General features: G+C 36.2%; 6 protein-coding genes and 3 long non-coding RNA genes across 9 annotated transcripts; 1 reads left to right on the forward strand and 8 right to left on the reverse strand.

Annotated features, from left to right (window-relative positions):
• Positions 1-959: 959 nt before the first annotated feature.
• On the reverse strand, positions 960-2589 carry LOC114249601 (uncharacterized). Its single transcript, XM_028183235.2, has one exon. It carries the CDS (start codon positions 2406-2408, stop codon positions 1812-1814), a length of 597 nt encoding a protein of 198 aa, XP_028039036.2. The 5' UTR covers positions 2409-2589; the 3' UTR covers positions 960-1811.
• A 14192-nt stretch (positions 2590-16781) lies between these two features.
• On the reverse strand, positions 16782-18200 carry LOC149502040 (uncharacterized). Its single transcript, XR_016323782.1, has 2 exons — positions 18056-18200; positions 16782-17082 (listed from the first exon to the last, which is right to left on the reverse strand). It is a non-coding gene; the product is annotated as an uncharacterized LOC149502040 (long non-coding RNA).
• Positions 18201-18629: 429 nt separating this feature from the next.
• Positions 18630-25081, forward strand: LOC114249603 (uncharacterized). The gene is made up of 3 exons (XR_016323783.1): positions 18630-18784; positions 21862-23174; positions 24825-25081. It is a non-coding gene; the product is annotated as an uncharacterized LOC114249603 (long non-coding RNA).
• An 11591-nt stretch (positions 25082-36672) lies between these two features.
• Positions 36673-38558, reverse strand: LOC149502041 (uncharacterized). The gene is made up of 2 exons (XR_016323908.1): positions 38417-38558; positions 36673-36931 (listed from the first exon to the last, which is right to left on the reverse strand). It is a non-coding gene; the product is annotated as an uncharacterized LOC149502041 (long non-coding RNA).
• A 1486-nt stretch (positions 38559-40044) lies between these two features.
• On the reverse strand, positions 40045-41015 carry LOC114249555 (uncharacterized). Its single transcript, XM_028183174.2, has 2 exons — positions 40930-41015; positions 40045-40481 (listed from the first exon to the last, which is right to left on the reverse strand). Exons 1-2 carry the CDS (start codon positions 40939-40941, stop codon positions 40119-40121), a joined length of 375 nt encoding a protein of 124 aa, XP_028038975.1. The 5' UTR covers positions 40942-41015; the 3' UTR covers positions 40045-40118.
• A 2915-nt stretch (positions 41016-43930) lies between these two features.
• On the reverse strand, positions 43931-44920 carry LOC114249553 (uncharacterized). Its single transcript, XM_028183171.2, has 2 exons — positions 44816-44920; positions 43931-44367 (listed from the first exon to the last, which is right to left on the reverse strand). Exons 1-2 carry the CDS (start codon positions 44825-44827, stop codon positions 44005-44007), a joined length of 375 nt encoding a protein of 124 aa, XP_028038972.2. The 5' UTR covers positions 44828-44920; the 3' UTR covers positions 43931-44004.
• Positions 44921-50374: 5454 nt separating this feature from the next.
• Positions 50375-51495, reverse strand: CPH34 (cuticular protein hypothetical 34). Its single transcript, XM_028183245.2, has 2 exons — positions 51365-51495; positions 50375-51258 (listed from the first exon to the last, which is right to left on the reverse strand). The coding sequence occupies exons 1-2, from the start codon at positions 51374-51376 to the stop codon at positions 50404-50406; spliced, it is 867 nt and encodes a 288-aa protein (XP_028039046.2). The 5' UTR covers positions 51377-51495; the 3' UTR covers positions 50375-50403.
• A 3146-nt stretch (positions 51496-54641) lies between these two features.
• On the reverse strand, positions 54642-55595 carry CPH24 (cuticular protein hypothetical 24). Its single transcript, XM_028183246.2, has 2 exons — positions 55445-55595; positions 54642-55189 (listed from the first exon to the last, which is right to left on the reverse strand). Exons 1-2 carry the CDS (start codon positions 55457-55459, stop codon positions 54728-54730), a joined length of 477 nt encoding a protein of 158 aa, XP_028039047.2. The 5' UTR covers positions 55460-55595; the 3' UTR covers positions 54642-54727.
• A 1833-nt stretch (positions 55596-57428) lies between these two features.
• Positions 57429-58432, reverse strand: LOC114249618 (uncharacterized). Its single transcript, XM_028183253.2, has 2 exons — positions 58274-58432; positions 57429-57810 (listed from the first exon to the last, which is right to left on the reverse strand). Exons 1-2 carry the CDS (start codon positions 58373-58375, stop codon positions 57613-57615), a joined length of 300 nt encoding a protein of 99 aa, XP_028039054.2. The 5' UTR covers positions 58376-58432; the 3' UTR covers positions 57429-57612.
• Between the last annotated feature and the right edge of the window lie 2516 nt (positions 58433-60948).

Genomic DNA, 60948 nt, shown 5'->3' on the forward strand with positions numbered 1-60948 from the left:
AAACAATATTGACTCATTTGCGTCAAATCAATAGAATAAAGAATCTGAAAAATTGTTGCCTCATGATTTGACTGATCTGCAGAAGAGAAACACGTGTTAACACTTGTGTTGCCCTGGATTTTTTACGATAACCGTAAGCGAAAAATGCAATGGCTAACCCCAGGTCAAACGCCGCAACAGTGTCCTAAAGCAAAGTTTACCAATAAAAAGGTAATGGTAACTGTTTGATGGTCTCAGCATGGTGTTATTCACTATAGCTTTCTCCGATCTGGTCACTACGAACAATGATAGCAAAACTTGTAGTGAAACAGCCCTGACTCATGAATTGATCTTCAGCATTATTGCTCCATGATAACGCAAGACCTTATACGGCACGAGAAACCGTTTTAATGCTACAGGAACTGCAATTAGAAACCATTCGTCACCCTCCGTATTCACCAGACCTTGCTCCATTTTTTGCATGCTACCATTTTTTTCGCGACAATTTTTTGGACAATATTTTACGTGATAAAAGTTTTCTTCCCAGGAAGCATTAGGCAGTACAAAATGCTTATACACAGTTTTTAGAATCTAGATCACCAGAGTTCTATCGTAAAAGCATAAATAGCCTTCCTATGAGATGGCAGCAATGTATGGATAATAACGATAGACATTTTGATTAGGTAAGCAATTAAGTTAAATGAATAAAAAAATGAATTTCAATTTTTCAGTACAAAACGGCTATTTCATACTTTGACCCCTAATAGGTTTTATAATGTTTGAATGTGTTATAAATATTGTGTTAGTATCAGTAGTTATTAGTATTACTGTTTATATGTAATTATCGTATGTTACTTTCATATTGGAAAATAATTTCAATTAAGTTAGAATAGTTAGTTATTGTTTCAGAATAAATTTCTTTATAATCAAGATTAGAAAATGAATAGTGTAGTTCCGTGATTGATCTAAATAAAATAAGGTTTTTTTATTAATAAGTATTTATTATTGAATACGAAAATTCAAGTTGACAATAAAAATGACTTATATCTAATAATAATTGTCATCATAATATTTTGACTATCTATGCAGTATACAGCAGTAATAATTGTTTTATTTACTGAATTACAATAATATCAGACAAATAGTCCGTTTACTAATAATTTTCAAATTCGAAACATTACCATTGTATGATGAAAATACCCGAATGGATTTTCATGAAATATCTTGCTAAATGACGAAGAGTACAAGATATCTTAATAACAATTCACAACTACGACTAATTAATGTAAAAATATGGAAAGGCACTATGCTTGATTAACAGAAATACAAATTCGAAGATGATCATAAATTTTAGTTAATTTTCAATTAACATACATTTAGTTCGAATTAACAATTCCCAATTATAGGAACTACTACGAAACACGAATGATTATAATTGCATTAGTAACTTAACAAATGGAGGAGTGAATATTACAATATTCAATATTTCATATTATTATCATGTTTTAGAGTGCGATATAAATGTAAGACTACTGTGAATGACATGATGTCAAATGGAAAAAAACAGTCTTAAATTATGTCTCATAATAATACTGAATGAGTCACAGCTCCGATTACAGTTTACTAGTCAATCGTGAAACGTTTGAGGTCGTTTTTCTGACTTGGTCCTTGACGAAGATAGCATTACATCGTCGACTAGCTCTGGGTCATTATTACACTACTGATATGATGAGAGCGCATCTCCCTAGCACATTATTCTAATCGTTATTTTAACCAGTCTTGATCTCCGTCCGTGTTCGGTCCTTGGTTGCACAGTTTTCATGTTTAGCTGTTTACCGATTGAGTCCCATGGAAGCGCAGCAGACTGCGTACCTTGGAACTCTTTGGGTGGGTAGACCAGAAAGTCCCCGCACGTAGGTATAAGTTACAGGAGGCCGGAGAATGCGTTTTGGCTGCTGCTGTTTTTTCGGTGGCCGTGCTCGTTCCGTCGGTGTGCAGGATTGCGAGCGCGTTGTTAAATTCAAACTTTGGAATACTCGTCGAAGAGAAACCGTGGAGCGATTGCGACGTTGGCGTTCAGAGCCGTCGCTGCCGGATTCACTGGTAGAACACGATGAATGGTCATCCGACCGGCCATCGCGAGCGGTGTCTCCAGACATACTATCACTGCTGCTAGAGCTTCCGATTGAATCAGCGTCAGTCCCTCGCCTGGAAATCCGTCTGCTGAGAGCCTTCAGTAGGCGTCCCCCACGAGGAGTTGAAATAGTTTCGTTCATGTCTTCCATCGGAGGGCAAACCACTATTTTCGGTGTCATCGATGGTCGTCGCGTATTCGTCTTGCTAAGCCGCTGTTCTTCCACCGCGTTTACCGGCAGATCGCCAGAAAACTCTTCCCGCGTCATAAAATTGACTGCAAATTTGTTTTTCATATGGTCGTTAGGTTTGTAGCTTTCAGGCGAAAAATCACCCGAAAGAACTTTTTACTCGTTTAAAAAAACTTAAGGTCGAACACTGATGTTGTTCAAACTTTTGCGTTCACCGCGTGTGTTACACAGTAAGAGGAGTGCAAGGATCGCTTCACGAGAACGTGGCGCGTACTGTAAACAGGCTTCAGCTGACAAGCTTTAAATACTTTTTTTCGCGCATGCGTAGAACCATATGCATCGGTGCTAGCATTCATTTAACAGCCACAGGACTTTTCCTTCTCAAACAACACTTAGTTCCATAGCTGTAACGCGTCGACGTGATTCAAAGAAAACTATAACAAAGCATTGAATACAGAATTTTAATTAAGTTGCATTCTTTCAAGTTGATGAAAGGTTCTTTTAAATGTGATTTAATAATAAGATAATCTAAGGGACAATTTTGTCGATCGAATCGAGAAATTTAAATAGAAACACTATGCTTTCGACTTGGTTGTTTCAAAATCTGGCTTCTGTTCAATTGGTGATATTGGCTTTCTTCATATTTAATATAATCTCTTACTTTAACCTATAACTATTTAATAAAACAACAAAAAAATGCGAAGTTTAGTGAGTTTTATAAGCAATAAATAACATTTCTTTATAAATTTATTAAAAATGTTTCGAGACATTATTATTAAAGCTCTTGTTCCTTAGCAGCGTAGAATGTGTTAAGTGACAATTCATTTGTTTGAATACTGGGGATACAACAAACTTAATAATTGTGAGTACTAAATTAATTAAATTAACACTGTTTATTATACTTAACTACTCACTAAATATATTAAGACTATTTAAATACACAGACAGCCTAATCAGAATGAAACAGTCTTCCAGTGCAGATTAGTAAATTATATTGTAGGGGTTACGTTTTTTAAAATTGCTTTTTATTTGAGGAAAATTTCATCTCCCGACTGTCGTTTCCAGGGTTCGTAAACATATAGACATCACAAAGTAATCCCAGCTCGGTCTTCATTGTATTCTATTATAATATATCGACAGTCCAAGACTTCAAAGTGAAATATTAGACTGCTTTACGGCAGAATTCATAATTTCTTTGCGGTAGGCAGCGGCTTGGCTCTGCCCCTGGCATTGCTGAGATCCATGGGCGACGGTAACCACTCACCATCAGGTGGGCCGTATGCTCGTCTGCCTACAGAGGCAATAAAAAAATTTGTTTGCGAGTTTTCATTCTACTACTTTATTTATTCATTTATCTTTGTGCCCAGGCATTCTCTACCAGTCAACCAAGGGTGATGAGATGAGATTTTGGAAGGATTAATGTTTTGTTTAATAGAATTGTCGAGCAACCGACTGATTGTGACATTTAAATAGAAATTCATATTATTTATGTACGTGCATATACTTTGAGAAATTATTAAAACCATTATTATTATCTCATTAAAAATAGACTGCTTGCTTTGCCCCATTCTATTTTTTGGTTTGTTAAAACATATCAAACAAGTACGAATGTAATATTTCTTCTGTGAGTAAATACTCCGAGATAAGACAGCACTGAGATATGCAGAATGGAGTAAATCAAAACTTCAAATTCGGCGTTAAGCTGTTTGTTATCATTTCGAAAATTCTATTGCTTTTCCTAAGACATACAGTTGAATTTTCAATTTCAGTACATTAACTAACCCTTCAACAAAGAACAAAACAACCAGAAAATGCATTTTCGTTATTACAATCTCTCAGAGTCTCGATCTCGCGTTTAAAGGCGGCTGGAGACATTCACGTTGTCGTAACCACAGGTATTGTTGGATGTGAAATTCTCTTTCATCTGCGGTAGTTAAAAAAATACGACAAAAAGTATTAGTAAGCTCACAATTAATGGTTTTGTCTGCTTGAAAATATTGGAGAATGTGGCGTAATTTATTTCTGATCGGGAATGCTATCATCCACTTTAAGTCTGTGAGTCGACGTACTATTATCCTGTTGAAAATATTGAAAACACATATGGAAGGAGTTGGTTGTTTTTATCTGTATTGACGACTTACAACGTAAAAGTTAACTATTCAATGCAATGAGTCTAGGGACACCGCAGACCGCTGGATGAATTCAGGAGATTTGATTTAAAATAACAAAATCAAAAGTACTCGTAATAGCGTAGAGATACTACCGTGCTTACAAAATAATGGAAAATCATTTTTTATTTATTTATTTTTTTATTGCTTAGATGTGTGGACGAGCTCACAGCCCACCTGGTGTTAAGTGGTTACTGGAGCCCATAGACATCTACAGCGTAAATGCGCCAAACACCTTGAGATATAAGTTCTAAGATCTCAGTATAGTTACAACGGCTGCCCCACCCTTCAAACCGAAACGCATTATTGCTTCACGGCAGAAATAGGCGGGGCGGTGGTACCTACCCGTGCGGACTCACAAGAGGTCCTACCACCAGTAATTTCTAATTTATACTCTGGTATTAAGTCCATTAACGGGTATCCTTGTTATTTTGTATTCATTTAACCCTCCCTAATTCTTATTCTGATTAGCCCAACTAAAATCCTTAAACATGTAGTGCCCAGCTCGCTTTGTGAGAAAAGGAAAGGAGTAGAAATTGTTCGTCTATCTGTACTAATCTATATCTATACTAATATTATAAAGAGGAAAGATTTGTTTGTTTGTTTGTTTCGAATAGGCTCCGAAACTACTGGACCGATTTGAAAAATTCTTTTTCCATTAGAAGCCGACATTGTCCCTGATGAACATAGGCTACTTTTTTTATTTAATTTTTTTTTTTTTTTTCATGTGTGTTTTAATGTTTCCGAAGCGAAGCGAGGGCGGGTCGCTAGTATTAATATAAAGTGGAAAGATTTGATTGTTTGTTTGCATTGAATAAATTCCAAAACTACGAACCGATTTGAAAAATTATTTCACTATTGGGAACCTACACTGTCTTTGGGTGACCTAGGCTAATATTATTATTTTTAAAAATTAGGGATCCTCACTAAAGCTACAGTAAGGTAACCCAAGGTATAAAAAAATACCTAAAATATTGCTTAAATCGCGTGTGCTGCAAAAACTATTGATCATAGAATAAAATAATGCAATACGACTTTGCAGAGCACATCATTATTTACAAAAAGAGACCCGACAGCATATTATTATGTCTAACTATTATAGTTATGCCATAATAAGTGTTAATATTGGCTAATTGGAAATCTCTTAGCTTAATAAATTTCTGTCTTCTACCTTCGTTTTTTATGTTTGAACTTTTTACGAAAATTAGAAATATAAAAACCTTTTTAAAAATTTAAAATTAAATAAAGATAATAACAAAAAAATCATTAAAATAAAAATTAAGTTCATTAAAATAATAATATTCAAACTTTCTTTACAATTTTCAATTTTTTTTTTGTGTCCTGACACAAATAGAAGTGTATATGTGTTTGTGTTACAATTTTTAATTTTTTGTTAAATTCCTGGGCGTAGCCGGGGGATTTAATTAGTCAATATAAAAGAGCAGTAAAATTGATTAGCTCAGGTGCAACTCGTGCTCCACGTGATTCGATTATAAATTTAATTGGTTTATTAATGTCAGCGTTTAAAGCTAGTGAGGATCAAGTGCTACCCTAGAAGTACTTTAAAGAAAAAAACATAATTAACAGCAGTGCAGCTAAAGCAAAGTTTATTTATCATAAAATTGAACGCATATTTAGTCAGGCGTTTGATATTGATGCAAAACGTGATATGAATTGGATTTCACTTTTAAGTTATAAGAACCGTGGGCCCTAGAAAACAGTCCAATGAATGATAACGGGCTACTAGCCATTGAGTTGTCTCATTGGCGATCTGTGGTCATCGTATATCTTTAGTTAATAAATTTGATTGAACCAAAAATATATTGCCATTAAACAACTGAAAGTTAATCCATTGAACGAATTATTCAGTATCACATTAATGTAAACGAAGTTATTAAGTATACATTCAAATTTCAACTAGTTACATTACTTTTGTAACAAAATAGTTTAATTAAGTATTTTTGGTGATGGTGAATCTACCACAATGTTTTTAAACTAATTCTAAATATGTTGTTACTAAAATTCTTTACTTTTTTTTTTCAATAAATAATTTTGACTTCTAAATTATTGGGAGGTCACTTAATTTTTAAAATTAACAAATGATATACCGAAGGAGTGAGTAGCATGATATTGTATTATTAATTGTTCGATGTTCATGCTTGTATCACGTAATATAGTTTTACTAGTGGCATTCACACATCACGTAAACACTTTCCGTCACAAGGAAATTGTAGTTAATTGTAACTATACAATATCGTGGGATTAATGCATATGTTTCTAAAAATCATTAGAAATGACAGTTTGTCAAACGATCAACGAACACAAGCCTGCCTCAAATGTTAGTTTGATTTAACATTTCACCACCACACTACGAGCCACCGAAGAACTCGAAATAGTATTGAAGTGATCAATTTTGACACAGATAGTCCGGCTCTGGAATGAATTACATTTCTTTTCAATATTTTCTCCGTGTTTCCGGGACGCCGCTAAGGCATATACACACCTTTTCAAGAGACACAAAGTTTAAAAATCATCAACATGGACTCCAATTAGGAAATTAATACCTAATATAACAAGGGAAACAACAGTTATACCAAGAATATTAAAACGATTTATTAAAATAAAATAAAAGAATTTAACATGAAAGCCATAAATATCGATTTCTCGAGCTCAAAATATTAGGAATAGCGGAGACGTTTCCAGCTTTTTTTTTTCCTACCTAAGCTGATAGCCTTGAGAGGTTATATCAGCGTAACCTTAACTAGTAGGTGAGCTCACGGGGCTAAACCTGACGACGTTGCTGACACAAACCCTAGCAAGGGCCGTGCTTCGCAAAATCTACCGCCGGATCGGAAGCGCGACCCACTGAGAAAATCCGGCGAGAAACTCAGTGGGCTGTGTTGAGGGTTAATTTACTCGTCGAGTCCTTCGTCGCAAGCGACGGGTTCGACGAGAACGATGACCGGTGCTTGAGGTACCTAAAAGCACCGTTAGTGGATCGGGAGGATCCGAATTGACGTGTTTGGGGCGACGTCGACTGCTTTCCATTATGTCCGCAGGATCGGGAATGTAGTTACCGGCGGCCACCATGAGAGGGTTCTCGTGTCGTGCCGCTTTATCGAAATGGCGCATCGACGCCGACTGCAGATACTTACTGATGGACTCTAGTCCAGGTCGTCATGGAGGTTGACGTTCCTGACGAACCATGGAGCTCCGACGGCTATCTTGCAAGAACGGGATTGAATGACTTGGAATGATTTTAAGTTAGTGCGGGCCGCGTGAGCGAACGGGGTCATGACGGGGCGTATGCAAGATTTGTAGAGTGTCACCTTATTTCTCACATCCTTCTAGCTCCAGTTACGTTTTTATGTAATCTGGCTATTTCTACTGGAGTCTTTCCCGACGTCTTTAAGCTTGCAGTAGTTCATCCGATCTATAAGGGTACGGGGGACCGACGTCTGCCGAACAATTACAGACCTATTTCTATTCTGCCAACCCTCTCAAAAATTCTGGAAAAAATTATGAACCATAGACTCATAAAATTCTTAGACAAATACAACCTTCTCTCCCCCTCTCAATATGGTTTCCGCTCTGGTATATCGACTAGCGATGCAGTTTTAAACTTAACTAATGAAATTGTCACAAAACTAGATAAAAAGAACAAAGTAATTGGTATATTCTTGGACTTAGCTAAAGCCTTCGACACGATTTCTATCCCAACTCTCATAACTAAGCTTGAAGCCGTTGGGTTGAGAGGCAATCAGCTTTCTCTTTTCAGGAGCTACCTTACGGGCAGACGTCAATGTGTCAAAATCAGTGACCTTATCAGTGACGAACTCCCTATAGCATATGGAGTGCCACAGGGCAGTATTCTCGGCCCTACCCTATTTTTAATATATATAAATGACCTATGTCAACTAAATATCACAAACGGGTCTATTTACACCTATGCTGACGATACTGCTCTCGTATTTCATGGCAGTTCTTGGGAGGCAGCTTTTAGTTTTGCTCAATGTGGCCTGAACACCGTAACTGACTGGCTGTCTAAAAATCTACTGACACTGAACGTGGATAAAACTAAGTACGTCACTTTTTCCCTGTCTACGCGTGGTAAAATATCATCTTCGCCTTTTTCACTTATAGCCCACTCCTGTAACGCTCTTGGACAAACTGCCTGCGGTTGCCCCTCCCTTGCCAGGACAAATTGCATTAGGTATCTGGGTATACAGATCGATGACCTATTATCCTTTCATTCCCATATTGACGTTCTGTCGTCCAGATTACGCAAACTCACTTACATTTTTAAAAATCTGCGTCATGTTACCGACAGGAACGTACTTACACTCGTTTATTTAGCGCTCTGTCAATCAGTCACTCAGTACTGCATAGTGGCATGGGGCGGGTCTTCCAAAACACACTTTTTAAAACTTGAACGTGCCCAGAGATGTATTTTAAAAGTTGGATGGCGGCTCCCTTATAGGTTTCCTACAAATGATCTTTACAAAACCTGTAAAGTCCTTTCTGTCCGTAAATTATTTATTCTTAATCTTATTATGACTACACACTCGAAAACTCCATACGATCCGACATTGCTCGTAAGTCAGCGGCGCGGGTATGGTGTGCGTCCCACAGCACTTGTTTCTACATCGTTAGCTCAACGCTTTTATGGCTTCCTAAGTAGCTTCATATACAATAAAATCAATAAGCTCATAAATATATACCCCATGACACAGACCCAATGCAAACATGCACTAACAAATTGGCTTCACGACCTAGACTACGAGCAAACAGAGAACTTACTCCAGACCGTGAAGTAATCTGCTTTTTGTTTTCGAGCCCAATTAAGCAAATAATTATTTATATTATTATATTTATATTATTTATACCTATGTAATAGTAATAATAAACACGCATAGATGCAGATACTCACACATACACAATACAACATGCATGCGCGCACACGCTCATATATACACACACTCACACTCACTCACACACACACACACACACACACACTCACACACCCAAATACACACACATTCACACACGCACACACACGTAAAATGACCTTCTTAAAATATAACACCTAATGATCTCTCAACACTAGTCCGCATCATCTGTTCACGACTTAACCTAACCTAATCTATCTTAAGAAGGAGGGAGCCTGGAGATCAGTAATACAGGTCTTTGAACCTAGTACAGACTTCAGCTCTTTCAAAGGCTTACAAAATAAATTATAAGGTTAATTTATTTCCATTTGAATTTGTATGTACCTTGTACCTTTAAGAGAGAAATAAATAAATTATTATTATTATTATTATTATTATATTATTATTATTATTTCTAAGGGAACTTTTTACTTCGCCTGCATATCATCGGGTAGAGTTTCTAGCTAAATTACACACGCTTTTCGCTACACATTTAAAGAAACTAGTGATCCCCCGGTAGCCGAAATTGGACTATAATTAAGTGAAATTATAATTTTGTACATTATTATGATTCTATTGTACTTCTTTAATCACAGATTCCGCTAAGACTATGTATACTTTAGACAAATATTAATAAAGACAAACAATATTTAATCTATTCTCAATTTGACCACAGACTACTCGTATAAGCAATAAGATAATTTTGACAATAAACAAATAGTATGCATGCGTGTGTCTGTCAAATACATGGTAGTGTGTGTAATGTTTCTTTTATTGATTTAATGTATTTTTTATGCATAATTAAAAAAAATATTAACATTCTGCACTCTTCCTCTATATTCTCTATAAGTATGGGAAATTTCATAGTCGTCCGTCCGCGCGATTTTCGTAAAAAAGGGTACAAAGTTTTTGCTTCGCGTATAATATAGATATGTCTCATGTAATAGGATTTGGATTAACAATGACCCAGGACCGAAAATTAAATAGGTATAATGAATAGGACAGGTATAATAAATAGGACTAGTATAATAAATAGGACATGAATTTGTATTTAATGAGTATTGTAACTGTTATTTGCGTGATTAGGGTTGTCAGTGTTTTCCTCAGATGCCTTTGTACAAATGAAACATATTATATCTTTTATTTTTAAAGACTTGGTTGTGCCCGGTTTGCTTAACATGTGTATATGAATATTTGATACGTAATGTTTATGCATGCGATACTGCTTCAATTGTGTTTTTACAAAATAGCACTATGGTAGTTTAAAATATTTTCTTCAGACCAGCTGTTATAACCCGTATATACAAAAGTTCACATTTTAGTGGATGTCTAATGTTTATAATGTATACTAAAGATAAGAGCGAGATCTGTGACTTTGATTAGTCTACTGATTTTACTTTAAGCACGGAAATTAAAAAATAGCCCTATTTAGATTTCTGTTTTTTTATGTTTGAAAGATTACTGGTGGTCCGGAGGCCTTTCCAGTCGTACCAGGGCAGGTGAGCGAGCAAGCGCTCAGCCAGGAAGGGTGGGATTTGCTAACAGCCACCCGAGCGCCTCCAAAGGAGACCTCACAACTCAAGAGTAGCTTCGCAAATGAATCTACTACCGGATCGGAAGAGAGACCCGCTGAGAAAATCCGGCAAGAAAGGTGCTTTAAATTTATATCACTTGGCATAGTTCACTAACAACCAATCTAATCCGCTTTGCTGGCCGATGGACTTTGATTCGATCGTTACCAGACTTCAAAAAGTAACTCGTTAGACCACTCATACTCATAAGATTTTCTGAAAATTTCATTGAAATCGGTCCAGACGTTTCGAAGTCTATAGGCAACACCCATATGTACCTACGTCGATTTTTACATAAAAATAGGTGCAAAAATACGTTAGTTATTTTGTGGCTCAGGACTCTGATGCCTAAATTACTGAGAATATTAGTTTTAATGCTTCTGCTTCTGATATATTATACAGGTCAGAGCTCTGACGCGCACACGTGCTGTTTACATCGCCGGGAAATCAAACGTTAGTAGTTCACGTGACACAGGTGAATAGAATAAATACAAGCTCAAATTTAATTAACTCGATCACAGGGTTGGATTTACTATAGAGTTCGCTTTTAACAGGTGTTTTTCTCAGACATCGTTAAAGTAAAAAAATGAGTGCTAGTGAAAATACTGTTCGTTCCATCCTGAAGTTTTTTGATATCATATGTGTTGTATTGCATGAAAATATTATAATAAAGTGCAGTAAAAATTTTAAATAATTTAAATGTTCATAGTGTGTATTTATTTATTTATCATTTAAGTTTTGCCAAAATGTTTTTAAGCTCGTGTTGTTGGGGCCAGGTAAAAGGTAATTTGACGTCATTGTCATTGCAAGCATTTTCCAGTGGAATGCAAAGGTGTATAAAAAAGTGAAAAAATAAATAATTAAACAAGTAGGCGTAAATACTATGGAATAAAATGTAAATTTTATAAAAACACGATTTATTGTTATCAATAATCTATCACGCATGTAGTGAACAAAACAGCCAACGTCATTTAGTTTATTTTATTTTATTTGGATTCAAGTGCTCACGGTATCGTGGAACTAAAGTGTATCTATACAAATCTGAGGCTGACCGTAAAACATGTAAGACGAGGTGACGCGCGAGATCTGCGGCCTCGTGGTAAGCTGTGGGCGTCTCCAACTGGTGCGCGTCACACGCCGGTTCACGAACAATGAAATTGCTATAAAATCGACACTTTTATTTGCTTAGTAAATGACCTATGTTATGCTCCCACATCAAGGTAGTAGTTTACACCGTGTTGGTTTTAGGGATAGTCTCTTTTCATTATGCATGTAAAAAAATTCATCTTTTAATTATTCGCAAAATCTAAAACAAATGTATGGGTAATAGGCAAGAATGAGGAGTGCCAGTTCACATACTGTCCCCTTTTCATGGAGCAGCACTGCGTCCTCGCTGCGAAGATAGGACGGACCTGTCATTGCCGACCGTTGTGGCTACGATGCGAAGATGTGGGGACCACGGGCCCAAGGATGTTTAGGACCCTACCATCAAAAGGACTCCCCTTACACTCTCTTCGTCGATCCGACATCCGCTCCTGTATATACCCCGCATGCAAAGTGGGTGGCGCCATTAACGTAGTGTTGTCTATGGATTTCGGAAGCTGTTTGAGACCAGACGGGCCGTTGCGCTTATTCGCTCATCTATATCTCATCTGTCTATGTCTATCTACCCGTCAAGAATAAAAAATGTTGTGAACATTAAGTTAAAAAAAATAGATTGATCCAAAATTCGTACCTGTCTAAACAGTTCATCTGTAATTAACTTACAGGACTTCTAGACCCTGGTTCACTACTCTAATAAAAACTGAACGAAGTCAAAGATAAAAATGCAATTTCATAACCGACATTGTAATTTTTTTGGTTAATTTCAATATGTTTTGAGCAGAAGATAAAAAGTCGTATACAGTTTTGAGTGAATGGATGGTGACGGTCATGGGGATGGTAAGTTGTGAGGGCTGTAACCTAATAGCAAGTTTATAATTAATTATAATCTTGCTGTTGAATATGATAGGGAAAAAATGCGTATCCAACAACTGCAGATAGCCATGTAGTCATGTCCCACATAATTATCCCGAGCGTCCCCTAAACACGGGGACTTAAAAGGAGTTTCGACACCCGGCCCGAAAAAAATAATTAAAGAAATACGTACTGCTCGACCAAGCTAAGTTTGCACCTCGCATCGATTACGTCACACTATCGCTTAGGTACGGTCTGAAAAAAGGATTCGCTATGACTTTAAAAATGTAAACAAATGTTTGTTAGATTTTACTTTGCATTTATTGTTTTTAACAATCTATACTAATATTATAAAGAGGAAAGATTTGTTTGTTTGTTTCGAATAGGCTCCGAAACTACTGGACCGATTTGAAAAATTCTTTTTCCATTAGAAGCCGACATTGTCCCTGATGAACATAGGCTACTTTTTTTAATTGCTTTTTTTATTTTTATTTTTTTGTTTCATGTGTGTTTTAATGTTTCCGAAGCGAAGCGAGGGCGGGTCGCTAGTATATTATACATAGGTAGGTTTTTGTATTAAGACCACCTGGGCGTTCTTGCACTTTTTAAATTTGTATCCCAATTGCTTAGCAATAATTTTCTTTTATGTTTCTTTTTCAGGATTATGTTTCTCCCTTCACTGTGTATCACCTTTCCTTTCATGTTACCCACAACAATCCTCTCGAAGTAAAAAAAAATGAACGTTAAGCGTTCAGTAACAACTGTTAAACAAAAACTTAATAAAAATAGTTCAATAATATAAGTAACTTCAACAAAAAACCTAAAAAGAACAGTTAAAAATTTAAAATTCAATGTATAGGGAGACAAAAACTCGTATGATACGTGTCGGCGACAAAGATGCTAACCGTACAGACGCGACAGGGCGATCGCGGGAAGGTGAGCGGGGAAGCGGGCGGACCGCCGCATTCCAGCGAGGTGCAAACTTAGCTTGGTCGAGTTGTATAGCTAAATTATTTTATTTTTTAATTTTTTTTTCTTATTCTATACAGTAAACTGTCGTAAGACATTCAACCGTAGTTTTGAGAAAAACAATTTCGGCAGTGTATGCACAATGTCCATTGACATGTCCATACCAATTAATCTACAGTAGATCTAGTAGATCTTGAGGCACTCTTCTTCTGAGTCTTCTTGTAGTAATTTGGTTGTCCATTAAATGCTTGGCAAGGTTATTTGGATGGACTTCCAATCTTACACAATAGGCTTTAGCTCGATGGATTACTTCATCTTTGACTTTTCTTATGGCAAGATCATAATTGATTCTTTCATTTGTAACATACCATGGTGCGTTCACTATCATCCTGAGCGTTTTTGATTGAAATCTTTGAAGGATTTCAATATTTGAGTTTGACGCAGTACCCCAAAGCATATCTAAATACATTACCTTTTTTTAAATATGTTTCCTTTATTTATTATCTACTGGCAACGAATTCACATACACAAAAAAACAGCCTACAAAACCGAATTTTGGTTTGATTTCGGGATCAGCTAATTTCAACATGACTATTAATGTGTAGGTAATATAGAAACCAACATGAATTTTTTTAAATTAATAATTTTAAAAACGTGTGTACTAGCGTTTCTAAATGTGGTCTGTGGTTTTACTCGCATTAAATTTGTTTTTCAGAAAGAATAAAAGACATTTGTTTTTTAGGATAAAAAGTTGCCTTCGTCACATATAAAAAGTTGCCTTCGTCACTTCTTGGTTCATAAACTACCAGCACAATAGTTAGCATGGCACTTTGCTTATACGTATGCAAGGTGCTATGTGGGTGATGGCAAATCGATTCCGGGTGAGATTTATATAAATTATGTTCCCACTGAGCTGAGTAATTTTTTTTTTTTTTTTTTTTTTTTTTTTTTTTTTTTTTTTTTTTTTTTTTTTTTTTTTTTTTTTTATTATTATTGCTCAGGTGGGTGGACGAGCTCACAGCCCACCTAGTGTTAAGTGGTTACTGGAGCCCATGGGCATATACAACGTAAATGCGCCACCCACCTTGAGATATAAGTTCTAAGATCTCAAGTATAGTTACAACGGTTGCTCCACCCTTCAAACCGAAACGCATTACTGCTTCACGGCAGAAATAGGCAGGGCGGTGGTACCCACCCGCGCGGACTTTTAAAAGGTCCTACCACCAGTAAACGACGGAACTTCTCAGTGCGTCGCGATTCCGATACGGTGGTAGTATCAGCAAAACGCTGCTCTTGCTAGGGCTAATGTTAGCATTGTTCTGAAGTTGAGTCCATAAACTGACCTACTGGTGTAGTGGTACGGCTATCTCTTACAAATATTATAAAGGTTTGTTCACCTGTCCGCAATGTGCACGAACGTTTAGGAATAAGACCAGTTATGTTAGCCACACACGAGAACACTGTGACAATTAGAAACGGAGTTTGAAGTTGGTCGCCGTGACCGAAACGGCTAAGGAGAGTATATATAGGCTTTTTTTTTGTCAGGAGGAAATCGCCGGACTTCCGCCCTTCACTGGGGATGGAGGGCGGGGCATGTCGGAGTCGAACCGACTAAAACCTCCTGTCGCTCAACAACCAGCATCCAAACCTCGCATGAGACAGAGCTCATGACAAGGCAAAAGGGGGAAAGTGAAGCTTTTAGTGCGGAGCACGTCTCTCCCGTCACCCTCCCCCTAGAGTATATATAGGCTACCAAGGATTAGGTAGGAAAATATGCTATGAAAAGCGGTATGTGTGTCAAATTCAAAGTGTATCAGATGGACTGTTTCAGAAATCTTGTGATGATTGAGCAGTATTTCACTTATATGTACAGAATAGTAACTCGTTACAGGTTTGTTCATCACAGTTGTGTCGGCAACCGAACTTGAGATGGATATCTGGCTAGATGATATTATGTTATAGTCAGCGATTTAAAGGTTTTAATCGCTTAATGTTATGGGCAATGTTATATTAAATAATTATACAGAAGGCATTATGTAGACCACACAATTATTTGGTTTATGATAATCATTGCTAAAGGATTGGGTTGTTTTGTGTGTTGCATGCTTAGTACCATACGTTACATTGATCACCATTCTTAACCTTATTTCATCATCATCATCATCAACAGCCCACAGTCGTCCACTGCTGGACATAGGCCTCTCCCAATCCACACCACTGAGCCCGGTCTGCGACTCTCCTCATCCACTTCTTGCCGGCCGCCGTGCGGAGGTCATCACACCATCTAGCCAGGGGGCGTCCCAGGTTACGTCTTCCGCTGCGCGGTCTCCACTCGAGAACCCCTCTGCTCCAGCGATAGTCAGTTCTACGGCATATATGGCCAGCCCACTGCCACGTCAGCTTGCTGGCTCTTTGATCTATGTCGATGACTTTAGTTCTCTGTCGAATAATCTCATTACGGATTTTATCCTTCAGAGAAACTCCGAGCATGGCTCGTTCCAAGGCTCGCTGAGCGACTTTGAGCTGACGGACCAACCGTACTGTGAGTGTCCACGTTTCGGCTCCGTAAGTCATTACCGGTAGGACGCACTGGTTAAAAACTTTCGTTTTCAGGCACTGTGGTATGTGCGATGAAAAGACTCCACGCAGTTTGCCGAACGCCGCCCAGCCCAGTTGGATCCTTCTCTTGACTTCCCTCTCCAAGCTTATTTACTTAGACGTATTTGCAAAGTACTAGGTATAGGTATATAAGAATATTTGATAATTTTACTAATGATATGTTAGAAAAATATTGATTATATCTGAAAAAATGTCCAATTGGGTAAATGTTTTTATCAATTCATTTCAATTCTTTCATTAGCTAATTTAGGATTAGTGAAACAAAAATGAGGCTTACATTTGAATATGGTTGAAATTTAATGCAAAATCCAGAAAAGTACATAAATCATTTTTAGAGATGGCGCGAAATTATTTTATTTTAACGAACGTAATAAGTTGCCGATGGCAGCGCAGAGTAGGTGATGGGGACAGCAGCCGGAGAAGCGTATGGAGATATCACAGGAGGTACTAAGCCGGGTGTATAGACGTAGTCCAGGCCTGTGTATGGAAGAAGTTGCGGTGCTGGTTCTGGGGCTGCCTTAGGGCTTGGAGCGGCCAGAGACACGGCCAACAGAGCGAAGAAAACGAACTGGAAAAAAAAAGTTGTTTGTAAAGTCCGTTCACGGACGATAGTTGTACGTCATGGCGTCATAAACAAAAAATGATGAAATATTGCATACTTTTATGAATTGAATGTTTATTTTTTTATTTATTGCTGAGGTAAGTGGACGAGCTCACTACCCACCTGGTGTTAAGTGATTACTGGAGCCCATAGACATCTACAACGTAAATGCCGCCACCCACCTTGAGATATAAGTTCTAAGGTCTCAGTATAGTTACAACACCCGTCAAACCGAAACGCATCGCTGCTTCACGGTAGAAATAGGCGGGGTGGTGGTACCTACCTGTGCGGACAAAAGGGTCCTACCACCAGTAATTACGCAAATTATAATTTTGCGGGTTTGATTTTTACACGAATGAATGAATTGAATTGAATTATTGAATGAAATGTAATTTAATGAATATTAATGAAAATTATTGAATAAAATAATGAAAATTACTGAATTACTGATCGAATGTATTGAATTATTATCACTGAATTATCATTATTTTGAATAATATAAGGAAGGAGTTAATTGTAAATTACAATTTTATCGATAAATTAACACTTGGGCCGATCGTGCCTCTCTATCGCTTGTCCCGCATTCTCGCTTGTACGCTTAGGATAAGGCGGAACGTGACACTTTTTCGTGCATGTAGCCGTGTTCATCGATTTATCAGACGTTATCACGTCAAAGAAAAAATAATTAGTTTGAAATTATTACCATCAGGGTTGTTGTTTTGTTCTTATTTAAACGCCTAATTAATGTATCAGCCTTAATGTTCATCAGCTGCAAAGTTATTTGCGACAATAATTGTTATTGAATCGTTAGTAGTAAGCTTATTTTTTAAGTCCATTTGTTTGTTGCAGAACGAAAAGTGAAAACTGCTTTATTGTTATGGGCTACACAAAATTTCTTGCATACGATTTGTTTATAATACATATTTTCTAATTGACTTACGAATTTGTTGAACATGTTGTTTGTTTCGAGTAAGTACAAGTACTGAATCATACAGAGCTTCACTTACAACTAGCTTTTATATTAAAATTGTAACCTTGATTTTTATAAGACATGATCTATTTTGTTTTGGACGACAGAGTCATAAACAAGGGCGTGTGAAAAGTTCAACGATCTCTTCCAATAGATTCACTATATCCTGCCTGGCCTTAAATGGATGTGCATTGTAACTCACAATACACGGTTTTACATCACATAGTCACCCAAGCGATATATTTGGCAAAAGTAATGATGTCTTAACTGAAAAAAAAATGTGTGTCTAATGCTAGCATTACATTTGATCGTTTTTAAATGACTTCCCTTTCAAGTATGCACACAGCTATAGTCCTGATAATAAAGTCAATAAGTGCATTATTCTTGTCAAGTTTTAAGACGCTTTAGTTTTTTTAAAGATGAAACAAAGAGGTAATTATTTATGTGGCACACGTCTCCAGTACGCTTGTGTGTGATGTGTTCATAATTTACATAGATTCCCAACTGAGTTAAGTATATACATACAAATATAACACTATATGTTTTTCGTTATTGTTTCTGAGGCTCCAAGGACTCCTACGGCCTATAAATGCCGATGGAAATATAAAATTAACAACAGATTTTTTTTTAAGTCGTCACGCGCCGGTGTCCTAGATCATCAGTCAACTTTGAAAACTGCTCAAAATGTTCGCGAAACTGGTAAGTACTTGAATAATCGAGAAAAAAATGCTTGTTTTTTACTTTGATTTCTATACGAATGTATCTTACAGCGAGAGATAATTATATTGTTTCATGTCTGAGTATTCGATTAAGAAGTGATCGATAAGAGAATTTTAAAAATTTAAACATTCGTTTTAACAGACCCGTATCGTATTAAGCTTAGTTATTTATCGGAATACATAAACATTAGTTAGTAGTTATAATACTCCAAGTTTATGGCTAGTTTGTTTGGTATCACGATTCAAACAAAACATACAGAACTTCAAGCGTCTCAAACTTTAATGAATATACATATTTTGATAATTATGTTTGTTAGTTGTAAGTTTTGTAAACACATACCCTTCAGTACTTGGAGGTTTTAATGTTGTAGGATAAATAGAGAATAGCAGGCAAGCTTTTTTAAGTTTCCAAAAGTGAATTTCCAATTGCGATCAAGATTAGGCTTTTTCTAACAAATAAGGTATTTTACCAAAAACTGAAGCTTTCCGAAAAAGCGCTATTCAAGTCATAATTGTCGTTTAAGGAAAATGATACATTATTCTCCGCTTTATACTCGTAATATCTATTGAATTTACAACGCGTTGGACTAAGTCGAGAATTTGCTTAAAATGCCTAACTAGTAAAAAAGTATAAACATTTCTTCATCTTTTGGAACACTTCGATTTTTTTATTATTATTTATTTTTTTATTGCTTAGATGGGTGGACGAGCTCACAGCTCACCTGGTGTTAAGTGGTTACCGGAGCCCAGAGACATGTCCAACGTAAATGCGCCACCCACCTTGAGATATAAGTTCTAAGGTCTCAAGTATAGTTACAACGGCTCCCCCACCCTTCAAACCGAAACGCATTACTGCTTCACGGCAGAAATAGGCAGGGCGGTGGTATCTACCCGCGTGGACGGAATGAAGAGTACAAACAGATCAATCATAGCATTTACTACTGGTGGTAGGACTTCTTGTTGTACTGGTGGTAGGACCTCTTGTTCTACTGGTGGTAGGACCTCTTGTTCTACTGGTGGTAGGACCTCTTGTTCTACTGGTGGTAGGACCTCTTGTTCTACTGGTGGTAGGACCTCTTGTTCTACTGGTGGTAGGACCTCTTGTGAGTCCGCGCGGGTAGGTGCCACCACCCTGCGTATTTCTGCCGTGAAGCAGTAATGCGTTTCGGTTTGAAGGGCAGGGCAGCCGTTGTAACTGTAGTGAGACATTAGAACTTATGTCTCAAGGTGGGTGGCGCATTTACGTTCTAGATGTCTATGGGCTCCAGTAACCACTTAACACCAGGTGGGCTGTGAGCTCGTCCACCCATTTAAGCAATAATAAAAAAAAATATGATCAAAATATACGTTCTTAAAATAGAATTCTTAATATCTTTGACGTACGATGAGGATCTATTGTCATGTTAAATATATTCAATTCTATGTTTTTGTACATAACGTGAGGAATATACATTTGTAAATATGCTATATGACAAATTAACGCTACAAATGTTCGGTAGTAATGGATTGTTTGCTATTACAAGCGGACAGAATGTTGAAATTGCCGATTCGTAAAAAGAAATACAATACGATGATACACGACCCGAAACAGATAATGATCAATTATAAACAAATACGCTACGATTTATGTAATATTATAATAGATATCTGATCGTGTTGTGCGATTAAGTTGCAGTATAAAAAACAAGGTTACGTTTTGAATTGGAACCATCAGTAGAGACATTGTTTGGATAAACAGCTTAGTTGTTTCTATTTAATCATTAGCTAATTTAATTGCTTGCATTAAATTGTCTCGATTGGACTTAATTGTTTTGATCTTTAAATTGTTAAGCTTTAAATATTTTTACTAACAATCACGCCACGTTAACTGGTCCCGTGATAAGTTCGTAAAGAACTTGTGTTACAGGTACCGGATAACGGATATAAATGTAAGATTTTTATTATACACATACATATATTTACATCCATAACATAAAAGACATTTATATTTATCATACAAATATCTTCCCTTGGCGGGATTCGAACCCGCGACCCCCTTGTGCAGTGACCATGTCACTTACCACTACACCAGACGGCCGTTATACTTATACCGATCTCTACTTATGATTTCTGTCGTTTTGGCTAAATAAATAGTCGATTAATAATTACAGCTGTTTTAATAAAAATAATAACTTCAAAATTAATTGGGTGATTTATACTTGATAAATCCAGCAAACAAGAAAATAGAACAAAAATAGTTTTATTTCCTTTATATGTATGTACATATTATTATGTAGAGTGGTTAAAAATTGTGACTTTGTATAATAAAATTGTAACTGCATAGGTATTTTGTGGAGTGATGAGATTGCTTCAAGGCACGGGCTAAGTTCAGTCTGTCTGACAGAGCTTGTAAAGTATTATAATATTATTAATCAATAGTTAGCCCGAGGATGTATATGTTTAAATTTTTTATATTTATCAACCACGCGGAGTAGCGCGATTGAAATTTGTTTAAAGTTCAAGAATATTCAGCTTCTTAGCTATTTAAAGCAGTTCATATATATCTCGGTTTTGGGTACTTACACAAAAAACCTTACGGACTTATAAGTTCTCAAGCTTTAACGTAAAGGAATTCGAAAAATTAAAATTCAATTTTACGGGCCACATGTAGACTTTGGACACTTAAATTCGTACGTTTTTAAATAGCCGTATATTTTTAAATACTATAAATTTTTGTAGTCAAGCGAATAAAATATTGAGAGAATTAACTTTGAGCATACTTTATTAGTAGGAAGCTAGTATACATTGAGATGTTAGGTGCAGAAATATTTCTGCTGCAGCAAAACATGCACGTGCTCTACTTTGTAGGGTTATAATGTGTAACTATATAACAGTTATCACGTCGTACTGACGTCTAGAATGAATCTAGAACAAAATGCTATCGCATATACGAGCGCCCGACTAAATTGGCCGGTCCGAGCGTACGTACATATACTTATATATAGGTATAATAGTTTGAGTTGCGAATAAATATGATATTGTTTTAATAAACTGATTTTAATGTTCTTTTGATTACAGTTCATTCTGTTCGCCGTCTTCTTTGTAGCTCTGGCAAGACCTCAACAGATCTACTCTGGTTACGGCTACAACAACTACGGATATACGTATCCAGGCTACGTCGGTTATCCCGGATACAGTCCCCTGGCCTATGGATCATACGGTGGCTATGCAGCCTCTCCATACAATCTCGGCTACGGCTACGGATACTAATTAATATTTTCTTAAGCACCTCTGTTATAAATTCAATAAAAATATTCTAAAAAACATTATGATTCTACTGTTTATATCATTTGAAATATTGATTAATAATTTTCGTGGATTACTTTCGATTTACAAAACGTCTTCGTTTTTAAGTGGATTTTTTTCTCACCGTCAACTACCATTTTGTGAATGCTTGCAGATAAGATTCAACAGGTACGAATCATGAATCGGTTTTCTTATTTGATATGTTTTTTATTTTGGGTTTGAAATAAATTGTACTTTTAAAATGTTATTTGATTTATGAATTCCTTGGCTGTTGTCCAAAACGTGTGCTTAGAATACTATTATCGAAAATAGGTGAATCAAATTTTAAATTGCGATCACTGTTTTGGATTCATGTCACATTAATAGACTGCTTACTTTATTATATTGTCAAAAAAAAAAAAGATTTTTATTGTCAAAATTAGATGTTTTGGATTTAGATATTACCCTTCGAAATTAAAAAAAACTTTGCACCTGTAGCGAACAATCGAAATTCCATACCCTGTGGTATGGAATTTATTGCCAAAGGTGAACCCTTCGAAAAAGAAAAATTGGAATTTTGTTGTTAAAAACTTAATGTTAATAGTCCAGTCTTGAACCTCAAAAAGGTTGACTTAAGAGCCAGTAATAAGTTATTAAAAATTCAATACCAGGATTTTAACCAGTCTGAAAATAACAAAAAATTGCTAAATTCTGCTAACATTAAATTACTGTTTGAAGTCTTGAAATAAATAAGACAACTGTTTTAATAACACATAATCGATCTATTATTGGATATTCAATTCACATAATCGACAATTGTAACAAAAAGTGCACAAAAACTTAATTTATACAGTGGCTTGTAAGATTAGGGGACACATGATGGGTGACGCCTAATGCGGATGTTGATTACACGATACACATCGTTCAGTACTTTGAATCCATTCATTACTCTTGAAGATCAAGGACGCTTTTTGTTCTGTACGACAGGACAGTGTACTGGGCGTGGTTGTGCCTGACAAATTAGTATATAAGCAGCAATTGTTTTACAAAGGATATCACTTGAAGGAAAACCTGCAAGTTGCGCTTTCAACATGTTCTACAAATTGGTAAGTAACAAAAATATTTAATTAAATTTTTGTAAATTAAACTTCGTTCCCTTTTAAAAATTCTGTCTGTTCTGATTTATCATTACTGTGCTATTTTAAAACCTATGACGATTTACAATAACTGTTCTCAAGCATACTACTTACCCACGGAGTGGCGATTTTCATTCTGTATTTCACATAGAATTTAGTGGTTCTTATTATGGAATAGAAGAAATCCCACAAAAACCTGAATCCCGCTAATGACATATTCCAATAGTCTACACAATGTCACCTGCTCCCTGGCCTGGGTGTAGCTGGGACAGCCTCTTAGGCTACCAGCGAATAGGTAGGAGAAAAAAAGGCTATAAAATTAAAGATAATCAAGATGTTTCCGCCAGACTTTTTAATGTACTACTACCTCTTTCTTGAGTAGAGCTTACGTTCAAAATCATAGTTATGTATGTACGTCCTAAATTGTCGCTGTTCGTTAAGCGAGATTTTGTAAAATATACATTTACTCTCCTACTATTAGGCTCATCGTATGTGGACGAAAACAAATCTTATACCTTTAAACGAGCAATTCTTGTATATTAATATATATATAATCTGAATCTCGGAAACGGCTCCAACGATTTTCATAAAATTTAGTATACAGGGGATTTCGGGAGCGATAAATCGATCTAGCTACGATTTATTTTCAGAAAATGTTGTTTTATTCGTGTTTTCAATAATCAACTCTTCCCGACATCTATTGGCGAATAATAATACTATTTTTCTTAATTGAGGGCAACTAACCGCTTTAAATACACAACAAGATGGCGTTATCAAAAAAAAAAAGAGCAAAGCTCGGTCATCATCTAGTTTAGCATTAAGTGTGCAAAATTTTCGGCTTGTAAAGTGTGACGGAGCAGTTGCAACGTTTTAAAATATTTTGAAAACAAAAGCGGTCCACATGCTTTACGGTTCGGTTCAATTTGGCTTGCATGTTATGGTTTTGAAAGAGATTAGGCTTATTGAATTTATTTGAAACGTGAATATTTGAAATAACAATAGCATTCAAAGAGTGACGTAAAATTTTTTTCTGTGTTATATTGTTGTGAAACTGGTAGTTTTTGTTTATTTCTCTGAATTGTAAAGCGTAAACGATAAGATATCTTGGAATATATCATGCTGTTAGACGAAATCCTTTCACGTCATAACCGTCGATGAATAATTTTCCTTTAATAACTTTTGACGTTGACATTTATCCGTGAAGTCGTCGTGGCCTAACGCATAAGAGGCTTTCTATAATCATATCGGTTGATGCTACTACCATATACCGGTGTACACATCCCAGATATATAAGAAGACATTGAGACATAAGAAATGGATTGCATAAAAAACGGCAATCCTACCCTTCTAGTTGAAAAGCATATGTGTTTCTCTGCAAAAATAGCTATCCAATTCGGATCTTTGACGTCCTCTTTCCCTAATACTAGAAACAAGTAAATCAGTAAAATATTCGAAGCAATTGTGAATGAAGGTTGAAAGTAATCGAAAACAAACAAAAAATGTCTGGGTTATACCTTAAAAGTGTTATTGATGTTGTCTGCGACTCGCGAAAACCTTAGCAAAATAAAAAAAATCTAATTTTAATCATAAAACTAATGAATTATCTTTATTATTTTCTAGTTCACCCTCTTTGCTCTGTTGGTGGCCGTGGCTTTCGCCAGCCCCAACCCCAAGCCTGAGCCAGTGCTGACCTACGCCGCCGCCCCTGCCTACGGATATTCTGCGTATTCAGCATACGCCCCAGTTGCGTACCCCTCTCCATACGCCGCCTACCCCTACGCTTACTCTTCTTATTACGTCCGTTGAAAACCTTCCCCGCCCTGACAACTGAATCTGAAACTGCTAAATGATTTGAATAAAATTTTACATTGCAAATATCTGATCGTTTTCTTTCTATGAACATTGTGCTGAGTTTGTCAATCAAAAACTAAGATTGAGCATGCTAATTTTAAGCAAACTACCAAACTTTTAAATCAAACCACAGCAGTAATTCCATCATGAATCCTCTGAAGGACCTCTTGTACCACCATCCCGACTATATCTGCCGTGAAGCAGTAATGCGTTTCGGTTCGAAGGGTGGGGCAGCCGTTGTCACTATACTAAGACCTTAGAACTTATATCTCAAGGCGGGTGGCGCATTTACGTTGTAGATGTCTATGGGCTCCAGTAACCACTTAACACCAGGTGGGCTGTGAGGTCATCCACCCATCCAAGAAATAATAATAAAATATTTTAATAATAATTAGTATAATCAAAAAAATAACAAATGCCGTAAAACATACCAAATGAGCGTATCTGGTAGAGATGAAATTACATTCGTGTTAAATAAATATGTTATACATATTACATGATAGAACTGACAGAAGGTTTTCAGAACAATGTTGTAACTTCTTGTATAATAAGCTGTCAACAGTATGAAATTGACTTCATAGTGAGAATGTTGAGTATTCGGTAACGCATTACGATTTATATTATATCAGTGTTGAATTATATTATATTAATATTCAACGGGAACGATTAAAATTGATGACTAACAAATTTTGTTAACATGCCTTTATTTTAAGAAGTAATTTATCCATAATCCGTTTCTAGTAGTCGATCTTATATTACACTAATATCTGGTACCTACTTAATATTTTCATCTTACATTCGATAGCTTTCGGTACAGATTCAATACACAAATATTTATTTTGTACTATATCGGATATATATGTACTATTCACGACATATAAATATTAATCCTGTATTACATATTATTACACTATACGATAATACTCTGTTATGAACATCGAGATTATATTAAATAGAGAAGACGCCACACATTCATAATATCTCGATGGTTATGAATTATCATATACCAGATAAATGATAGATATCAGTTATAATCTGATGTTTCCGAATTCACTGAGCTTCTTAATTTCAAAAGAGTTTTTGTCTTATAAATGAAAAACCTTTATATTTAGATGAAAACCCATGTCTAACGAAGTATTAAACTTGAATGTATTATTTCCGCTGTATACAAAAGAGTAATGTAGATATCAACATTGAAACAATAAGCTTTACATAGAAATGACATTATGATTATAATTATCTATGTCATATTATGATACCACACAAGTAAGCGCAGGAACTGATGTTTTTTACTGTTTCAAAAAATGCAGAAAATTAAAAAAAAAATTTTTCGTTATTTAATCGTTGGTAGCAAAAAGGAGCTATTCTATCTACGCGCGGACATGAACTTGAGCCCCCGACTCAACCTGAAAGAACTTTCTAGACCTAGCAAGAGCAGTGCTTCGCTGAATCTAACAACGGATCGGAATCGCTGAATGCACCACTTCGATAAAGCGGCACGACACGAGAGCCCTCTCATCGTGGCCGCCGGTAACTACATTCCCGATCCTGCGGACAGAATGGAAAGCAATCGACGTCACACCAAACACGTCATTTCGGATCCTCCCGATCCACTAACGGTGCTTTAAGGTACCTCAAGCACCGGTCATCGTTCTCGTCGAACCCGTCGTTTGCGACGAAGGGCTCGACGAGTAAATCAACCCTCAGACACAGCCCATTGAGTTCTCACCGGATCTTCTCAGTGGGTCGCGTTTCCGATCCGGTGGTAGATTCTGCGAAGCACGGCTATTGCTAGGCTTTGTGTTAGCAACGTCGTCTGGTTTGAGCCCCGTGAGCTCACCAACTAGTTAAGGTTGCGCTGACATAGCCTCTCAAGGCTCTTAGCTAAGTAGGAATAAAAAAAAAAGCTGAAAGCAGTGAAATGATTTTTTTTCTTAAAAATACATGTGTCTCATGTTAAACAGAGTTCGAACTGTTTTGTATGATCACGTATATATTAAAAAGATAGAAAATACCCTCTGAATCCCTAACACAAGTTTAAATTGCAGACCCATATAAACGTTCTGAACTATTGTTCAGACGTATTATTTACGTACTCGATTTTACATTTCTCACTAAACCCTTTAATAGATTCGACATTGGTCTAGAAGTCGATTTCACTCAATTTTCGTCGCTACAAAATTTATTCAAATGTTAGATTCTAAGTAAACACTAATATAAGCTGTTGCGTATACTTTAATTGGGTCAAAACAAATGTGACACGTGAAATAAGCGTGTCAGTGAGATACTCGTAAAATTACGAACTCTGACATTCACTTTGATACAGGTCGTTGATAAAGGTGAGCGAATAAAATGGATATTTATGTTTTGTGCGATCAACACCTGGTTTAATTCATAAATATATAATTATGTATTTATTAAATCGCCTTTTTAAAACATATTTACGGCAAGAATTCTTTCCGCAGTCAATGAACCTACTCATACGACTAATTTAAATAGTTATTATTAAGTCAATTTAATGTAATTTATTTAATAATGATATTTGGAAAATTATTCGAGTACAAAAAAATATATAAGCGGTATTACAAAGTCAAGCTAGACTCCAAATATTTTTCAGAGTACAGGTTCTGAGAATTTTGATTTTCAAACCTTCGCCAGCTTATGTAGGCGAAGCCTGATATTTCTTTTTACATTCCCTGCTGTATGAGCTTAGCCCACATATAAATTCCAAGTGTATTGAGATTTTTTTTATTACAGTCGGTGCGTGCATTTTTTTCTACATAAATTTAAAAACGCAACGCTGGGTGCTGCTTTTTGTCAACGATTAGTAATAATTTTGAAGCCAATAAGGGTTTTTGAATTAATTTGACCTTACAACGCAGTGTGTGTTATTAAACCAAATTTCTGTAATAAGTTTTTGTAGTCACTTTAACAGCTAGTTTATAGGAACATATTGATATGAATTAAACTGTGAATGCACTCAACTGAACTTAACTTGTTATATGAAGCTGAAATCTCAGTTCTCACTGTTTTTGGGACATCCTATCATTCAAAAAAGAATGCATGACTGCTTTGTGGTCGAAACAGTGGTGCTATATACCCGTCTGAACTCACAATACCCTATACCAACACTTGTAATGGCAATACATTAAATGTACGGGTTTTTATTCACGATTTTAAAGTCCTTTGTGTCAAGTAAGTATTAATACGTATAGATTTTTTGTTTTTTTTAACAAAACTCGATTCGCCAAAACATTTCTTCCATACGGATTTCATCGCCGCTTAATCAAACCGCATTTATCTTGGATTGATATGACACGTTGTGTAATTTATATTTGAATAATGAATGAAGTCATCATATCATGCATCAATTGGACACAGTTTTTGGTGGAGGTGTAATTTTATTTTTATTGTTTTTGTAGGCCCACCTGATGGTGAGTAGTCACCGGTGCTCAAGGATGGTAGTAATGCCAGATGTACAGTCAAGCGGCTGTCTGCTACTGAGAGTTCTTCGAAAGCCTCGTTTGAAGATGGACATATTACAGTACTTTAGAAACACCATGGAGGGAGTTTCTTCTACAGCCGGATGGTACGTGGCAAAATAGATCTCTGGAAACGAAGAAGAGCGCAGTGTTTCCAGCTAGCATGGATGAACACTGATGCGGTGGCGGCAGGTACGATAGTAGAAAGAACATGAAGGGAACATCATCTAGAACAATTCCTCAAAGCACTCCGTTAATGATCATTAAGATTTTCTATCAACATCATTGTCAGTAGTCTGTTGCCATCCACTGCTGGACTATCCAATTGCACGCCAATAAGCACAATCCTCGGCTACTCTCATTCACCTCTTACTATTCATCCTGAATAAATTATCACTCTATAAATTTTCTATACAAAATTATAATTTATTTCCACTCTTTAGACATGGTTTATTAGGACAAGTACTGTAGGTTCAGTAGTATACAAGTGTTACAGTTATCGAGGATTGAATATAGGGAGTAATGTTAGTTTCCACTATTTTGGCCACCCCACCCAAAATGCAGTATAATGTTTTTCCGTGACATTAAATGTTTTGTGTTAAAATGTACGAGTAATAAATTACGTAAAGTATAATTTATTATTTCGTCGAATTCTATGGAAGCTAATTTAAGTTAATCATATTTCGCTGCATAAATTTGGAAATACATCAATTTTGTCGTTGATTTGAGCTGCGTCTGAAGATTCTTCTGCGATGTGGTCTGTTTGACTGGTCTTCTTATGGGATTTGAAGAAATGACTGTGCCTAGAAAATAATTTTAGAAGATTTAGTATATCGCTGTTGCTTAATATGCCTCACTGAATCCTCGATAAGGAGCTGCAGCTAAATTTGCAACAGCATACATTTTACATAAAGTGGTTGAGTCTTTACTGGTGGTAGGGCGATTTGTGAGCCTGCGCGGGTCGGTACCTTAAGCATTTTTCGGAGTTTAAGCTTCCGTTTCTAGGGAGCGCGCGGGTATATTTTTTGGGCCCTACCCATCAAATGAATCCCCTTGCACTCTCTCAGCCGACGTCCGATCTCCCCCCAGGGTCAGAACCCAGGCAGAGTAGGGGGGTTCCCGCGGTCAACACTACTACCAGATTCGTGGCGCCACCCCTAGGACGCCCGACCGACACCGCGACGGGTCGTCGAGGCGATAGTCGACGAATCTACGTCGGCCGTCTCTGTACGGCAGCCCGACAGGCCGCCCCAGGCGGTGGCACTTGTGTTCTGGAATACCCCGCTAGAGCAGAACCAATTTGCCAGCTCGGAACGTGATACACTGCAAAACCGGTTGCTCTAACACAGCAATTCTATAGAACCGCTATCATGCAGCACGATAGAGCGCAGGTAGCGTGCCGCGCGGTCTCGCCCCCTCAGGTCGGGCTCCATCACCCTGCCTATTTCTACCGTGAAGCAGTTATGCGTTCGGTTTGTTATTTAATAAACCGAAACGCATAACCGGTTTGTAACACCAAGTGAGTCGCCATCTCGTCAATCTACCTAAGCAATAAAATAGAAAGTACAGTGAAGTGTCTGTGTTGAAAATACACACACATGATATAGAAATAGTTCTATATCATGTGTGTGTATTTTAAAGGGGTAAGGGTGTTAATGTGTTTGTTATGAAGGTAAATGGACGACTAAGTGTTATTTCAATAAATCCTCAGCATCTTGCGGAGTGTCTATAAATGGCCATTGTTTCGAAGTATGTATGTTTGTATTGTCATATTGAAACGCATTTGTGGAGATTCGGGTTGGATGTATTTTGAAAAAAGAATTCAATTTTCGTGGATAACTTTTTCAAGTGTGTCCATATGTTGAGCAGAATGGTGAAAAACTTACTAGTTTGGATATTTTGTTTGAGCACATGTTCGTACACAGGGATACTGATGTGCTCCGATTGAAAAAGGAAAAAGAATAAAACAAGAATGTTATGTTACCAAGAGAAAACACTAAAATTACTAATAGTAAGTAGCAGTATTCATTTACTAATACTGGATTGTAACAGTTTATGATTAAACTTTTTTATGATTTAAACATTACTGGTGGCTCTGAGGCCTTTCCAGTTTCATCAGAACAGGGGGCGAGTACAGTTTATGAGACAACACAACACGACTTACGGTTTCAATAAGCTATCACAATATTCAATTGTCGACGAATAACACCTTATTCGTCTGTGTACACGAAAACTGAAAAGTATTCGAAAATCTATATAATAATATATAAAAATGATTTGCTGTTCGTTAGTCTCGCTAAAACTCGAGAACGGCTGGACCGATTTTCGCTAATTTTGGTCATGGATTATTTGTGGAAGTCCAGAGAAGGTTTCAAAGGTAGATAAATATGAAAATGCTCGGAATTAAATAAAAATAACAATTTCGTTTTTCCTTTGATGTGTCCCCTGTCCTTTTCCCCGACGGATTCCTTTTGTTTATTTTAAGTTTATTTTATACAAAAGTTTAGGTCTTTTATTTATCGATTGAGGCACTACGAAGTTTGCCGGGTCAGCTAGTAATATATATAATAACAACAGAATACTCGAGATTAAGTCGTAAAAGTAGTTTTAAATCGAAACTTACGAAAATCGAAAATAACAAAATTAAGCGTTCCTGTTCAAATTCAATGTAAAAGTTAATGTAACAAAAAAACAGACTACCTTTAAATATCGGACTAAAAGCAAAAAACAGGCTATTTTAATAATGCCGCCTTAGCAGTTAAGTCGAAATTTCAAGTTTCTGATATTTTAGTATGAATTTCTCACTCGGGGCTTAAAAGATAAATTTGTTCTCGACATTCAGTATACACATGACTTCTTCTAACGATTAACATTTATAAAATATTGATAAAAAAATCACTAGACGCTAGGAATTAGCACTTCATAATCTTTATATTCAAATACATTACTTTTGCGTCGACCTTTAACAAAAGAATCAACCACGAAATATGACTAACTTCTTTTTGTGTCACATCAGTCTCGATAAACGATCGTAATTTACGACTACTACGAACGTTTTACTTTATGTTTGATGGCTATGAATATCAATTTAATTTAATTATTCCGTATGCATATATCCGACCGCAGTGACCTTGGAGCTATCCCCATCGTACCAGAACTAGTTCACTCAACCAGTTGTTTGGTTAAAACAACTATAAAGAGTAATTACAACATAAAATAAATTAGCTTTTAATTTCCCTATTCGTTGTAGATTTATTTCTTCAGCGTCACTACTGCTTCAGCGCTCTAAAAAAATAAAAATAAGTATAAATCGGAATTCATAAAAAATCTTCATAAAATAAACGAATTTACAGATTTTGAATCCATGAAATTACTAATTTTTGTCTATCGGAATATTGACTAATATTTGCGTTTGGTGATATTTGTGTGTGTCAAATATAAAGATGAAAAAGCTGGTGTTTCTTGAAGCATAAAATGGCAATCTTGAAAGAGAATTTAATTCTGTCTGTAATCCCGTCACAGACAACGACAAACACATTTGTAAGTATGACCATCCTGCCTATTTCTGCTGAGAAATTTGTTTTTAGGGTGATATAGACCTTATATAGTCTAACTGAAACTCCAAATTCATATATTAATATATTTAGGTGACGGAATGATATAATTTTGCGACATGATGTAAAGTCACGTGACGTGACCGTCACGGCAGTTCCACCATTCGAACTAAACCGAATGAATTTTTCACGGCCACTAAAATTACTTTGTTAATTTTCTAAAAAAAATATCACTTGTTTGTTGAGCGTGAAACTTTAATTTCATTTACAATTTTAAGAAAAACCGATCTCGTAAAGTTTGTTGTATTAACTCGGTGTGATATACAAACGACTATCCACTATGTAGGTTGTCTTGTTGACTTTAGTTAATCACTACTAGCTATTTCGAATACTGGTTTTTTAAGCAGACCAATAGATGGCTCTTGGTAATTAATTGACAAGTGCTAAGTATTATTTAATGATTAGATACTATGGGCATTTTTTAGTCTTTTATCCGAAAGCGAATGTCTACATGTGTTACAAAACGTAGTACTGTTGTTATACTGAATCTTGGTTTGCTGGTTTGTGAAGCTGTGATTATATGCTATAATTTTAAATTAAGTCATTTTTTTTAAATAATTGGCTCATTAAAAAGAAGTATTTATATTTTAAGTGGCAAATCAAATTTTAGCGTAGCGTGAGCTCTCACGGGATAGGCTTAGGCAAAATACTAGGTTGTGTCTATTGCAAAGGAATCATGCATTCAGGCTTACGCCACCCACCTTGAGATATAAGTTCTAAGGTCTCAGTAAAGTTACAACGGCTACCCCACCCTTCAAACCGAAACGCATTGCGGCTTCACGGTAGAAATAGGCGAGGTGGTGGTACCTACCCGTGCGGACTCACAAGAGGTTCTACCACCAGTAATTACGAATCTTGTTGGAATACCCAGTGCCTGTTATTGAACATGGTATGAGAAAGAGGTTCCACAAGGTTCGTCAGGACTGTATTTTGATACACAACTGCATTCGTTTTTACACATTTCTCACAAAAATGTACCTCTGTTAAGCCCCAATAAGAAACTCCCAACCATACCATGAGCGAGGATGGAAAATGATCTCGTTGGACACGCGGAATACGGTTGCTCGCTTCTTCACTACTATGTGCGTACACCTTATCATTTTGTTTGTTGTAGCTCTCTTCTACGGTAAAATTTTTTTCATCCGAAAAAAGAATTTCCCGATATTTTTTTCCCGCGTACCGCTTCAACAAAGCGCGGCAGCTCTTCAGTCTCAGGTCCATTAGACGAGCATTCAAACGATGTCCTGTTTTTCTTCGATATGCCCGAAGCCCTAAGTCTTCATTTAACACCCTTTTCACCGTGGTTCTGCTTAACCCCATCTGAAGGGCCAACAGTTTCTGCTTACGTTTGGGATTTCTTTGAATTCGCACCTTCACAGCTTTTATCAATGCTGGAGTACTAACAGACCGAGGGCGACCACTTCTTGACATGTCATCTACACTAGAGTCTTCATTGCATCGTTTGATGGTACGATAAACGAATCTTTTGGTTATATTCAAATTTTTCAGTATGTTAAAAATTTGAATTGGCGCGTAACCGCAACGATGCAACGCAATAACTGCAACACGGTCTTCTTTAAGCGTCCACTCCATATTAAAAAATGAGTAAAATTCTAAAAGTATACATTTTTATTTTCATGAACAATTCGAAATTCGAATTCAATAAACTTTTTTGTGGCCAGCATTCTAAAAGAAAAGTTTTTACTGTGTGACAATACTTATGACCTGACTAGGTATATATTAATATACAAAAATGGCTCGTTTAAAGGTATAAGATTCGCAACTACCATTATTTGTTATTATGGATGCCAGGTGGGTGTACCTTTGGACAACTTCGCAATTTGCTATTTCATGTAAATCAGATAGATTGTTATTCTTACGGTCCACCGCCATCATCACCAGTTTTATCGCGGTTTATGTCAAGGCCAAAGTCGGAACTGGTTATTTCCAGAAGCAAAATAAGCCGTTCTACGTCTGCTTGTGACGTTGGGAAAAGTGTAGTATCCACAGGTAGATTGAATTGAATTACAGCACTAACTACCACAAACGACAAGCTGGATACTGCTTTCAACAATCACGTATTTTCCACATCACGCCAAAGCGTGACGGGTTTTCTCTACTTGTGTAATGTATTTTGTAAGTATAACACGTGCATGCATTATTATCGGTGACAGCTTACGGTGTTGTCTTGTAACAGGCATTTTAATTTTGCTAATAATTGTTGATTTTAATCTCGACGGCAAGACAGCCATCACTTTAAGCAAATTAACAGCAGAAGCTGATTGATTCGTCTGAATAGTAAAGTCCTTTTTTTTTGTATTTTTTGATAATTGGTTCGGTCATGCATTCGAAATGCCCACGTGGGTTTAATACAACGCGTAAAGTATGACAAGGTTTTTTGCATTTTTATAGCCTCAGCAACCTTGGCATCTTCACTTAATTTTTAAAGATAGGAAGTAAACTAGATCATTTTACGAATATGGTTGTTTATTGATTCGAAAACGTGAAACTTTGAATTTTAAGCGAAATAACTAGATGCTTTTTGATGTTTTCTTTAAATTACATTAGTACATATAGTATAGCGGCATTACGAAGATTCATATTTTTATAATATGCCTATTAAAATATTTGTAGACATGATGTCCAATATAAAACAAAAAAGTAAAACAAATTTGGTATACTGTTCCCTTATTTATATTTTAATGTTCCTTATTATTTCATTCGAAATTTATGGATGGAGGTGGACACGGCTTTGAGACGATTGGAAGAGGAGAATTACTTCATACCACACACATTAACATTGTACTGAATACTATAAGTTCTAGATCAAGATTCTTAGTATATGTGAGCACTCATAATAAGTCCTCTATTCCCAGGTCTGGCCCAATTATGTGTTTTTCTAATGAAATACATAAATATGTAACATATTTAACGGATATTCACGAATGATTTCCACGGCTAAGGAATAACATCATGAAATAAAAATGATATCTGGAAAAATTATAATTTGTGTAATCACCTTTGGTGAGATCTAATCAAGACACATAATATTAACACGAATGTTAATTAATCTGACATCTACTGTTTGTATTAACTTCCGCGATCACGAGCACGTTAGATTAAACGAGAGGTAATGGAAACATCAGAATTTGTGAAAGAAATAGACAAAAAACTATGAAAAACAGTTTCTTTTAAATGCGTTATTCCCTACCCTTCGTTTTAAGTAAAGAGATTTAAATAAAATTAGGAATATCCGTCCCCAGTCATCTCGGACTGCAACATTTACCTCCCCATCTTTTCGCTATAGCAGCAACTAGACTATTTCCTAACTTTATAATCGCTAACCTTTTAATTCTTTTTTTGAGTTGACACAATATGCACGATTCATATTTTTGTCAAGAGGCTTGTGGCGGGTAACCATCATACAACGCAAGATAATTGACAGATGCCTGAATCTCGCTTACGACATTTTCAAGATAAAGCGCATAATATACAGGTCCGAACAACAACATTCGGACCGTCGGTCTACCGAGCAATATCATCCGCTCGGTGGAAGATCTTCCCTTTGTCGTTAAACTTCCCAAAAGGCTAACCTAATGAGATTCGCAGCGGATCTTTTCAGTGAATCGCGATTCAAATCCGGTACTAGGTTGAACGGAGCACTGGTCTTGCTTGAGCGGACGTTAGTTAGTTCTCTCAATCTGAACTCCGTGAGCTCGACCACCAGTCAAAGTGAAGCCAGAATAGCTCTTTAGAGCTATTGGCAGATATGTAGGTCCAAAAAGAAATGCCAGCTCCAACCACCTAAAATCAGGGACCATGAGTTAATATACTCATCAAATAGATTGAAATAATTTTCAAGTTAATCTACGCCTAGAAAAATGTTTAAAATATATCACTAGATAACCTTACATCATTTTAATGTTGTCAATAACCTTGAAACATCTCTTGTCAATTCTGTTTGACGAGGCAGGATACCTTATCACCTGATAACATTTGCATTTAACGACATTTAATTTAAGATCTTCTAAATTCAAAACATAAATAAATATTCATACTGAATACCAATAATGTCCTTTATGTTGTCTTTTAATCGTGATTCGATCAAAGAGCTACGAAAAATTCTAGCTAATTCCTAAATTACATAATTGAAAGTACATTAATGCTAAATTAAGTAATTAAAGAAAAATTGTAATCTATATATATATATAAATGAATTGCTGTTCGTTAGTCTCGCTACAACTCGAGAACGGCTGGTCCGATTTGGCTAATTTTGGTCTTAAATTATTTGTGAAAGTCCAGAGAAGGTTTAAAGGGTAGATAAATATGAAAATGTTCGGAATTAAATAAGAATAACAATTTTGTTTTTCCTTTGATGGGGGACACATCAGCGGACAAAAGTAATCCTTTTTTGTTTGTTTTAATTTTATTTTATACTAAAGTTTTGGTCTTTTATTTTTCAATTGAGGCACTATGAAGTCTGCCGGGTCAGCTAGTTGTACAATAAAAAAATAACACAAATAACCAACAACAGTAAATTTTATTTATCGTAACAGAAGAAGTTCCAGATGTAAGTATTTACTTTAACATTTTATTTACGAAAGATATAATCATTTGCGTATGCGATTTGTGGGTAGAAGCCGGTGAACGCAGAGCTGTAGACGGTAGGTACTGATAAGGATGACACGTAGGAAAGGGGGTAGCCGGCAGTTGCAGCGTACGGCAGAGGCACCACATACGGGTCGGCCGCCGCGCAGGCGAAGAGAGCCAGCATTACGATCTGTTGAATCATCGTTAATTAGTTCAGTTGCGAATAGTTCACCGTTCCTGATCATTCATTGAATTTTTAAATTTGTTTAATTAACAACAGCTATCGCCTGTCTTTGTTTACGAATAAAATATATGTGAAATAATAAACGTTTATACAATTCTGTTTATTTCTGTATGCGTTCTGTTTTGAAGGGTTGAACAGAATTCATTGTCATATCTTAGTGGTGGCGTTCTGCGCTATGGATGCTCCCATAACCAGAGGCTTCAATAAGCTATATTGTCAGATAAGGCCGCGATCCATCTAGTGTTAAGTGATTACTAGAACACACTAGATGGATCGCGGCCTTATCTGACAATATAGCTTATTATAAGTAAAATTGGTTGTTAATTTTACTTGTGTATATAGTGTAGTGTACACCTGTAGTTTCAGGAAAATTTAGCTACATTGGCCACCTAAAAGCATGCGACTAAACTTCTTTTAAATTTAAGTTAGGACTTAGTCGAAATTAGCATAGTTGTTTTCTAATTATTTTACAATAGAGCATACAAAGAAGTTTATTATACAATAACATTTACAAATGTCAGCGTATAAGATATTGTAGAGCAGATTGATATCCTATTTAAATTATATAGACTAACCTTAACATTAAATTTGATAGAGTTCGTTGGTGTAGTATTAAAACTTTTTATGTCCGACTTCAAATTCTTCTTGCTTAAGAAAATGAGTTCATTTTTTTTGAGTTCAGTAATATATGGATATGGTTATTGCGATAGGCAGCAGCTTGGATCTGCCCCTGGCATTGCTAACGTCCATGAGCGACGGTAACCACTTACCATCAGGTGGGCCGTATGCTCGTCTGCCTGCTCGGGTAATAAATAAATAAAATCGAATAAAGTTATCTGCAGCTGTCTGTCTGTTGTTAGCTGGTATCAATTAGAACGAAATACTACAACATTAATTACTATTTAAATAATTGTATTTTTATAGTTACTATTGTACAATCCCCTGTTTCTGAAAGATATTGATTTTCCGGTGATTTTGGTAGGAAAGTTAGTGCTATCATTCTTTATAGCTTGGTGCAATTGTTCTTTACCGGTAAATGGGAAACTTGACGTCGCAGCTATATCAGATGGCTGAACTTATTGTGGTGATTATATTGCATTGCAAACTGTATGATACTTAAGAACCCGTAAATTCATCGATTACATAAAAAACCAATGAAAAACATTATAAGACGAAATTATTTAAGCCCAAGAACGAAAATGTTATTTACAATATATAAAAGTCGCTTATTCTTATTTTATTTTCTAAACACAAATATTAATAAGATTATTTATTTTGTAATTGGATTGATGTTTTTTTTTTTTAAATTATAATAAAGTTTATTTGTGCACACTTTGTTTTCTTACTCAATGATGATTAGAATAATTGTATGTACACATAATATAATATTTAATATATTTGATAAACTAAAAAAACAGAAAATGTACTCACCAAAAACGCCTTAAACATTTTGTTACTTTGTCACTTGCTAAGTTCGACTGTACACGATTTGCACTGACATTCATGAAAAATGTCCTACTTTATATATTTGGTCCACTTTAAAGGAACACATAGAAACACATGGGTATTTCAATAGAAGAATTGATTCTGTCAATAGTATTTGCCAAGGTCTTTTTGAATAGCTCTAACGAAAACAAAAGAATCTATAATCAGTTAAAATGTAGAGATGAGTACACATGATTCTTGGATTCTTATTACATGTTTTAAATTATTTTGAAATAAAAGTTTTTAATCAATAACATATGGAAGGCAGCGACTTGGCTCTGCCCCTGGCATTACTGACGTCCATGAGCGACGGTGACCACTTACCAACAGGTGGGCCATAAGCTCGTCTGCCTACAATGGCAATAAAAATAAAAATAAAAAAACCCATAGTAAGTCGTCATTGCCTATTACTAAAACAATACTCATATAGCGTATGTGACAAAGAATGCTGATTACTCCGGGTACGACAGCATACAAATTACGTTTAAACATAGATTTTTTTGTCTGTTTAACACATTTTAAATCGGACGTAATTAAATAATAAAAACTTAATAAAACTTAATAAAAACATACGAGGTTAACATGGAAGGCTTTTTCAGGATTCGATCCAACTCTTAACTCGGCGAAATATCACTACTACTTATCTTACGTAAATAAATTATTTAAAATTTGTTTGCTTTATTTTATTGCCTATGTAGGCAGACGAACATACGACCCATTTGGTGGTGAGTGGTTACCGTCACTCATGGACTGATTCATGATTTACTGATGCTGACTCATGGTTTGATTTTGAAGCTGCGCTAATTTAACCAAATCGTGAGTCTGAAGCCTTACTTTTTTCTATCGTCTTTGCAAATGTTAAAAGGTATAGCCAGATATAACTAAACAAATTAGTCACAAGTTATTTGAATACCGAGACAAAACATAAATTTGCCATCAACTTATGTTCGATCAGTGTTTAGATATTATGATGTCGCCTAAGAATATTTTTCGTAGGTTTCTCTTCAATAAAAAAAAAAACACAAAAAAGCGTTCGTCAATTTTGAATCTTAGCTAGGTCCCAATTTCGTTAAAACATGTAAAACTTTATATTTAACACAGATTCTGCTGTTATATATACAAAGGTAAGCATGTAGTGTCGGCAACTCTACGTTTGATGCTGTTGAAGACTACGTCTTAAAGAAAGAGATCAATAGTCAATCCAGTTGCGATGAAAAGCGTTCAGAACCCATAGCATAATCTTTTCAGCTCAAATACCGCAGTATCTCAAGGTGAAAGTTTCTGACCAATATGTGTTGCCAGTTTTGACATATGATAGTAAAAGGTGATCGCTCACAATGGGCTCACAAAGATCAAGATACCCAAAGAGTAACGGGTAGAGCTATGATGATGAATAAGTTTAACTAAATGTTAATTTTTGTACGACGCTAAATGGGCAGCCAATGATTTAGAAATAGCTTCTCAAAGGCTACTCACTCTCATTTACAGAGAAGAATACAAGCTCTTTATTATTTTGATTATTGAAAGATCTATTCTTTTTTTTTGTAAATGGTTAACTACGAAAACAAAAAAAGTTAGAAAGTAAATATTTATTTATTATAATATAATATCAAAATAAATTCAATCTCGGAGACGATTTTTAAATAGTTCACTTGCGCTTGTAGTAGATGGATTCAGGGTTCCAGTAGCTGCTGTAGGTCAAGGGAGAGTATCCAGCGTAGCTAGAGTAACCATTGTAGTAGCTGGGGTATGAGTAGGGAGCGTAGGACGACAGAGGGTAGGCAGCTGGTGAGTAAGCAGAGTATGCAAGAGGGGCGGTGTATGCTGGAGCAGCAACGGCGGCAGTGGTCAGAGCTCGAACTGGAGCTACAGCTGGGGCGGCGAGGGCCGGGGCACCGTAGGCATAAGTCGAAGGCAGGTAGGATGCGTAGCTGGCAACTGGGGAGTAGCCGAAGTGTCCCAAGCCGGGCTTACCATAAGCGATGGCCAATGTGGCGAAGGCGACAAGAATCTGAAAATTACCAATAATAATAATAATAATCAACCAATAATCAACAGTACCTCTGACTGGAAAACAACAGACCGATATGAATTTGTGGTATCGGTTTAGAATAGCACCACATTATCTCTTTCCATTATTTTTATTGAAGGCGACCAAGAAATTCGTTGAAGAATGGAGAGCACCATGCTTTGTGAATGAAGCTAGCGCTCTGCGATTGCCAATAGGGCTTTACTGGTAAAAGTACGTAATGCGAGCACTGACGGATAGGAGTCACAATCCAACCAATTTCTGTTGCGCAGCAACTCTGCTGCGCGGTTTGGTTATATTGGTTATTTTGAATTTTACAAAAAATTTTAATCCGCCTCGGTAATTATATTTCGAACATAGAATCAACAAAAACACTATTACAATTATATGTGGTACATTTATTTCGACAATTAACAGTAAAAGTACTAACCTGTTTGAACATTGTTGAGCTTTGTGTTGTCTCACAATCTGACGAAGATTGAATGATGATTTGCTCTCATTTGGTCTCCATTTTATACAGGTATCCTAAACCGGATTTCGACCTTACGTCTGTATTTGTATGAGCAATTAATTAGCACTTTGGAAGTTTTAAAGCATAATTTACATAAAATGTAATTATAACAAGGTCTCTTGGAGTGATAAGCTTGTTGGAGTTGTAAGGGCTTCTTTTCTATTCCGACATTAAGTAACTAGAAGCCGAATTAATTAAATAAAACGTGCACCTAAACTAAATAGGGGATGTGAAACCTGAATCGCGTTACTGAGGATTTCATAATAATCTTGCATGTATTTAAATTCTGAGCATTCCGACTGGGTTAAGCCCTTGACTCTATCTGTCCTTTTTACTGACCCGACCATTCAACCCAACTTAAAACAACCAGACCATCGGCTTACCGAAAAAAAGCATTCGATGAGTGGAAATCATTCGTTTGTCGTTCCACCCAAGTTATTACGCAAATTAAATTTTTTGCGTGCTTGATGCTTATTACGCAAGGTTATTCTTTCGTGAACACGAGTTAAGTATGTATTTTACTATCTCGCTCGATACGAGTAGCTACATCAGACGTCTTATCATTGGGACCAAGACGTTTATGAACTGGAAGACAACATTCATTCTACAGCAAGCCATCAATTAGCGCAGCCTTATCAAATCCATAGCAGTGGACTCAATGCACTTCCTAGTTCTAAGGCAGGCGTCGTCGCAATGCGGTCGACGTACGTCACTAAAGCCCATCGTTCAATTGTGATTAAGCTGGGTACAATTGTTGTTGGCGCTTTAGAAAATGTTTCTCTAAGAGGAACATTAGGTACAACAGGTGGTGCGTGAGGATTTCTCGTAAGCCCGTCACAGCGGAGCGTGAGTTGGTTTTAGTAGTTGATTATAAAATACAAACCATTAGTTTTCTCTGCTAGGACAACCAAAAATGCCTAATGGGCTTCGTGGATTTGTCTATTAATACAATAATAATTCTTAAAAATTTGTTTAACAGCTGCCCTGCGTTGAAACTGTAGTGTATGATTTCCTGACAGCAAATTAAGAAATATGACATTAGCAAGAGACGTGGCTCTCTAAAAGCCCAACAATAATGACTTAAGATAGAATCTATGGACTTGAACATTAGGGCGTTAGGTAGTCAGTAAGGAAAATATGTAGTTGTAGGAAAGTTGTGTACTAGGAAGTTGAATCACAGGTCTTAGGACTGTAGCTTGATATTTGTGTAACATAGTATAATCTAATATACGATTGAAGTCGTATAGCTCGTCTATACAATGGTTTATGGATTTGCAAAAACTAGTGGTTACGTAATATGAATTGACACTTTAATACCTTTTTTTTTAAACCATCTAATTATCAAATAATGACCTATTGAATAATTGAATTTAAGGAGTAAATACTGTGGGAATTAGAATGGGTGGCTATTTGGGCCCTTTGTTTTGAGATTTGTCCCGTCATTAGTCAAGTATGATTTGGAATAAGAGTGTTTTAGATTCAAATTAATTCTGGAATAAATTAGGACTAATTCTTGAAGCGTTCATGACGTAATATGGTAAGAAGCAATTTTATTCGACTGCAAATTAATCAGTAGAACAAGCTAAATTTTAAGTATATGGAGAATAGTGTATTCGACTAAGAAAAATGAATTGAAATCTAGCGTCCAATTTCACTTTGCCTTATAGATTTACTATTAACTAGAGGTCTCGCAGTAGTCGAAATTCGACTATAATTAATTGGAATTGTAAGTTTGTACACTAGTATGATTGTATTTTATACTTCTATAATCACAAATTTGGCCAAGGCTACTACTTTATAAAAAAATATTAATAAAGACGAACAATATTTAATCTATTCTCAATTAGACCACAGACGTCAAGAACAAAAGTTTGACAATAAATAGTATGCATGCGTGTGTGCGTCAAATACATGGTATGTAGTGTGTGTAATGTTTTCTTTATTGATTTAATGTATTTTTTATGCATTATTTAAAAAAAATATTAGCATTGTGCACTTCTTCTCTATATTCTCTATAAGTGTGGAAAATTTCATACTCCTCCGTCCGCGCAATTTTCGTAAAAAGGGATACAAAGTTTTTGTTTTACGTATTAATATATAGATAATGACAAAAACAACACAGTTCAGAGCCTTTTTCTGGTCTTCTTTCTGCCTTTTCTTTTTTCTGTTATTTGCTATTGAGTTTCAGTGTTACCAATAAAGAAGGCGAATCATTATTATCCACCTTTACGAGAAAAATATCAATAGGAATACTAAACAGAAAATGAAGTGCCCAAAATGAATTTAAGCCTTGAGATTCCACTGATTGTAAGGGAACTTCAATTACTGAGTGAAAACTTGTTAACCTAAATACCCGTACATTATCATCATTATTATCATCATCAGCACATCTCATCATCATCATGCTGTTATATACGTATTGCATGAAATGATCAAAATTATGTCAAACGCCCATGTAATGTCTATTACTCTAAAAATCGGAAACTCGACGCTTTTTCTTTAAGAAAGAGATCGATAGTCAATCCCGTTGGGATGCGCAGCGTTCGGGACCCATGGCAAAATTTTCTCATCTCAAATACCGCAGTATCTCAACGCGATAGTTTCTGACCAATATGTGTTGCCAGTTTTGACATATGATAGTGAAAGATGATCGCTCACAATGGGCACAGAAGGCTCAAGACATCCAAAGAGCAACGGGTGGGACTATGATGATGAATGAGTTTAACTAAATGTTAATTTTTGTGTGAAAATTTTAATCTCCCTTATACGACGCTAAATCGGCAGCCAATGATTTAGAAATAGCTTCTCAAAGGCTACTCACTCTCATTTACAGAGAAGAATACAAGCTCTTTATTATTTTGATTATTGAAATATCTATTCTTTTTTTTTTGTAAATGGTTAACTACGAAAACAAAAAAAGTTAGAAAGTAAATATTTATTTATTATAATATAATATCAAAATAAATTCAATCTCGGAGACGATTTTTAAATAGTTCACTTGCGCTTGTAGTAGATGGATTCAGGGTTCCAGTAGCTGCTGTAGGTCAAGGGAGAGTATCCAGCGTAGCTAGAGTAACCATTGTAGTAGCTGGGGTATGAGTAGGGAGCGTAGGACGACAGAGGGTAGGCAGCTGGTGAGTAGGCAGAGTATGCAAGAGGGGCGGTGTATGCTGGAGCAGCGACAGCGGCGGTGGTCAGAGCTGGAACTGGAGCTACAGCTGGGGCAGCGAGGGCCGGGGTGCCGTACGCGTAAGTCGAAGGCAGGTAGGATGCGTAGCTGGCAACTGGGGAGTAGCCGAAGTGTCCCAAGCCGGGCTTACCATAAGCGATGGCCAATGTGGCGAAGGCGACAAGAATCTGAAAATTACCAATAATAATAATAATAATCAACCAATAATCAACAGTACCTCTGACTGGAAAACAACAGACCGATATGGCTTTGTGGTATCGGTTTAGAATAGCACCACATTATCTCTTTCCATTATTTTTATTGAAGGCGACCAAGAAATTCGTTGAAGAATCGAGAGCACCATGCTTTGTGAATGAAGCTAGCGCTCTGCGATTGCCAATAGGGCTTTACTGGTAAAAGTACGTAATGCGAGCACTGACGGATAGGAGTCACAATCCAACCAATTTCTGTTGCGCAGCAACTCTGCTGCGCGGTTTGGTTATATTGGTTATTTTTAATTTTACAAAAATTTTTAATCCGCCTCGGTAATTATATTTCGAACATAGAATCAACAAAAACACTATTACAATTATATGTGGTACATTTATTTCGACAATTAACAGTAAAAGTACTAACCTGTTTGAACATTGTTGAGCTTTGTGTTGTCTCACAATCTGACGAAGATTGAATGATGATTTGCTCTCATTTGGTCTCCATTTTATACAGGTATCCTAAACCGGATTTCGACCTTACATCTGTATTTGTATGAGCAATTAATTAGCACTTTGGAAGTTTTAAAGCTTAATTTACATAAAATGTAATTATAACAAGGTCTCTTGGAGTGATAAGCTTGTTGGAGTTGTAAGGGCTTCTTTTCTATTCCGACATTAAGTAACTAGAAGCCGAATTAATTAAATAAAACGTGCATCCTAAACTAAATAGGGGATGTGAAACCTGAATCGCGTTACTGAGATTTTCATAATAATCTTGCATGTATTCAAATTCTGAATATTCCGACTGGGTTGAGCCCTTGAGTCTATCTGTCCTTTTTACTGACCCGACCATTTAACCTAACTTAAAAAAACCAGACCATTGGCTTACCGAAAAAAAGGATTCGATGACTGGAAATCATTCGTTTGTCGTTCCACCCAAATTATTACGCAAATTAAATTTGCAATACGCAAATTAAGATGCTTATTACGCAAGGCTATTCTTTCGTGAGCATGAGTGAAGTACGTGTTGTACTATCTCGCTCGATGCGAGTAAGTACATCACACGCCTTATCATTCAGACCAAGACCTCTATGAACTGGAAGACAACATACATTCTACAGCAAACCATTAGCGCAACCTTATCAGATCCGGCGCAGTGGACTCAATGTACTTCCTAGTTCTAAGGCAGGTGTCGTCGCAATACGGTCGACGTACTTCACTAAAGCCCATCGTTCAATTGTGATTAAGCTGGGTACAATTGTTGTTGGTGCTTCAGAAAATGTTTCACTCAGAAGAACATTAAGGTACGACAGGTGGCACGTGAGGATATTCCATAAACCTGTCACAGCGGAGCGTGAGCTGGTTTCACTAGTTGATTATAAAATACAAACCATTTGTTTTCTCCGTTAGAACAACCAAAAATGCCTAATGGGCCTCATGGATTTTTCTATTAATATATAAAATAATTCTTACAAATTAGTTTAACAGGTACCCTACCTTCAAACTGTAGTGTATAAACTGTAGTGTGTACTAGCGGCAAATCAATAAAATTAAATATGACTTAGTCCGAGACGAGGGTCTCTAGAAGCCCAACAATAATTACTTAAGATAGAATCTATGCGCTTGAACATTAGGGCGTTAGTTGGTTAGTAAGTGTAGGAAAGTTCTTCCGGGAGGTAAGCCGATTAAGACTAGTTATAATTATGATCGTCTGATTTCGCTCTCCATCTATGTTTGTTTTTATACTAGGAAGTTGAATCACAGGCCCATGTCTTAGGATTATAGCGTGATATTTGAGTAACATATGATAATCTAATACACGATTGAAGTCGTATAACTCGTCTATACAATGATTTATGGATTTGCAAAAACTAGTGGTTACGTAATATGAATTGACACTTTAAAAATATATGAGCAAATACTGTGGGAATTAGAACGAGTGGTTATTTGGGCCCTTTGTTTTCAGATTTGTCCCGACATTAGTCAAGTAAGATTTTTAGTAAGAGTGTTTTAGATTCGAATTAATTCTGGAATAGATTAGAATTAATAATTCTTGGAGCGTTCATGTATTATGGTAAGAGGTAATTTTATTCGACGGCAAGTTAATCACTAGAACAAGCTAAATTTTAAGTATCTGGGAAATAATAATAAAAAAAAAATAAAAAAATATTAAGAAAAATGAACTGAAGTCTATCCTCTAATTTCATTTTACTTTATAGATTTCCTATTAATAATGACAAAAACAACACAGTTCAGAGACTTTTCTGGTCTGCTTTAGGTTTTTTCTTTTTTTCTGTTATGTTCCTATTGACGAGTTTTAGTGTTACCAATAAAGAAGTTGAATCATTCGTTTCCACTTTTACGAGAAAAATGGGGTGAAATATGAAATGTCTATTGGAAAACTAAACAGAAAAATCCAAAATGAATCTAAGCCTAACCTCAAGTGCCACTGATTGTGAGGAAACTTCAAGTACTGGGTGAAAACTTGTTAATACCCGTACATTCTCATCATTATTGTCAACATCTAGCCCACTGACTTTCTCGCCGGATCTTCTCAGTGGGTCGCGTTTCCGATCCGGTGGTAGATTCTGCGAAGCACGGCTCTTGCTAGGGTTGGTGTTAGCAACGTCAGCAGGATTGAGCCCCGTGAGCTCACTTACTAGTTAAGGCGACGCTGATATAGCCTCTCAAGGCTATCAACTTAGGTAGGAAAAAAAAGTCATCATCAGCACACAGTTGTTCACTATTGGGTATAAGTTTCTCTCCATTTAGACCATGAAGCTCATTTCCTCCATGAAATATACGTTTTCGAGAACTTATTCTTCCACGGTGAACGAATAACACAATATTTACATTTCAGAACCAACATAATTCGCAAATACCTGTCATCCCGTAGCTGTCTTTTATTATTATTATCTTTATGGCCTTTGGCCGTCGCTCATGGACATCAGCAATGTCAGGGGCAGAGCCAAGGCGCTGCCTACTAACTAACTAAATTTACATTGAAAGCAAAAAAAAAATCATGTCTGTTTTAAAATAGCAGATTTCAATATTGCACAGTATTAAGACATGATTTTATAAGCACTAAATCGTTAGCAATTATAATGGGACGAGAACATTAATCTTATTTTTATGGCCTGCTCGTTTGGATTCAAGCTACGTTATTTTTTTATTGCCATATAGGCAGACGAGCATACGGCCCACATGATGGTGAGTGGTTACCGTCGCTTATGGATTTCAGCGATGCCAGGGGCAGAACCAAGCCGCTGTCTACCGTATAATACTCTCCATGGGTCTCGTTTGAAGAAGGACATGTCATAGTGCTCGGGAAACACCGTGGAGGGGAGCTCATCCCGAAGCCGGATGGTACCTGGCAAAAAATATCTCTGGAAACGCCCTGTGATACTCGCGGGTAGTATGGATGAACTCTACTCCGATGGCGGGCAGTGCGATGGTAAAAACGAGACGAGACGAAAGGTATCATGTCAAATAATTCTTCAGAGCATATTCGATCTGCACTAAAAATCTGATTATGTTTAAAGATGGAAAACGAAGATATTAGAAGTACTTATAATTATTGACACAACAATAAACAATAAATTGCAATCCTTATGACATATTCTTCTTGAGAGTTTTTTTGAAGTGTGACCCGTAATGTAATTAATTTAAGTTTTGGATAATTTTCGAGAGCGCTCGCTATGCTCTTTCGCTTCATGTTGTGGGCTAACAATACGAACTTACTATATAGAACCACAGGCTAACTTAGTAGTTCCAGAAATAGAGGTAATAGAAGAAGAGCTAGAAGAAGTCTAGTTCTAGAAGAAGTTAAACATTTCCTATGGTTCCTTGGTCCCCTATTTAATATTAATTGCGTAAATGCCAAACGTTTTCGAAATATTATATTCTGGACTAGTTAATAATTAGATCGTAACATTAAAACTAATAGGATAATGCAAATAGAATTTTGAAGGTGAGTAAAGGAGAACATTGAAAAAAAAAGGGTGATTGTATGTACGCGCGTAAGAAGTTATACTTTATTTTTATTAATTTTATTTCTTTTTTTTTATTTAAATTTTAATCAATTTGAAAAAAAATCGATTAAACAACATCCTATAAACACGCATATTGGACATCCCTTTTCTTGACATCGTATAAATTCGGTAATTCTCGGTACGGTTCGGAAAGTTCACCTGCGGCTATATTCAGACTCGCCAAGTTACGTCGGTCGTATTGTAATGAGCGATTTAGTGGGCAACTTCATTTCTGTTAATTTTGTGTCACGGTGCGCGCACATCGTAAAATTTCACTCTCATCAATTTTTCATAAAGCGCCTAAAGAAGTATAACTTCAAAAAAATTTTTTTTATTAGTTGGTGGATCATCAAATTTATTTCAATTTTTGTCGTTTCTTCATTTGATATTGTATGTTTTTTTGCTCGAAGGTCAGACAAGAATGACAGAATTGATGAGAGTGTTTTGTTATTATTATATTTATTGTTATACGAGTGTTTGATTTCGGAACGTCAAAAATGTCAACGAGCGACGTCCGCTATGACATTTTTCTTTTTTAATTCCAGCCGCCAAGGGCGACGCATCAATTTCATATTTCATATATATGTTTAATTTGTCACATAAGGACTCAAAGAAATCAAAAGTAATAAATACAGTCCACTCTCATTTACCACAACGCAACAACGAGCTCACGGCTCACCTCCTGTTAAGCGGTTACCGAAGACCATAGACATCCCACTATGAATACCACTAACGTTGACCAAGAATCAAAGTATCAATAGTGCTGTATACCAGCTATTCCACCTTTCAAACCGCAACACATTGTATCTTAATATACTATTTTACTTAATCTCTTAGCACAGCTGGGAAGGTGAGCTTCCGACTCATCTAACATTGAGAAGTTACTGGAATCCATAAACGGCTCCAGTTTATGTCTATGTAATATGTAGAAAAATAATGCCTAATATTATCTTCCACTAAGGTAAGGGTACCGAAGATATTTAATTTTCAATTTTTGTTGTCCGATTATTATTATAATTTTTATTGCTTAGATTGGTGGACGAGCTCACAGCCCACCTGGTGTTAAGTGGCTACTGGAGCCCATAGACATCTACAATGTAAATGCGCCACCCACCTTGAGATATAAGTTCTAAGGTCTCAGTATAGTTACAACGGCTACCCCACCCTTCAAACCGAAACGCATTACTGCTTCACGGCAGAAATAGGCGGGGTGGTGCTACCTACTCGTGCGGACTCACAAGAGGTCCTACCACTTACCACCACTTACCACACTTTAATAAAGGTCGAATCTTTTCACCATAATATGATAAATTGAGGACATCTAAATAATTTCAAAGATACATATAGTTTGCATTAATAAGAGGACAATTATCTATTTATAAACAACTAAAGGCAAAGCAGTTGAATACTGTTTTTTTTAATACCTACTTTGCAATAAACTTTTCAGTTATTCAATTTCTATTTTTGGAGAGGGACAGTGCTTGTTTCAATTATGGCTAATATTAGCGTGAATTTACTGACTATAAAATATATTTTGAACGACGTTTTAATTAGTTTATATTAATTAACCTTCTTTGTATTATAACTAGAAATTTTCAAAAGCTAATGAGAAAATAAGTGGTAAATTTAGTTAGTTGATTATGAATAATGAATACTCCTATCATTTAGTTCCTCTGACCAGCGTTGTTCGAGTGCCGTTGTTTTGATTAAATATTAACACCTCTATGTAAGTTAATCTGATGTTTAGCAAATAGATTTGCTGCAGAAGGGATTGGTTATTTCACTCAGATTTTTTTTAAAGTTACAGTTCAAGTCTTCACTTTCATTCGACTTCACTTCGTTGAACCCGGAATCGATAGAAGTCAGTATAACTGACCAAAATGCCAATAGAATATACTAGTGAACATAAAACCAAAAATATGCTAAGATTTTTTATTTCCATACTATCACATCAATCATCATGACTAACAGCTTAAACTGTTCACTTCTTCTTGTAGTAGAGGGAAGCGGGGCTCCAGTAGCTGCTGTAGGTCAGGGGAGAGTACGCAGCGTAGTTGGAGTAGTAGCTAGGGTACGAGTAGGCTCCGTAGGACGACACAGGGTAAGCAGCTGAAGCTCCGTAAGTTGAGTAGGCAAGAGGGGTAGTATACGCTGGGGCGGCCACGGCGGCGGTAGTCACGGCTGGAGCAGTGTATGCTGGAGCAGCAAGTGCGGCGGTGGTCACGGCTGGAGCAGTGTACGCTGGGGCAGTATATGCGGCAGCGTAAGTTGGCGCGGCGTATGTACGGGCAGCGTAAACCGGGGCAGTATATGCTGGGGCGGTGTATACTGGGGCTGCGTAAGTTCGGGCGGTGTAAGCTGGGGCGGTGTAGGCTGGGGCGGTGTAGGCTGGGGCGGTGTAGGCTGGGGCGGTGTAGGCAGGGGCGGTGTAGGCTGGGGCAGTGTAGGCTGGGGCGGTGTAGGCCGTGGCAGTGTACGCTGGAGCGGCGACGACGGGAGCGGTGACGGCGGGAGCAGCAACAACTGGAGTGGAGACGGCTGGTGCGTGGACGGCTGGTACGTGGACGGCTGGTGCGTGGACGGCTGGTGCGTGGACGGCTGGTGCGTGGACAGCTGGTACATGGACGGCTGGTGTGTGGATTTGGTGCGCAACAGCAGGAGCAGCAACGGAGGTGGTGAGAGCGGGTGCAGCAACAGCCGGGGCAGCAATAGCTGCACTAGAGAAGGCTGGGGCGCTGTATGAGTAGGAGGCGACAGGAGCACTGTAGGCTAGAGGAGCATGTCCAAAGCTGGGTTTGCCAGAGGCAAGGGCCACAGTGGCGAGGGTAACAAGAATCTAGAAAATCATAAAATGTATGTTAACAACTAAATAATTGGCACACATTAGATTAATATTTAAAAGTTATATAACTTAAATTAATTAGAACCTTAAAGATACCAACCAGCTTGAACATTGTAGTTGTTTGTGTGTCTCTCAATCTGCCGAAGACTGAATGATGATTCGCACTCTTTTGTGCACCATTTTATACAAAATTTTGTAAACCGGACTCTGACCTAATATTTGAATATTTAGTAATAATTAATTACGATCTTCTGAAGATTGCAAGTTTTTTTTTTCTGCTTCTTTGGAGACGGACTTATGTGAATAGATGACACTTAAATTATTCATAAATAATGGTGTGATCGTTTTGTTTTGCGTATGATTAGTCGGAATATAGATTTAATGAAACTACCGGATTCTAAATAGTGACGGGATACTTTAATTGTGATGCATTTTTATTTACTATCCCGAAGCAGACAATAAGGTCACAATCATGATATTAAACATTATATTGAAATTGATATTGACTTTTTGACATGATGACATATCAAAATTGATCCCGTAAAACCCTTTTAACAATTTCCATTATGCCCGGCAAGTTTGGCACTCATTGTACGGCTAAAAGTATATATTACTTACCTACCTTTCGTTATATCAAACATAATGATAGAATAATAATAAAATAATTTACATTTCGATGGTTGCTATAAGCATCCGTAAACTTAGTTCAAGCCCTTAACTTTTCCAATGATTAGAAGCGAAAAGTCAGTAATACCTAATAAACAAAAACACATCGATGACGGATTTATGATTCACGGAATCAAAATGTTTTAATACACCTGTTGTCACAAATTCAGACTTTAATTTATGCATATAATTTTAAAGAATCAAACGGTATTAATCGATATTAATAATAAAGCCAAGCGCTATTCTTCATCAAATATGGTATAAGACAAGTTCAGAAAGTTCTTTTTTAAAGTTTATGCAGAATAAACTACATTTTAATGTTCTGTGTGTGTTTTGTTAATTATTTGTAATTGTAATTGTAACTGTAAATAGTTGTAACTATACTCTGGTTTATATACAAAGAAATGTATTTATAAAAAATCTATTGCGATTATATTACATAAAGTAGGGTAAGGTTTCCACATTGCAAGAATAAAATATCTCATAAAATTCATTAAATTCACAATATTTTCTAATTTTTGCAATTTTTATTTTTTTGTAGATTTTGTTCACGAATTACCTTAAAGTTATTTTCCAAATTTCCATTAACGTTACTCTATGAATTCACCGCAAAACATTCCGTATTTTACGTAAATTTAACAATTGTCTCACAGTTGAGCACCGAGCTTAGCTTTGAACATTAAACGCTGAAGATGTCCTCGATATAAAATATTCAAATTAAATTTTATTATTCACATCTATATGACTATTTTCATTGTAAAGAGACAGCTTTATACACATAAATAGTCTAAGTATTACAGTTTAGGGGGTTTGAAGTCGTCGTGGCCTGAAGGATAGGACGTTCGGTGCAATCGTTTTGAGCGATGCACCGGTGTTCGAATCCCAGGCGGGTACCAATTTTTCTAATGAAATACGTACTTAACAAATGTTCACGATTGACTTCCACGGTAAAGGAATAACATCTTTATTACTAATATTATAAAGAGGAAATATTTGTTTGTTTGTATTGAATAGGCTCCGGAACTACTGAACCGATTTGAAAAATTCTTTCACTGTTTGGAAGTAACACTATTCCCGAGTGACATAGGCTATAATCTTTTTTGAAAAAAAATTAGGATTCCTTACTAAAACTTCAATAACGTAGATGTTTATGGGCTCCAGTAACCACTTAACACCAGGTGGGCTGTGAGCTCGTCCACACATCTAAACAATAAAAAAAATCAAGCTATCTGGTTTGAAGCTTGGAACACTAGTTTATACAATACAATTGAGATTTTAACCGCATGCCTCATGGAACGTTTTTGCATTTATTTGATTTTGGGCTCTATTAACTACTTAATATTGGGTACACATTCACCCATCATACATAAACAATAATAATGAGCGTAACTCGGTTTCAACTCCAAATTACGATAGCAATAATATCAATCAATAAATAATATTACGATATCAATCAATAAGGCTTTTAAGTTGATTCAAAGTCAAACAGGGAGACCCTCTAATCAAATCAAATTAAATAAAAATAAAAATTCAGCATAAATGAAAGTACATACTTGTTGAACGTCAAAAAGAACTACCGCCAATTCACAAAAACTAGCCTCCGTCCTGAGAAGAACTGGTAAGAAACTCAGCGGGCATGTCTTTTTTTATTAAATATGAGGTATTTTTTTTTAATATTAGATCTTTTTAAATATTCATTTTAACAATGAGTAATAAAACGTAACAATTATTGCAATATTGAAATGCCCGGAGCGAGCAACTCATTCCCACTTTGTGCAATCTCCTAAATAATCATTGACTTTATAGTAAGCTGTATTGCACAGATGTTCTTTAACAGTTTTCTTAAACCTATGTATATGTAGGTTCTGAACATCTTGTGGGATTTTGTTGTACAGGCGCACAGACAAACACCCGAATGAATTTCGTATCTTATGTAACCTACTCATCGGCACAACAAGCTTGTGTTTGTTCCTAGTATTTCTATTATGTAAGTCAGACTTTTTAGGAAACTCCTCAATATGTTTACGAACATACATCAAATTTTCAAAAATGTACTGGGATTGGCATAGTGAGAACTCTAGTGAGATCTCTCTGATTATCTTCATCCAGTTGCCATGAACATATTGATATCATCTAAGTAAGGCGTCATATAGCTTCTCCTTGAACACAAAACATGTATGTGTGTATTTCACAACAGTTTAATGTGTAACAAAGCCTTAGGCTTCACAAGGCTTACCTATCAAAATTCTTGTAATTGGCACTCTTTCATAATATCATTTAAGATCTTCAGTATATAGTAACGTGCTAGCAATGCATTTTTACGATGCGATTCCTAAAACCTCAAGCGAGTTATTTCTTTTCTTTCCATTATTTCATTTTTCATGAGTATTACAGTTTAATTTGTTAAGATCTCTAAATAGTGTTAAATTTTATTCGGGGTATTAGGGTTAATTGGACAATAGCTGAATTTATATATTTTGTTGTCAAATTCCAGAAAATTTTATATAGTTATTTAGCCCACTCCCGATATTCTATAATAGTTCTGTTGTTAGATATGTTTTTGTAATACAATGGGCCATACAAACATATTAAACAAAATGTCTTTTTTGGATATCTCAATACTTCAATTACTCATTTGTCACTTATTGTGTAAGAAATATTTTTTAATCAAATCTGCAAGGTTTTTTTTAACAGAATAAAAAATATACATATATTTTGGAATACTAAATGTTTATTGTAGAAAATGTCATCGTTAATCTAAGTAATCTCATCTAGTCTTATAGGCGACTTCAACTGTTCACTTCTTCTTGTAGTAGACGGAGGCGGGATTCCAGTAGCTGCTGTAGGTCAGGGGAGAGTATCCGGCGTAGGTAGAGTAGGCGTTGTAGTAGTTGGGGTATGAGTAGGCAGCGTAGGATGACACGGGGTAAGCAGCTGGAGCGTAGGCGGAGTACGTAAGAGGGACGGGGTATGCTGGAGCAGCGACGGCGGCGGTGGTCAGAGCTGGAACTGGAGCTACAGCTGGGGTGGCGACGGCGGCGGTGGTCAGAGCTGGAACAGGAGCTACAGCTGGGGTGGCGACGGCGGCGGTGGTCAGAGCTGGAACAGGAGCTACAGCTGGGGTGGCGACGGCCGGAGCGGTGTAGGCGTAGGTGGAAGGTACGTAGGATGCGTAGCTGGCGAGAGGGGCAGAGTAGGCCAAAGGTCCAAAGCTGGGCTTGCCATACGCGATGGCCAAAGTGGCGAATGCGACAAGGACCTGAAAATAACAAGTAAATACGATAATCAGTTAAAGATTTTATGAATATTTTCAATATAAGGAATTAAAAAAAAAACGTTTCTCTTGAGTAACCGATTCCATATTTTGAAAATACGTGTCAAATGGCCCGAATACGGCAGCAACATTACACAGAAAATACTAAAATATTAGATTGTCGAATAGATTGTACAATAATGAAAATTATTAATAATAACGATTTTTACAAATGATACACCCTTTAATTCTAGCACTTACTCTGAGTGTGTACATCGTGGTGTGTCAATCAAAGACTGAATGGTGTTGATGGTCATGTACACTATTTTATAGAAAGATCCAAAAACCGGACTCCAACTTCATATCCTGCACTGCATTAGAAATAATTTAGAACTTTTGGCAAAGATTTAAGATACTTTTTGAGATGTATAAATTTGTGCCTTGTATGTGTGTGTAAAGTGGGTTTAAAAATGTAATAAAAATCAATTTTATTTTGTCATCTTCAGTGACAATTCAAGGCCAGTTGATGAAACGGGTCCAATTTAAGAATATCTTAGAGGAGAAATACATAATAGGAAATAATCTTAATAAACTTTTCAAATGTAGAGTTGAAACGATAATTTTGTTTGTTTTATATAACTCAAGGAACTGGCCTTATATTATTATATTCTACGTTGATTGTATATCACCTGTCAAGTAATTTTATAAATATAAATGTATAATAGATCATTATTTTTATTAATGTGAGTGTTTTGAACAACTCCAAATTTTGATATTTGCATTAGCTAACGTGTACTCATATTGTAAATGATACTGAAGTGAATTAAATTATTTCTATTTAAATTTTAAGGTTGTGTGTTACACGAGAAAAATTTTGGTAGAGTCTAGAATTTTTTGTTGTTGTTATATCTAAAGTTTAATTATTAAATAGTACAATTTATGGGAAACTTTTTGTTTTTATTGCTTAGGTCACTGGACGACTTCACGGCCCACTGCGTTAAGTAGTTACCGGAGCCCATAGACATATACAAAGTAAATGCCGCCACCTACCTTAAGATATGAGTTTTTACGTCTCAGTTTTTACAGTACAACGACTGCCCCATCGTTCAGACCGAAACGCATTACTGCTTTACGGCAGAAATAGGCAGGGCGGTGGTACCTACTCGTGCAGACTCACAAGACGCCCTACCATCAGTGTACTCCAAGCATAGCTAGCTCTCTATCAAAGAGGTCACTCAAAGAGGACCTTGAGCCTCCTGATAAGACCTATAGTGGTGAACTTCGGCTAAGGCAGTAGGAGTAAGTGCAGTAGTGGTCGTGGATCATGATGATGATGGTTTATGGAAGTTTGTTTAAAGCCAAGCTATTTAGACCACGCTAGGTTTTGAATTTGATATTTAACAAGAGGGGAGTCCATTCTGAGAGTCTGTTGAATTTTAGTGTCAGGACGATATTAAATATCAGTAACGATCTTAATTTTTGATTCCTGATAAAAAGGTCAGTTGTTTCTTTAAAAGTACGTTTATACCTACTTATAATATAACAATAACATTTTATAACAATGCAATTTTATATTTATGAGTTTCTATTATAAAAAAACATATTGAATTTTTTTTTTTTTTTTTATATAAATAAATAAATAAATATTTTACTAACAATCACGCCACGTTAACCGGCCCCGTGCTAAGTTCGTAAATAACTTGTGTTACAGGTACCAGATAACGGACATAAATGTAAGATTTTTATTATACACATACATATATTTAATATACATCCATAACCCTGGAAAAGACATTTATATTTATCATACAAATATCTTCCCTTGTGGGAGTTGCGAAAAACAAGCCCAAATTTGTTTTGGAACATTAAATGTCACAAATCGTTCACACGTCCCCAACGTTTCAAATGATTCATTATAATATATGTATGTATATTAATTGTAGTTTTAACTTCGACTACTAAATAAGGTAGTGGATTAAAAAAACTGTCGAGTCTCCGAATTTTTTTTCTTTGTAGAAACTTATTGTATTGATAAAATGTTGTTACTTAATCTATATTATTGTTTAAAAACCCTTGGTAACGTTCCCAAGCGATTAAAAAAGGGTGGGCTTCGATTTCCACAATGCTATTTTTGAAGAAGGTTTAAGAAACTTATATTACTGATTATAATTAAAAATAATATATAATTGATATATAAAATATATAACCTATGTTTCTGGTTACATATAAGAAGAAACACAAACAGTACTTCATAATTTATTTTTATTTCCGAAAAAAAAAACAACTTTACCATTCAAGTTCAGGATTTCAAGCGCCAGGCAGAAAAAAAAATCAGTCGCGAATTATACTTTTTTGTATTGGAATCAAATAAATAAAATATATCACATCAACATATTTGGTTTCATGAATTTAGACGTATTTTTATTTAATTAAATGTAATAAGAATATGGTGATGCGTATGAGTATGCGGAGTATGCAACCGGAGAATATGCAGAGTACGCAGAGTACGCCAGGGGTGCGGTGTACGCAGCAGCGACCGGAGCGGTATATGCAGCAGCTACAGGGGACGTGTAGCTCACCAGCAGAGGCTTGGCTGACGCGAAAGCCAGGAGAGCAACGAAGATCAACTGCAGAAAAGAAAATAGTATAGTTTTTTATTTTTTATTGCTTAGATGGGTGGACGATCTCACAGCCCACCTGTTGTTCAGTGGTTACTGGAACCCATAGATATCTACCACGTAAATGCGCCACCCACCTTGAGATACAAGTTCTAAGGTCTCAGTATAGTTACAACGGCTGCACCACCCTTCAAGCCGAAACGCATTACTGCTTCACGGCAGCAATAGGCAGGGTGGTATCGATAGTATCGATTAAATCCATTATTTACTAATGAATGCCATGAAATACAAATCGATCAATTGCGTATTTTACATTTAGTTTATATTCATATATTTTTAATATATAAGAACAATTTAATATTGTAAAGATTTTTTATAACTATCAATGTTGATTTGTAGCCAATGTGTAATATTAATTTGATAATTTGAAATAAAACATTACTAATAAATGAGTAAATCAATTGGTACTTACGTATTTGAACATTTTGATTGTTTGTTTGGTTCGTCGGAGAGTGACTGATGGTGTGACTAGCAATTCCCGTCTAATATATAAGGATTCGATGATGACCTCCATTGTGTTGGCATTAGTTCGGCGCCTGCGCACCTTGATCACACGTGCGCAATAAGGAATTCAACGCGACTTGAATATTTTGACTGCACTCACTAGAAGGATTGTACAGGATGTTTAAATTTGACCCACTATTAAAATTTTTTAATGATATATTAATTATTTAGTACAGTTGATAGAAAAATACTGTCAATTTACGACTTATACTTTTAAAAAAAAGACATGATATATTTGAACTCCATTCCGAAAATGTTCTATGAATCATTAAACACTGAAACTGGTCCACTTGGTATTTGACATTTCGTTTGATCGAAATCATTTCTTAGAATAATTTATTACGTAACCAAAAATCTGAAAATAGGATGTGTACCGGCGCGGCGTTCCTTTCAAATTTCGAATTTTGCGATTTTTGCGACTCGTCTCTAAGCGTCTATTAGAAACTCCAATATGGCATTATTTAATAAGATATCAGACCACAGCGTCAATGCTCTTGCAAACTCCGGGACATTTGATTGAAGTTTGATAGTCGCCGTCACTCGTCACCGCGATTCAGGAATTGTTGAATTTACGTGCAGCGACATCTGTTGATAACAAACGAAATAGGTAAAATCTTACGTTATGGACGTTTTTTCCCGGTTAGGGTACCCCTCTGCATCGTCCCATAAGGAACTTCGTTCCAAAAAGGTTTGAGTGGCATTAAAGTAACAAACAGGTATACTTTGCTTTTGGGGCCGAGGACAAGATTCCCGTGAGCGGAATAACTTTAATGCCAATAAACATCTCCGTGGCCACTAGCCATTAAGTTCAAGTCTAGCTTGGAACAATATTCATGAGATACAGAAAAAGAGAACAAGGGGCTGTGTCATGAATGTATTAAGTAGCTTCATACTACTAAGAACGGAAGATTTGGAAGTATTTTTTTCTCCTGCCTATTGGCTATATATTATGTAGCTACATACTACCAAGAACGGAAGAATTGGAAGTATTTTTTTCTCCTATCTACCTACCTGTTAGCTAGTAGCCTAAGGTAGGTGAGCACATAAGCTCAACCTGAGATAATCTACCACCGGATCGGAATCGCGACCCATTGAGAAGATCCAGTGACAAACTCAGTGGGCTAAGGAAGTTATGAGTTAAAGCTATCAGCACATATCCTGTCGAATAGCTACTAGTCGGACTAATGTTCTGAAAGTGTATCCTATTTTTTCAGGATACTAGTATAAGTAATTTATTTATTTACCGAATTATTTTTCGATTAAATATTTGATTGCCACTTAAGCATTAAGAGCTAGGGTACAAAACGGAAGCTAAATTTTCCAAAAACATGGGTTAGAAGGCTAGTTTTGATGTCGACTAATTCAGTTTAATGTACAAACTTTCACTCAAAAGCAAGCCTACAAAAATATCGATTGATATTTTCAAGAACCCAACGATGTCGATTTACAAAATTCTACAATAAATTTGGACATACCCGAATAAATAAAATACTCGTGGAAATACATAAGTTGTCAACATCAATCGTAAATTAAATAATGACTCGTTAGTAGTAGCTTATTAATAATTCAAATCGAAGGAAAGATGTACGTAATTATATTCGGCGGTTATTATGAGATTGTTTTTTTCTCGGTGTAAACTAGCTTAGAAGATATCGCTTACTCAGAAAAGATTTATAATCGATATTACCATATGTCCAAGTATAAAGATAAAATGTTAGTGGAATTATAAAAATGATCTACATTTTTATGTATCTAGGTTGTTTGGTTAAATCGTCTAATTAGATTAGTTTTAAAAATTTTGAATCTCGTTCAAGGTTCTGTTTTAGGAGCCCAAAGCTTTCGGGAAAAAAACCATCATCTCGAGACAAGAGCTTAAACTCTTTATGGTAATGAGCGACCGTCGCCGCTGTCGAACGCATAGCTGCTCCCAAGACTGAAATAAGTAGGGTGGAGGTACATACTTATGAAAATTTCAAAATAGTACCATAAACAATTAAATTGATTTAAAAAATATATATCTTTAACTTAAATGTCATCAGAATTTGCTCCTTGAATGTCAAAACACGCTAACCTTATTGTATAATAAATAGATGACGTTAGGCCGGACTAGACTAGAAGTATTATGTCTTCTAAACTTAGATATTTTAGACGAAATGCATTAAAAGCCACATTTGTTTTATACGATGAAAAGTCTGTTCGTATACTAATCAAATACTAATATGGGACTCCGATTACGAGGTTTTTTTTTCTTACAAGTTCATATTGATGGTTTTCTTTCAGTATTTCCTAACTTAAGACTTTCAATACTTTATACCAGGCCCTTTTCTCAGATAATGCACGATACATCGCCCATCAGTCTCTCTGCCTCGGAAAATAGTGCAGATGAGCAGTGAGAGATGATCAAAACTTCTATTTGAAGTGGAAAACTCTCTGGCACTAGTCCCCGTGTAAGCTGAATTGAATTTAATTTATTTCAACCCATTGAAGACACATGCTTGCGCGTCACGTGGAAGTGAAAAGTTAACATCAAAAATCCTGGGAGTTTTCAACAGAACTACCTGGTACTTCCCGCTTGGACAAAGT

The sequence above is a fragment of the Bombyx mandarina genome, chromosome 11 (genome assembly GCF_030267445.1).
Source record: "Bombyx mandarina strain Sakado chromosome 11, ASM3026744v2".
Classification (NCBI taxonomy): Eukaryota; Metazoa; Arthropoda; class Insecta; order Lepidoptera; family Bombycidae; genus Bombyx; species Bombyx mandarina.

Coding starts and splice junctions, on each gene's coding strand:
- LOC114249601 (XM_028183235.2), bottom strand. CDS start 2,408: ATGAAAAACAAATTTGCAGTCAATTTTATGACGCGGGAAGAGTTTTCT.
- LOC114249618 (XM_028183253.2), bottom strand. CDS start 58,375: ATGGAGGTCATCATCGAATCCTTATATATTAGACGGGAATTGCTAGTC. Junction 57,811..58,273: donor CAATCAAAATGTTCAAATAC/GTAAGTACCAAT, acceptor TCTTTTCTGCAG/TTGATCTTCGTTGCTCTCCT.